Source organism: Lathyrus oleraceus, chromosome 7 (genome assembly GCF_024323335.1).
Source record: "Lathyrus oleraceus cultivar Zhongwan6 chromosome 7, CAAS_Psat_ZW6_1.0, whole genome shotgun sequence".
Classification (NCBI taxonomy): domain Eukaryota; kingdom Viridiplantae; phylum Streptophyta; class Magnoliopsida; order Fabales; family Fabaceae; genus Lathyrus; species Lathyrus oleraceus.
Genome location: NC_066585.1, coordinates 306,644,443 through 306,716,531, shown reverse-complemented (window position 1 = coordinate 306,716,531; position 72,089 = coordinate 306,644,443).

The window sequence follows — 72,089 nt, the reverse complement described above, 5'->3', positions numbered from 1 at the left end:
CAAAGAGATCATTACAATTTGATTGAGTTCATTTGATTATCATGAGCTAACCTCTTTGTTTTGTAGGTTGCTTGGCTCATATGCCTTGAGCTTTGTGCTTTGCACATTTGCCTGTTTATTTTGACTGTTGATTCCTACTTCCTGTTGCTTTAACTTTTGAATTGTGTACTGATCTGTTTGACTATTTCAGGTATCATTAGTTGCTTAGTTCTTTGAACTTGCTTTGCTTTGCTTTAATAGCAACTTGCTTTGAGGTATAATTCCTTTTTCTTCATGTAGTCTGGAAGACCTGGCCTGTTACTTGGCCAGGCAACTGTCTGAAGTCCTCCTTAAGAGGCAATGTTTGTGGATGTTTAATTTTGTCCTTGCATAGAGTCAAAGACCTCCTAAGTGAAGAGGCAATTGGCAGAACCCAAGGGATACGCAATCTATCCCCTGCTATTCTGTGTGTCATCTGCTTTGCTCACACCACTGTGTTGATGCATTGCAGATACAAACCCAAGATCTTGTACAATTGTACAGTTGAGTCAGTTTCAAATGTGTAGAAGGGTTCCCACTTTCTGAACCCACACATTCTTGTCTTAAGCTCTCCCAGGCCAGGGATAAGAGCTGTGAAGTGTAACACCCCGATTAAAATAAGAGAATTATTTAATTGAGTTAATATTATTTTATTAATTTAATTAAATAAAGTTGAATTATTGGATTATTTTTATTATTACTATAGATGTTATTTATTTTAATAATAATTAAATAAATAAAATAAATGGAATATGAAGAGTGGAAGGGTAAAAGTGGAAATTGGATAAAAGAGGCCAAAGTGAGGACTCAGGTTGTTTTCACGTGTTTTGCCTCAGAGTCAGAGAAAGGGGGGAGAAACGCTGAAGAGAAAGAGAAGGAAGAGGAAAAGGCCAAAGATTGCTCAGAGCTTCCTTCAATCCAAAGAGGTAAGGGGTATGAACCTTATTAAACAATAATATGCTGAAAATGGTGAAATATTGGATGAACGAAAATGGGGATTTTAATCGAAGGAATTCGTAGAAATTATATGCAATGATGTTAGGATTTGTGAAATCGAATAGGGGACTAATTGTATTAGATGATATGAGTGATTTTGTGTGAAATTTGGACTGTGGAAGGATGAATTTGGATAGACCTCGTAGCAGAAAAAGCCATTACAGATCTGGAAATCTGGTTTCTGGTCATACGCGTATGGCACTAGGCAATACGCGTATGAGATTGCTGGTACGCGTATGGCACTAGGCAATACGCGTATGGATGAGGAAGATGATGTTTTGAACGTGTTTTGGTCTCTGTTGGTACGCGTATGGGAATGTGATACGCGTAGCATACGCGTATGGACATGGGCAATACGCGTATGGATTTGGCCAGGCGTGGGTAATACGCGTATGAGCATAGGCAATACGCGTATGGGCAGACTTGTGGTCTTTCCTGGGCTGTTGTTGTGCAGTTTTTGGTTGTTTAGGCTGAGCGAGGTAACTTAGCTGATGCATGGTATACGAGGGATCATTTCCCGTTGCTTTGAGTGGTATAGATATTAGTAGAGTGTGATAATACTGTGTTTGATTATGTGGCATGATGTGATATGCTTTTGGTGATAGAATGTGTTAATGATGATGATAACATGACTATATGATGCTGTTGTTGCTATGTTGATTATGATGCATGCTTGGTGTGCATGCATTCATGAAAGGCCGATGCCTAGTGATGAACGGACTGAGTTCCAATGATGTTGTTGACTCCGGGCTTGTTGAGAGGCTTGGTTCCTTGCGGGGAACTCGGATTCTATGGTGGTGAATCTGGGAGTGGTGATCCTGTAGTTGGTCACAAAATGGGTATACCGAGTCGTGTTGAGTCATGCATGGGTGTGCACATTGCATTTGATATGTTGTTTTGTTGATGTTCATGAATTTGTTGATTATGATGATTATGATGAGCTGTGTTGGCATATGTGAAATATATTTATGTTTATGTTTCTGTCGTTATATTATTATTTAATAATGTAATTCTCACCCCTTCTGCATGTGTTTATGTTCATCTATGATGAGCAATGTGCAGATAAAGAGGAGTAGCTATTGTTGAGGTTTGAAGAATAAGTGTAGAGTTATTCTACAGAGTCGAGTCAAATGCTCTGGTCATGTGACACCGGGGTTATGGGATTCGATAGATAATTGATTATTATTTACGTTGTTTATGATGACTAACATGTTGAGATGTTTTGTTGAGATAATGTTGAACCATTATTATGAATTGTTATATGATGAATGATAATATTAATGTTGTTGTCCGCTGCGAAGTTTTAATAAAATAAATAATATGTTTTATGTTGTGATGCGATAATTGTTATGTTGTAAGAAATGTAAACTCTTCTACATGTTGTACTCTGATAAACTATTTAAATATGTCGTTTGGGTAGAAGGGTGTTACATTAGTGGTATCAGAGCATGGTCAGTCCAGTCGAGTCATAATGTGAGGTTTTCCCTGTTGGTCGATTAGTGTAAATGACACTGTCGATATTTAACGGTTGTGGTTGTGTTGTGCAGAGTATGGCTGGAGAAAATGACCGTGCGATTGCTGAGGCTTTGGCTGCTATGGCGCAGGCTATGCAGGCGCAGCAGAATCCGCCGGTCGACGAGTTTAGGAATTTGGGAAGGTTTCTGAAGAATAACCCTCCTACATTCAAAGGGCGCTATGATCCAGATGGTGCTCAGATTTGGCTGAAGGAAATTGAGAAGATTTTCCGGGTGATGACGTGTACTGAAGCACAGAAGGTGCAGTTTGGTACGCATATGTTATCTGAAGAGGCTGAAAACTGGTGGGATAACACTCGCCAGAGAATTGAAGTACCAGGTGCTGAGATGACTTGGGAAATGTTCAAGACGGTCTTTCTGGAGAAATATTTTCCTGCTGATGTGCGATGTAAGAAGGAGATGGAATTTCTAGAACTGAAGCAGGGTAACATGTCTGTTGCTGATTACGCTTCGAAGTTTGAGGAGCTGGTGCAGTATTGTCCTCATTATAATGGTGATGATGCTGAGGAATCCAAGTGTGTCAAGTTTGAGAACGGGTTGCGTCCCGAGATCAAACAAGGTATTGGTTACCAGGAGATTCGTAGATTTCCTACACTGGTTAATAAGTGCAGGATATTTGATGAAGATAGCAAGGCTAGGACTGCTCACTACAAGAGTCTTAGTGAGAAGAAGAATAAGGATCGTGGTAGTCCTTATGCATCTCCGAATGGTAAAGGTAAGCAGAAAGTGGTAGATGCGAAGAAGCCAAGTGGGGGAGGATCTCCCATAGCTGGTAAATGTTTCAAGTGTGGCGAGCCAGGCCACCGTGCTGATAGCTGTACCAAGAAAGTGCTGAGATGTTTCCGATGTGGTCAGGCTGGTCATAGAGTTACTGAATGTAAGGATGCTGGTCCGACATGTTTTAATTGTGGCGAGAAAGGCCATATCAGTTCGCAGTGCTCGAAACCGAAGAAGGCGGCTACTGCAGCTCATACTACTGGTAGGGTGTTTGCTCTGAGTGGGGCTGAAGCTCCTAAAGAAGATAATCTGATTAAAGGTACTTGCTTGATTAATAATGTTGAATTACTTGATATTGTTGACACTGGTGCTACTCATTCGTTTATTTCGTATGAGTGTGCGACTAGGATTGGTGTGATTATGTCGTCCCTAGGCGGAAGTATGGTGATAGATACTCCTGCTAATGGTTCTGTGAAGACTTCTGTGGTCTGTCGAGGTTGTCAGTTGACGATCTTTGAGAGAGAGTTCGTGGTTGATTTGGTGTGCTTACCCTTGCACCAAATTGATATTATTCTGGGAATGAATTGGCTAGAATTCTATGGCGTGTTTATCAACTGCTATAGGAAGACGGTGCGATTTTCTGAAGTTGGTGAGAATGATGAGGCAAGATTTCTATCTGCTAAGCAGGTGGGGGATTTTGTGAAAGATGAAGCTCAGATATTCGCTTTATTTGCGTCTCTGCAAGCGGATAAGAAAGTGGTGGGTGTAGATTTGCCTGTTGTCTGTGAATTTCAAGATGTGTTTCCGGAGGATGTAAGTGAATTACCTCCAGAACGTGAAGTCGAATTTGCCATTGACTTAGTACCAGGTACGAGTCCAGTGTCGATGTCTCCTTATAGAATGTCGGCAACTGAATTAGTTGAATTGAAGAAGCAACTTGAAGAATTGCTTGAGAAGAAGTTTGTGCGTCCAAGTGTTTCTCCTTGGGGTGCACCAGTATTGTTAGTGAAGAAGAAAGAAGGTACGATGAGGTTGTGTGTCGATTACCGGCAGTTGAATAAGGTGACTATCAAGAATCGGTATCCATTGCCGAGGATTGATGATTTGATGGACCAGTTGGTTGGAGCTCATGTTTTCAGTAAGATTGATTTGCGGTCGGGTTATCATCAGATCCGAGTGAAGTCAGACGATATTGCGAAGACTGCTTTCCGTACGAGGTATGGTCATTATGAATACACTGTGATACCGTTCGGTGTATCTAATGCTCCAGGTGTGTTTATGGAATATATGAATCGTATATTTCATCCGTACCTTGATAATTTTGTTGTGGTGTTCATAGATGATATATTGATATATTCTAAGACGGAAGAAGAGCATGCAGGACATCTGAGAATTGTTTTGCAAGTGTTAAGAGAAAAGAAATTATATGCAAAGTTATCTAAATGTGAGTTCTGGTTGAAGGAAGTGAGTTTCCTTGGCCATGTGATTTCGAGTGGTGGGATTTCTGTTGATCCTGCTAAAGTTGATGCCGTATTACAGTGGGAGACTCTGAAGTCTGCTACTGAGATACGCAGTTTTCTGGGGTTAGCTGGTTATTATCACAGATTTATTGAGGGCTTCTCTAGGTTGGCATTGCCGTTGACGCAGTTGACTAAGAAGGGTCAAGTGTATGTGTGGGATGCAGCTTGTGAAGCGAGTTTTGTTGAGTTGAAGAGGCAGTTGACCAGTGCTCCAGTGTTGATCTTGCCTAATCCTGGTGAGTCCTTCGTTGTTTATTGTGATGCTTCCTTGATGGGTCTTGGTGGTGTTTTGATGCAGAATGGTAAAGTTGTAGCTTATGCTTCTAGACAGTTGAAAGTTCATGAGAGGAATTATCCTACGCATGATCTAGAACTTGCAGCTGTTGTATTTGTGTTGAAAATGTGGAGGCATTATCTGTATGGTTCCAGATTCGAAGTGTTCAGTGATCACAAGAGTCTGAAGTATCTGTTTGATCAGAAAGAGTTAAATATGAGGCAGAGACGGTGGTTAGAATTACTGAAGGATTTTGACTTTGAATTGAGTTATCATCCCGGTAAGGCTAATGTAGTTGCAGATGCGCTGAGTAGAAAGTCTCTACATATGTCTATGATGATGGTTCGGGAGCTTGAGTTAATTGAACAGTTCCGTGATATGAGTTTGGGTTGTGAAGTTTCCGCTGATAGTGTAAAGTTGGGTATGCTGAAGTTGACTAGTGGAATTCTGGAAGATATTCGGAATGGTCAGCAAGTTGATGTCGCTCTAGTTGATCATATTACTATGGTTAACCAGGGTAATGGTGGTAATTTTGAGATTGATGAGAATGGCATCCTGCGATTTAAAGGTAGAGTTTGTGTTCCTGAGGTGTCTGAATTGAAAAAGAGTATTCTTGAAGAGGGCCATAGGAGTGGATTGAGCATCCATCCAGGTGCAACTGAAATGTATCAAGATTTGAAGAAGTTGTTTTGGTGGGCTGGTATGAAAAGAGATGTTGCTAAGTTTGTGTATGCCTGTTTGACTTGTCAGAAGTCAAAGATTGAACATCAGAAACCGGCAGGTATGATGCAACCTTTGAAGATTCCTGAATGGAAGTGGGATAGCATTTCCATGGATTTTGTGACGGGATTGCCGAGGACGGTGAAAGGTAATGATTCTATTTGGGTGATTGTGGATCGATTGACTAAGTCGGCGCATTTCTTGCCGATGAAGATTAATCACTCTTTAGAGAAGTTGGCAGAGTTGTATATTGAGGAGATAGTGAGGCTGCATGGTATTCCATCCAGTATTGTGTCTGATAGAGATCCCAGATTTACTTCTAGATTTTGGGAAAGTTTGCAGAAAGCGTTGGGAACTAAGTTGAGGTTGAGTTCAGCTTATCATCCTCAGACTGATGGTCAGACCGAAAGAACTATCCAATCCTTGGAGGATTTGTTGAGAGCTTGTGTGTTGGAGCAGAGTGGTTCTTGGGATAGTTATTTGCCGTTGGTGGAGTTTACTTATAATAATAGTTTTCATGCTAGTATCGGTATGGCTCCATATGAAGCATTGTATGGTAGGAGGTGTAGAACTCCATTGTGTTGGTATGAATCAGGTGAGAGTGTTGTACTCGGACCTGAGATTGTGCAGCAGACGACTGAAAGGGTTAAGATGATTCAGGAGAAAATGAAGATTTCTCAGAGTCGTCAGAAGAGTTATCATGATAACAGGAGAAAGGCACTTGAGTTCCAAGAGGGAGATCATGTGTTCTTGAGAGTTACTCCGACGACAGGTGTGGGTAGAGCTTTAAAGTCTAAAAAGCTTACTCCGAGGTTTGTGGGTCCGTATCAGATTTTGAAGAGGGTTGGGGAAGTGGCGTATCGGATAGCTTTACCGCCGTCGCTTTCTAATCTGCATGATGTGTTTCATGTATCTCAGTTGAGAAAATATATTGCGGATCCTTCGCATGTTGTTCAGTTGGATGATATCCAGGTGAGGGATAATTTGACCGTTGAGGTGTTGCCAATTCGGATAGATGACCGAGAAGAGAAGACCCTGAGAGGTAAGAAGATTGCTCTAGTGAAAGTTGTTTGGGGAGGTCCAGCTGGTGAGAGCTTGACTTGGGAGCGTGAAGATCAGATGAAGGAGTCGTATCCGGCTCTATTTGCTTGAGGTATGTTTTCGAGGACGAAAACTCTTTTAGTGGGGGAGAGTTGTAACACCCCGATTAAAATAAGAGAATTATTTAATTGAGTTAATATTATTTTATTAATTTAATTAAATAAAGTTGAATTATTGGATTATTTTTATTATTACTATAGATGTTATTTATTTTAATAATAATTAAATAAATAAAATAAATGGAATATGAAGAGTGGAAGGGTAAAAGTGGAAATTGGATAAAAGAGGCCAAAGTGAGGACTCAGGTTGTTTTCACGTGTTTTGCCTCAGAGTCAGAGAAAGGGGGGAGAAACGCTGAAGAGAAAGAGAAGGAAGAGGAAAAGGCCAAAGATTGCTCAGAGCTTCCTTCAATCCAAAGAGGTAAGGGGTATGAACCTTATTAAACAATAATATGCTGAAAATGGTGAAATATTGGATGAACGAAAATGGGGATTTTAATCGAAGGAATTCGTAGAAATTATATGCAATGATGTTAGGATTTGTGAAATCGAATAGGGGACTAATTGTATTAGATGATATGAGTGATTTTGTGTGAAATTTGGACTGTGGAAGGATGAATTTGGATAGACCTCGTAGCAGAAAAAGCCATTACAGATCTGGAAATCTGGTTTCTGGTCATACGCGTATGGCACTAGGCAATACGCGTATGAGATTGCTGGTACGCGTATGGCACTAGGCAATACGCGTATGGATGAGGAAGATGATGTTTTGAACGTGTTTTGGTCTCTGTTGGTACGCGTATGGGAATGTGATACGCGTAGCATACGCGTATGGACATGGGCAATACGCGTATGGATTTGGCCAGGCGTGGGTAATACGCGTATGAGCATAGGCAATACGCGTATGGGCAGACTTGTGGTCTTTCCTGGGCTGTTGTTGTGCAGTTTTTGGTTGTTTAGGCTGAGCGAGGTAACTTAGCTGATGCATGGTATACGAGGGATCATTTCCCGTTGCTTTGAGTGGTATAGATATTAGTAGAGTGTGATAATACTGTGTTTGATTATGTGGCATGATGTGATATGCTTTTGGTGATAGAATGTGTTAATGATGATGATAACATGACTATATGATGCTGTTGTTGCTATGTTGATTATGATGCATGCTTGGTGTGCATGCATTCATGAAAGGCCGATGCCTAGTGATGAACGGACTGAGTTCCAATGATGTTGTTGACTCCGGGCTTGTTGAGAGGCTTGGTTCCTTGCGGGGAACTCGGATTCTATGATGGTGAATCTGGGAGTGGTGATCCTGTAGTTGGTCACAAAATGGGTATACCGAGTCGTGTTGAGTCATGCATGGGTGTGCACATTGCATTTGATATGTTGTTTTGTTGATGTTCATGAATTTGTTGATTATGATGATTATGATGAGCTGTGTTGGCATATGTGAAATATATTTATGTTTATGTTTCTGTCGTTATATTATTATTTAATAATGTAATTCTCACCCCTTCTGCATGTGTTTATGTTCATCTATGATGAGCAATGTGCAGATAAAGAGGAGTAGCTATTGTTGAGGTTTGAAGAATAAGTGTAGAGTTATTCTACAGAGTCGAGTCAAATGCTCTGGTCATGTGACACCGGGGTTATGGGATTCGATAGATAATTGATTATTATTTACGTTGTTTATGATGACTAACATGTTGAGATGTTTTGTTGAGATAATGTTGAACCATTATTATGAATTGTTATATGATGAATGATAATATTAATGTTGTTGTCCGCTGCGAAGTTTTAATAAAATAAATAATATGTTTTATGTTGTGATGCGATAATTGTTATGTTGTAAGAAATGTAAACTCTTCTACATGTTGTACTCTGATAAACTATTTAAATATGTCGTTTGGGTAGAAGGGTGTTACATGAAGTCGCATCTTCACTCACCTTTCATCAGCTTCACCTTAGCCCCTCAATGGCAAGGTTAAGAGCTAACATTGCCCAGTTCCAGAGGTTTGTTTGTTGAGGTTGATATGACCCCTCGACTAAAACCTAACCCTTGTTTGAGCCACTTGCTTGTGTATAGTGTGTGCTATCTGTGCTTGTATGTTTGTTTGACTTGCTTCCTGTGCAAGTTAGGGTTAGTTTAGACTTGCTTCCTGTGCAAGTTAGGTTTTGCTTGGCTTGCTTCCTGTGCAAATTGAGTGTGTGTGTGGCTTGCTTCCTGTGCAAGTCATGTTTAGGATAGGCTTGCTTCCTGTGCAAGTTAGCTAGAAACCTTAACTTAGGGATGATTTTGCATGACAACATCTAGGCTCGAGTCGTAGTCTCCCTAGTGTTGTGTCTCCCTCTGTTATCTGGTTAGGCTAGTCCTTTATCCCTCCGTAGGGGAACTACGTCGCCCTGATCCTCATACCAGATGAGGTACGTAGGCAGGAGATGAGCTGACTCTCCGGGCGCCTGTGTCTTTGTTTTGTCTTGTTGTGTGCTTGGAAGCTGATGTAAGTCCATCGAGTGGCATTTGGGTTCCAGTGTGGGTTCGTTTGGTTCGGATGCTGATGTAAGTCCAGTGATTGGCATTCAGGCTCCACGTTTGCCTCCTTGTGTGTGTTTTTGGTTCGGATGCTGATATAAGTCCAGTGATTGGCATTCAGGCTCCACGTTTGCCTCTGCCTGTGTTTGTTTGTGTGCGTGTCAGCCGAGCTACGAATGCTCTGATTCTCCTTCGTTCAAGGAGATATGTATGCATAAGGTGCGATACCTTAGCGAGCATGTGTCGTTTCCCCAGTCCGAACTACTTCGACTCTGATGTCTATGCCTGATAGACTAAGTAGGCCCAGGATACGATGTCCTGCCGAGTCAGTTTCAGTCTTGTCTGTTTCCTTGTGTCTCTTTCAGCCAGTGTGTGTGTGTGTGAGCAGCGTTTAGCAACCATTTTCCTTCCTTTTGTGCGTGGATCCCGTCGAGTACGACGGATGCGTAGGGGTGCTAATACCTTCCCTTCGCATAACCGACTCCCGATCCCATTCTCTTTGGTCGCGAGACCATGTCTTTTCCCAGGTTTACTCTGAGCGTTTCCTTTCCCTCTTTTGGGATAAATAACGCACGGTGGCGGCTCTGTTGTTCTTGTTTTCCCGCCGGTTTTTCGCGTGATGCGACAGCTGGCGACTCTGCTGGGGATATAAGAGAAGTTGACCTATGCTGGTCCGTCTTCCCTAAGCGAGTCTCTCCTAGCGCTCTCTAGGATAGGGTTTGGTTGCTGTTTGCTGTTGTATTTATTGCATTCATTTGTATATATTTGCATTTACTGTTTGCATTTATTGTTTGCATTAATGTTTGCATTCATATTCATCTGTTCACCTGGCTGGTTGTCTGTTTCTCTCTGTTGGGGTGGGAGTTACATGAGGTAAAAGGCCCAATACCCAGGCCATGAGTGAAATCTAGGATACTTAGGAATAGAGTGATTCATGGGAAGCGGGTGGTATTGCGCCACTTAGCGGAACATTGATATCACGAGCAGTTCAGACCCTGGTGGGATATTATCGTTACATGCTTCGGGTGTGTATATGATGATGTTCTGCGAAAGGTTATTTATGCTGCGTTTCTCTCGACCTTACCCTGGCCTAGATGACACCCGTGAGTGGGGAGGGAATGATCATTATTACAGGTACAATTGGTGACTTGTTGGTGACTTGTTGGTGACTTGTGATCCTGTTGGTGACTATTGGTTCAGAAGTTTGGGGTCTCAGATGACTTTGGGTTTCAGATGAATATGTGGTTCCGAGTTCAAGACCGAAGCTTTGATCCTGTGTTCCGAGAGACACAGCCAACCAGTCCAGTCTGCATCATTTGCATCATAGCATGTTTATTTTTCAAAAGAAACGCAATAAAAAAAAAGATACAAAAAAAAAAGGAAAAGAAAAAGAAAAAAGAAAAAAAACTAATCCCTGCATGCATATCATTTCTCAGGTACATTCCAGAGCTTGTTCACTGATAGAGATGGCAACAGTCCCAGAGTTGAAGCGGAAGACTTGTTCCTACAGCTTTCACCGTGAACCTTTGACGTCTCTGATTGAGTTGAGCAACCTTATGACCAGTGGTAACCAGAAGGGGTTTGTTGACCAGTATGGAGATATTCTGACCCTGTTGAAGATGGTAGTCGATCTGGTGCCGTTGCAGACTTTTCTACAGTTCTACGACCCAGAGCTTCATTGTTTCACCTTTCAAGATTATCAGTTGGCGCCTACTCTTGAGGAGTACTCCATTCTGCTGAGTGTCCCGGTCCGGTATCAGGTTCCTTTCTTGGATGTGCCCAAGGAGGTTGATTTCAGAGTTGTTGCCAGAGCTTTCCATTTGGGTATCAAGGAAGTCAGTGATAGTTGGAAGTCCAGTGGGGATGTTGTAGGATTGCCTTTGAAGTTTTTATTGAGGGTAGCTAGAGAAGAAGCAGAGAAGGGAAGTTGGGAAGCCTTTCATGCCTAGTTGGCCGTCATGATCTATGGGATCGTCCTGTTTCCGAGTATGCCCAATTTTGTTGACTATGCTGCAGTCAGTATTTTCATTGGAGGAAATCCAGTTCCTACTCTATTAGCTGACACTTACTATGCTATTCACAGTAGGCATGGTAAGGGTGGGGCTATCAGGTGTTGTCTCCCGCTTTTGCTCAGATGGTTCTTGTCTCTTCTGCCAGTCAGTGGACCTTTTGTGGATGCTCAGAGCACGCATAAGTGGACTCAGAGGGTTATGTCTCTTACCTCCTATGATATCAGGTGGCAATCTTACCGGATGGATGTGCGTAACGTCATTATGAGCTGTGGAGGATTCCGTAATGTGCCACTCGTAGGGACTAGGGGTTGCATCAATTACAACCCGGTTCTTTCTCTCCGCCAGTTGGGGTTTGTGATGAAGGGAAGACCACTTGAGGCTGAGGTAGCAGAAAGTGTGTATTTTGAGAAGCAGAGTGACCCGGCCAGATTGGAGCAGATAGGGAGAGCTTGGAAGTCTATTGGTGTGAAGGATGGATCTGTCTTAGGGAAGAAGTTTGCCGTTGCTATGCCCGATTACACTAATTGGGTCAAGGAGAGAGTAGAAACTTTGTTGTTACCCTACAATAGGATGGAGCCGTTGCAGGAGCAACCACCTTTGATCCTTGCTGAGAGTGTGCCTGCGGAGCACTACAAGCAAGCCCTGATGGAGAATCGCCGTTTGAGAGAGAAGGAGCAAGATACCCAGATGGAGCTGTACAAAGCCAAAGCTGATAGGTTGAATTTGGCTCATCAACTCAGAGGAGTGCGAGAAGAAGATGCTAGCAGACTGAGAAGCAAGAAGAGATCCTACGAGGAGGTGGAGAGCATGTTAGATGCAGAACACCGGGAGTGCTTGAGGTTGCAGAGGGTTGAGGCCAGCTATCAGAAGAAGATCAGAGACTTGGAGAAGCAACTCAGAGATAAAGACATCCAGTTGAAGAAGGAAGTAGACTTGAGACAGGCATCAGAGAACCACCTTGGAGGAGAAGTGGTAGAGCTTAGACGACAACTGAAGGAGAAGATCACTCTTTTGCCAGAATGTTCAGAATGTGACCTGTTGATAGACCAGTGTCAGTACTTGAAGACTCTCATTCCGGGAGGCCGTTTGTCTTAGCTTGTATCTTTGATATGTATGTTGAGAATCACCTCCAGGCTTGTTGGATGGGATTCATTGTTGTACTCCGATTGTTTGGATTTTCTTTGTCGACTTTGTTGTATGATCCTGTTACTCATATTGATGAGGTTGTTGGTTTCACCTTGTACTCATCACTCTTGTGTATGTTGTTTCTGTGCTTCTGTGTTGTTCTTGCTGCAGGTTGCCATCTTTTGAGGATGACTCAGGCTCTTTGAATGCCTGAGAAATGAACATATCATGTGCATCATACGCATCATTAGCACCATACTCATATCATTTTGCATAACAGGTGTTCTTGGTCGTGACTTCTCACTCTTGGTTCCTGTTCAGGCAGGATAGCTGATCAACGTCCGCACCGCTACTCAACAAGACTGAATCAACAGAGAGGTATGGATCAAGTTCAAGCTGAGTTGGCTGAGATGAAGGCTAACATGGCCCAGTTTATGAATATGATGCAAGGGGTTGCACAAGGTCAAGAAGAACTTCGAGCCATGGTTCAGAGACAAGAGGCTGCAATTCCACCGGTCAACCATGCTCCGCCAGAGGGAGGCCCGGTCAATGATAATAATGTTGCTGCTGCTGTACCCATCAACAACTATGTTGTAGGTGATGAGTTGGGGGGTATTCGAATCAACGGTCAACCTATTGTTCCAGATGCCGCTAATGCCAGAGCAATCCGTGCCCCGGCCCGTAATCCTGTTCCGATTGTTGACAGACAAGAGGATATGTTCACTCTGCTCAGTGAAGACGAAGACGTTCTGGGAAGGGTTGATGAGAGGGATCGTAAAGTTGATGCCCTTGCTGAGAAGATCCGGGCCATGGAATGTCAGAATTCTCTCGGTTTCGATGTTACCAATATGGGGTTGGTGGAAGGTTTGAGAATCCCTTACAAGTTCAAAGCACCGTCCTTCGATAAATACAACGGTACTTCTTGCCCTCGCACCCATGTGCAGGCTTATTATCGAAAAATCTCTGCGTATACCGATGATGAAAAGATGTGGATGTATTTTTTCCAAGATAGTCTATCTGGGGCTTCTTTGGACTGGTACATGGAATTGAAGAGAGATTCTATCCGCTGTTGGAGGGATCTGGGTGAGGCCTTCTTGAGGCAATACAAACATAACATGGACATGGCGCCTAGCCGGACTCAGCTGCAGAGTCTATGTCAGAAATCCAATGAGAGTTTCAAGGAGTACGCCCAGAGGTGGCGTGAACTGGCTGCTAGAGTTCAACCCCCTATGCTGGAGAGGGAGTTGACAGATATGTTTATCGGTACTCTTCAAGGTGTGTTTATGGACCGGATGGGGAGCTGCCCATTCGGTAGTTTTTCTGATGTTGTCATTTGTGGAGAGAGGACTGAGAGTTTGATTAAAACTGGGAAGATCCAAGATGCTGGTTCCTCTTCTTCTAAGAAGCCATTTGCTGGGGCACCTCGTCGAAGAGAGGGTGAAACTAATGCTGTTCAACACCGCAGAGATCAGAACAGAATTGAATACCGTCAAGCTGCTGCAGTAACCATTCCGGCACCTCAACCTCGTCAACAACAACAACAAAGAGTTCAACAACCGCAACAACAACAACAACAGCAACGTCCGTATCAGCCCAGACAAAGGATGCCTGATCGACGTTTTGATTCGCTACCCATGTCGTACGCCGAACTGCTGCCCGAACTACTCAGGTTGGGGATGGTTGAGTTGCGTACAATGGCTCCGCCTACAGTATTGCCTCCTGGGTACGACGCCAACGTCCGTTGTGACTTTCACTCTGGGGCACCAGGGCATCATACTGAGAAGTGTCGGGCTCTCCAGCACAAGGTCCAAGATTTGATCGATGCCAAGGCGATCAACTTCGCTCCAGTGCCTAACGTCGTAAACAACCCTATGCCTCAGCATGGTGGGCATAGAGTGAACAATATTGAGGGGAAAGAAGCTGAAGATCTGGTTGTTAATGTTGATGATGTTCAGACTTCTCTGCTAGTTGTGAAGGGCCGTCTGCTGAATGGGGGTGTCTACTCGGGCTGTGATGAGGATTGTTTGGGCTGTGCAGAATCTGAGAATGGTTGCGACCAGTTAAGGGCCGGTATCCAGGGTATGATGGATGAGGGTTGTTTGCAATTCAGTAGGGCTGTAAAAGATCGTGGAACAGTGTCAACTATCACCATTTACTTTAAACCGTCTGAAGGACGTGGACAAAGGGTCGTTAGTGCACCTGCAACAAATGGTACCCCAGTTACCATTTCCGTGCCTGTAACCATCAGTGCTCCAACTACTATCGTTGCGTCTGGAAGAAGGGCTGTTGAGAATAGTAGAGTCGTGCCGTGGAAGTATGATAATGCTTACCGCAGTAACAGAAGGGCTGAAAGTCAGACGAGACCAGTGAATCAAGCTCCAGTGACAATTGGTTTACCGAATAGAGTTCCTGCAACTGTTGGTCCGGCTGTGGATAATGTAGGGGGTCCAGGAGGTTTTACCAGAAGCGGTCGTCTGTTCGCACCGCAGCCTTTGAGGGACAATAATGCTGAGGCTCTCGCCAAAGCAAAGGGTAAGCAAGCTGTGGTTGAGGAAGAGCCTGTCCAGAAGGAAGCGCCCGAGGGCTCATTTGAGAAAGACGTGGAGGAGTTTATGAAAATAATCAAGAAGAGTGACTACAAGATTGTAGATCAGTTGAACCAAACTCCGTCCAAGATTTCTATACTTTCACTGTTGTTGTGCTCTGAGGCACACCGTAATGCCTTGCTGAAGATGTTGAATCTGGCTTACGTGCCTCAGGAGATTTCTGTCAATCAACTGGAGGGTGTGATGGCCAATGTGAGCACCAGGCATGGTGTAGGATTCACCAACCTGGACTTACCACCTGAAGGGCGAAACCATAACAAAGCCTTGCACATCACCATGGAGTGCAAGGGGGCAGTGTTGTCTCACGTATTGGTAGACACCGGGTCGTCGCTGAATGTGTTGCCTAAGCAGATTCTGAAGAAGATTGATGTGGAAGGGTTTGTGCTTACTCCCAGTGACCTGATCGTTCGTGCTTTCGACGGCTCCAAACGTTCTGTGTGTGGGGAAGTTACCTTGCCTGTGAAGATAGGTCCTGAGGTATTCGATATCATCTTCTATGTTATGGACATCCAGCCCGCCTATAGTTGTTTATTGGGGCGTCCATGGATTCATGCAGCAGGGGCAGTCTCGTCGACTCTCCATCAAAAGCTCAAGTATGTCTGGAACGGTCAGATTGTGACCGTGTGCGGTGAAGAAGAGATTCTGGTGAGTCATCTATCCTCGTTCAAATATGTTGAGGTGGATGGCGAGATCCACGAAACCTTATGCCAGGCGTTTGAGACTGTGGCTCTTGAGAAAGTGGCGTACGCTGAGCAGAGGAAGCCAGGTGCTTCAATTACTTCTTACAAGCAGGCTAAGGAGGTTGTTGATTCTGGCAAAGCTGAAGGCTGGGGCAAGATGGTGGACTTGCCTGTTAAAGAAGACAAATTTGGCGTTGGTTACGAGCCTCTCCAAGCAGAGCAGAATGGTCAAGCGGGTCCGAGTACCTTTACCAGCGCTGGGCTGATGAATCATGGCGACGTCTCTGCAACCGGTAGTGAAGACTGTGACAGTGATTGTGATTTGGACAACTGGGTTCGCCCGTGTGCACCAGGGGAGTCTATCAACAACTGGACGGCTGAAGAAGTGGTTCAAGTTACTCTTCTGACAGAGTAATTTTCTGTTGTTTTTTCATTTTGCATGAAAATCCTACGATCTGCCCAAGGCGTAGTGATTCATTGTAGGGCCTCATCATGTTTTAATGATTATCATTAATGAAGGACATTTTTTGCAATCAAACTTTGTGATCCCTGTCTTTCTATTTTTTGTTTTCATCTTTTTTCAAAAACAATAAAAATGGCAATGTTTTTGTTTTTTGTGACTTTATTGAACTCTTTTTCTAAAACAAAGCATTAAACATGCAGAAGCGATCTTATGGCATTCACTATGAACAGTTCTGTTATGGCTCAGTATGATTTCGACAATCCCATCTACCAAGCTGAAGAGGAGAGTGAGGAAGACTGTGAACTCCCTGCAGAATTGGTCAGATTGCTGAAGCAGGAGGAAAGGGTCATCCAACCTCATCAGGAGGAGTTGGAGGTTGTTAATTTGGGTACTGAGGACGCCAAAAGAGAAATCAAGATTGGGGCTGCTTTAGAGGACTCTGTCAAGAGGAGGCTGATTGAGATGCTGAGAGAATATGTGGAGATATTCGCCTGGTCATATCAAGATATGCCTGGGTTGGATACAGACATTGTGGTGCATCGATTACCTCTTAGAGAAGGATGTCCTTCGGTCAAGCAGAAGCTTCGTAGAACGAGTCCTGATATGGCAACTAAGATCAAGGAAGAGGTTCAGAAGCAGTGGGATGCGGGTTTTTTGGCTGTTACAAGTTATCCCCCATGGGTGGCCAACATCGTTCCTGTGCCGAAGAAGGATGGCAAAGTCAGAATGTGTGTCGATTACCGGGATTTGAATAGAGCGAGTCCGAAAGATGATTTCCCATTACCTCACATTGATGTATTGGTTGATAATACGGCTCAATCCTCGGTATTCTCTTTCATGGATGGTTTCTCCGGATATAATCAGATCAAGATGGCGCCAGAGGACATGGAAAAGACGACATTCATTACACCTTGGGGCACGTTCTGCTATAAGGTGATGCCATTTGGGCTAAAGAATGCTGGTGCTACCTATCAGAGGGCAATGACGACTCTCTTTCATGACATGATGCACAAAGAAATTGAAGTGTACGTAGATGATATGATTGCGAAGTCGCAGACAGAAGAGGAGCACCTGGTTAATTTGCAGAAGCTGTTTGATCGGTTGAGAAAGTTCAAGCTGAGGTTGAATCCGAACAAGTGTACGTTTGGGGTGAGATCAGGGAAGCTTTTAGGCTTCATTGTCAGTGAGAAAGGGATTGAGGTTGATCCAGCAAAAGTCAAAGCTATTCAAGAGATGCCTGAACCGAAAACGGAGAAGCAAGTCCGTGGGTTTTTAGGGAGGTTGAACTACATTGCAAGGTTCATATCTCACCTAACTGCCACATGTGAACCAATTTTCAAACTGCTCAGAAAGAATCAGGCGATCAAGTGGAATGATGATTGTCAGAAAGCTTTTGACAAGATTAAAGAGTATTTACAGAAACCTCCAATCCTTATACCTCCAGTTCCAGGGAGACCTCTGATAATGTACCTGTCAGTGACTGAGAACTCGATGGGGTGTGTATTGGGACAGCATGACGAGTCTGGTCGAAAAGAGCATGCCATATACTACCTTAGCAAAAAGTTTACCGACTGTGAAACAAGATATTCACTGCTCGAGAAAACTTGCTGTGCTTTGGCCTGGGCTGCTCGCCGACTGAGGCAGTATATGTTGAACCATACTACCTTGTTGATTTCTAAGATGGATCCAGTGAAGTACATCTTTGAGAAACCGGCTCTCACCGGACGCGTTGCTCGTTGGCAGATGATTCTAACAGAATATGATATTCAGTACACGTCACAAAAGGCCATCAAAGGTAGTATTCTGTCAGACTACCTCGCCGAGCAACCGATTGAAGATTATCAGCCTATGATGTTTGAATTCCCTGATGAAGACATCATGTATCTTAAGATGAAAGATTGCGAAGAGCCTCTTGTCGAGGAAGGACCGGATCCGGATGACAAATGGACACTGATGTTTGATGGGGCTGTGAATATGAATGGTAACGGTGTGGGGCAGTGCTGATCAATCCTAAAGGTGCTCATATACCTTTTTCTGCCAGATTGACGTTTGACGTCACCAACAACGAAGCTGAGTATGAGGCTTGTATCATGGGGATAGAAGAAGCCATTGATCTGAGGATCAAAACTCTTGACATATTTGGAGATTCCGCTCTAGTGGTCAATCAAGTCAATGGAGATTGGAATACGAACCAGCCGCATTTGATTCCGTATAGAGATTACACCAGAAGAATACTGACGTTCTTCAAGAAGGTGAAGTTGTATCATGTCCCCCGGGATGAGAATCAAATGGCTGATGCCTTGGCTACTTTGTCGTCTATGATCAAAGTTCATTGGTGGAATCATGTGCCACATGTTGCGGTGAATCGACTCGAGAGGCCTGCGTATGTGTTTGCAGCCGAGTCTGTTGTGATTGATGAGAAGCCGTGGTATTATGACATCAAGAACTTCCTCAAGACTCAGGAGTATCCTGAAGGTGCGTCGAAGAATGACAAGAAAACCCTGAGAAGGCTAGCTGGAAGCTTCTATTTGAATCAGGATGATGTGTTGTATAAGAGAAACTTTGACATGGTCTTGCTCAGATGCGTGGACAGACCCGAGGCAGACATGTTAATGCAGGAAGTTCATGAAGGTTCCTTCGGTACTCATGCCGGCGGACATGCAATGGCTAAGAAATTGTTGAGAGCGGGTTATTACTGGATGACTATGGAATCCGATTGTTTCAAGTATGCTCGGAAGTGCCATAAGTGTCAAATTTATGCTGATAAGGTGCATGTACCACCAAGCCCTCTGAATGTCATGAATTCGCCTTGGCCGTTTGCCATGTGGGGCATTGATATGATTGGGAAGATTGAGCCTACTGCTTCGAATGGACATCGCTTCATTTTGGTTGCGATTGACTATTTCACCAAATGGGTGGAAGCAGCTTCCTATGCTAACGTTACCAAACAAGTGGTTACCCGGTTCATCAAGAAAGAAATCATATGTCGTTATGGAGTTCCTGAGAGAATCATCACTGACAATGGTTCGAATCTCAATAACAAGATGATGAAGGAGCTGTGTAAAGATTTCAAGATTGAACATCACAATTCTTCTCCTTACAGACCGAAGATGAATGGTGCTGTAGAAGCGGCGAACAAGAATATCAAGAAGATTGTGCAGAAGATGGTCGTTACGTACAAGGATTGGCATGAGATGCTGCCTTTCGCTTTGCATGGGTACCGTACCTCAGTACGTACGTCGACCGGGGCAACCCCTTACTCCCTTGTGTATGGTATGGAAGCTGTCCTACCTGTTGAAGTGGAGATTCCTTCTCTGAGAGTTTTATTGGATGTCAAGCTGGACGAAGCCGAGTGGATTCGAACAAGGTTTAACGAGTTGAGCCTTATCGAGGAGAGACGGCTAGCAGCTGTATGTCATGGACAGTTGTATCAGAGAAGGATGAAGCGAGCCTTTGATCAGAAAGTGCGTCCTCGAAGCTATCAGATCGGTGATCTAGTTTTGAAGAGGATCCTCCCTCCCGGTGCAGATAACAGGGGCAAGTGGACTCCTAATTATGAAGGTCCGTATGTTGTGAAGAAGGTCTTCTCCGGTGGAGCCTTGATGCTTACAACTATGGATGGTGAAGATTTTCCGTCTCCTGTTAACTCAGATGTAGTCAAAAAATACTTCGCATAAATTGACCCGCTGGACAAAAAGAAAAAGAGTCGAGGCAAAAAAAAGGGCATCCCGGCGAACCAAAAAACAGAAAGAAAAGGTTCGGGCAAAAATTAGGGATAAAATGAAAAGAATTTGTACACCCGGTAAGTCGAAAACCCGCAAGGGCGGCTTAGGCAAAAATGGGTATCCCGGTGGATTGAAAACCCGAAAGGGCGATCCAGGCAAAAGAGGGATTAAAGCGAAGACTACAGTCTGAGTTGTCTGTACTTCATCAAGCTTTGTCGTCTGCCATCCCGAAAGATGTGATCCGTCCAGTCATTCTTCTCAGAAAGCAGGGAGTTGGGAGGAAAACTGATGATCTGTGAGTTATAACGGAATTGGGAAATAGTGGATGCCGTGTTCACGTTGCCATTAGGATAGATTTTTCCTTTTGTGCGCAATTACCTCTTTCTAGGAATTGCCTCCCAATGTATTTGCCTTTTCAGGCACATTTTCAATCAATAAAAGTCGTTATTCAGATAAATGGCTCTTTTGTTTTTATTTTTACTGTTTTGTTTGCAAAAATGTCCGAATTTTTGATAAGCATTGCATATAAGAACATGAAGGCTAAACAATAGCTTGCAGGATGATGAAACATTTGAAAATCATTTTGAATGTTGAGGACACTTGAGCGTATCTTGTCCATGTATCCCCTGGGGGCATTTTGTTGTGCTGTTTTTCAGGTTGGCATCTGTGAGGACGTTTCCTCAGCAGATATTCTCCCCAAGCAAGTTTGGAAGCTATCAGAGCTATGTTCCCCTGCGGAGACGTCTGTGGATAGTGCCTTCTATTCCCCAACAGATCCAAGGATTGCCTATCCCCAGCAGGCCTGTATTTGCCGATTTCCTCCCCGAGTGAGGCAGATTCATTGAGATTTATCTCCAGCATTTATCCTATCTGTGGACTGAAGGATATCCCCAGCGGAGTTTACCTTTCCCCAGCAGCAGTGTTATTCTCCAACATGAGTGAAAAGTCGTTGCTCTCCCTGCAGAGTCTCCCCGCAGAGTTGGAGTACCCGATCAGTTTTGGCTCCCCAGCCGGAGTTTTTCATCATTTTTGCATTTTTGCATTTTAGTGATCATTGCATCCTCAAACTGCGTAGCATTCCCATTCAATATGGAGCATTACGCCATAGAAAAATTCAAACATATGCATTCATGTGTTAACCTCACCAGACCGTATCCCCGGCAGAGGCGGATCATTTCATTCAACATCAGCACAGCAAGTCTGCTACAGTTGCACTTGACAGCATTCAGGATTGATATCCCCACAAAGGTTTATTACCTCACCCGTTGGTGACAGAAAGTTTGTTTCTCCCCAGTGAGACCCCCAGCAAGTGGTCAACCTTGCCTTGACATATCTAAGATGTCGGTCTTGTGATACCGGTAAGTGTCATACTAGCACCCGCGTGTGTTTCTTTGTTTGGTGTCGGTAAACACCATTGTTTCGGTGTCTGTAAACATCGGTTATTCTCCCCAGTCATCGGTAAATGTCTGGTCATCATTTTGGGTGTCGGTAAACACCATTGTTTCGGTGTCTGTAAACATCGGGTTTTCTCCCCAGTCATCGGTAAATGTCTGGTCATTTTTTGATGTCGGTAAACATCATCTTTCGATGTCGGTAAACATCGAGTCTTTTCTGCAGTCATCGGTAAGTGTCTGATAATCCCCAGCTAGAGATCCCCAGTAGAATCATCGGTAAATGTCCTATCTGGTTTCCAGTTGCAAATATTTGTTTTTTCCCTTAGTGAAGTGTTCCCCAGTCATCAGTAAATGTCTGGTCGTTTTTGGATGTCGGTAAACATCATCTTTCGATGTCGGTAAACGTCGAGTCTCATCCCAGTCATCGGTAAATGTCTGGTCATACTTTGTTTCCTTGTTGATAAAATCAAGATCCCCAGAAGTCGTCGGTAAACGTCTTGTCTGATTACACCACAAAGATTTTGTTCCCCCCAAGTGGAGTAGCCATCGGTAAATGGCCCTGTATGCTTCGATATCGGTAAATATTGAATGCCCAGTTTTATCCGCCATCGGTAAATGGCCCCGTTTTCTTCGATATCGGTAAATAGCGGATCCCCAGTTACAGTAGCCATCGGTAAATGGTCGAGTTGAAGTTGATATCGGTAAATGTCAAGTTTCTTCGAAGCCACCATCGGTAAATGGTCTTGCTTCCTTTTACTTCAGAATTTGTTTCCCAGCAGCCATCGGTAAATGGTCTTGCTGAAGTTGATATCGGTAAATATCAAGTTACCAGTTTCTAACCATCGGTAAATGGTTTCGCTTTTCTGAAGTTGTCAATGGCAGGCGTCATCAGTAAATGACGTGGTTCTTCTTGTATCATATCCGGCAGAGTGCAAATTTCTACGGTTCTTTGGTATTCAATCCCTGTTTACCCTGAAAGTCTGACAGCCGTTGCTATCATCCGTTCGGGTTCCCAGCTGATTGAACAGGGGCAGCTGTAGCACCTCAAATTTGCACCTATCATTGTACATACATTTTCATATTAGGTCATAACATAACATGGTCCACTGCATAACATTGCATTGTCCTATCTGCCTCAAGTGCAAGCCAATCAAGAGAATTAGGTCAAACTGATCAGGAGATCAGTCAACCAAGCAAGCAAGTATGTTTCTCAAGGAGCCAAGGCCTCAGGGTTGGTCCAACATGTTCACATGACTTGGGGATCCATTTGAAGTGTTTAGGTCAAGGATTGGATGTTCAGAAGTCATCAGTCAATGCACAATCAGTCAGAAACCCTAAAAGTCAACTGTTGGTCAACTGTCCATTTAATCAGTGATTTGATGATGGGATTTGGTTTGAGAGAGCTTATTCATGTCCCAATAGGCCTCATATATCATGGCAAACACCATCATGGAGGAATTTGAAGCCAGATCAGAAATTTCCAAAAAAGGGAAACTTGACCTGTAACTGAAATTTACCAAAAATGGAAAGTCTTGATCCTCAAACTTACATCATGATACAAGCTTCAAATGATTTTTTGCCCAACATGAAAGTTGAATATCTTGTTCTCCCATTTCCAAAAAGTCCAAGAACTCTCAATTCCCATGCATGGTTGGCAAGTTATGATCAAATCATTTTCAGAAATTCTTGAACTTCAAAAGGCCATATCTCTCAAACCATTTGGCCAAATTGGGTGGGGGTTTTTGCCACAAGTCACATTTGATGCCATCTTCCCAAAAATGTCATCACCATTCACCAAAACATCATAGATCAAAATGGCATTTTTTGACTTACTTGAATTAATTTCAAGTGAAGTGAAATTTTGACTTTTTGAAATAACCATTTGTAATCACTTTGGCCATTGGAATATGTTCAGAAATGATATTTGAGACTTGTTGGAAGCCCATTTTCATGCAGTACACACACCCATCACCTACTTGCTTGAAAATTGGCCAAAAGTACACTTTTTTTACCAACTCCATTCCACATTTTCATGGACCTTGATTCAGTACCACAAAACAGCAGATATATATCATTTTTTCTGCCATTTGAAAACCCTAGCAGCAGCCACAAGATATCACAGAAAAACACTTGCTCTCAAAAAACTCATTTTTCATCATCTTTCAAAATCTGCCAAAAAACTCCAAATAACCCGACCTTGCCTTTGTTGATTCATCATCCAAACAACATCTTGAGCTCATTCCAACATTGTTTCTCCACCTGTAGAAGCCTCTTGCCCGACTGTTTTTCCAAGGTGTCATCAATGGCAAAGTGTGGTTGAAGTCTTTTCAAGCTATTGCAAGCCAAAGCATCTTCACCATTCATCATTAGGAGGGTTTTATAGCATCTGTTTCAGGCCAAAAACACAAGATAGCAACTGAATCCACACTGCCCTTCCACTTTGGTAAAATTTCGACCTCCTTGTTTCTTAAAATAAATACATGCTTTAGAAAGGTCTATCCATGCTGAGCTTCATGATGTTTTTGTTTTCGAAAATAGTTGGTTATTTCTGAAGTTATTTTGTTTTGAAGTTTGATGATAAAACTTGTTTGTGCTCGATTCATGATGTGTGTGATGTTTTAATGAAAAGTGATGATGGATTCGTGTTTGCCATGCCTTGATGATCATTTGTGTGTGTTCAATTGAGATTTCTGGAAAATTTTTGAGAAACTCGAATTGGGGATGAAGATGATATACACTGTACATGAACCCTAGATGATCTTCATGCATTGCCCAGATTTTTCTGCTTTTTACGTTGCATGGCCACTGTACATCCATAACAGCCAATGAAAACATTTCCTTGCCTCGCCCTAAACGCAGCCGTTTGGTTTAAGTGCCCCCATAATTACAAGTTTGCCACTCGGGGCACATGACACATTGAATTATTTTGGTTTCTTTTTCATTTTAATTCCATTTGATCATCAAACTTTGAAAAATCACATCTCCTTCATTTTAATTCCAAATTTCATGAAAATTTTTGCATCATGTTCATCACAATCTCTAGTTTTTTATCATGATTTTTCCAGATTTTTTTGATGAGTGGATTTTAATTGGTATTAGGGTTTGTGACATGTGCTCATACTTTGTACCTTTTGCCAAAACATTTGTGAAATGGTGATACTTTATCCAATGACCCCCAAACTTTTTGTGCTTAAACTAGACACACTCATGGTGATTTTGGTGTAGAGTTTGTGAATTTATCATTGCTGGTTTGTGAGTTATGATTTTTTGAATTAGGGTGTGACAATTTGTGTCACACCATTGATGTGCAACTTCATGATTTTTGATACCATGCTTCTTGACCTCAAATTGATGTGAATTTTTTCATGAACCTACTCTTGGATGTCTAGTTTACATGTGAATTTTCTTGGAATTATTTGTGGCATTTCCTAATTGTTTGGGATTTTCTCCCCTGTTTGGTCTTATGTTGACCTTTTGTGACACATGTTCCCATTTCATTTTTGAAATTCTCATACTTTATTAGATGGACATGAAATTTTACATGAGATAACTAGACATCCTCATCTTTGCCATGGTTTTAGTCCCATTCATTTATCATACACCATCTCTGATCTATGATTTTTCTAAGTTGATGCATGTTTGGTTGACTTCTTTGAGCATGTTCAAAATTGCTTTGACTTTCTGATTTTGATTGACTGCCTTCCACTTGTCCAAATGAGATTAAATTTGACATGCTTACCATGATGTGGGTTGTGATTGGTCATGATTTATTTGGTGATTTTTGGAAATGTTTAAGATTGCTTTTGAGTTAAGTCTTGCTGTTGACTTCTATGAGCTTCTGTTTGCAACACTTTGACCTAAACTGTTCATGAAATGATGATAGTGATTGATATGAATGTGAACCCAATTGGTATTGATTCTTGATTGTTTGAACATGATTTTGGTTGTTTGCCCTTTGCTGTTTTGACTTTTTCATTCCTTTTTGACCCTAGGCTTGCCCTAGTGGTCCTGTTACTCACTTCTGAGCTTATGTTTTCAGGTTAAGCTACAAATGCTTCAAAGAGATCATTACAATTTGATTGAGTTCATTTGATTATCATGAGCTAACCTCTTTGTTTTGTAGGTTGCTTGGCTCATATGCCTTGAGCTTTGTGCTTTGCACATTTGCCTGTTTATTTTGACTGTTGATTCCTACTTCCTGTTGCTTTAACTTTTGAATTGTGTACTGATCTGTTTGACTATTTCAGGTATCATTAGTTGCTTAGTTCTTTGAACTTGCTTTGCTTTGCTTTAATAGCAACTTGCTTTGAGGTATAATTCCTTTTTCTTCATGTAGTCTGGAAGACCTGGCCTGTTACTTGGCCAGGCAACTGTCTGAAGTCCTCCTTAAGAGGCAATGTTTGTGGATGTTTAATTTTGTCCTTGCATAGAGTCAAAGACCTCCTAAGTGAAGAGGCAATTGGCAGAACCCAAGGGATACGCAATCTATCCCCTGCTATTCTGTGTGTCATCTGCTTTGCTCACACCACTGTGTTGATGCATTGCAGATACAAACCCAAGATCTTGTACAATTGTACAGTTGAGTCAGTTTCAAATGTGTAGAAGGGTTCCCACTTTCTGAACCCACACATTCTTGTCTTAAGCTCTCCCAGGCCAGGGATAAGAGCTGTGAAGTCTCATCTTCACTCACCTTTCATCAGCTTCACCTTAGCCCCTCAATGGCAAGGTTAAGAGCTAACATTGCCCAGTTCCAGAGGTTTGTTTGTTGAGGTTGATATGACCCCTCGACTAAAACCTAACCCTTGTTTGAGCCACTTGCTTGTGTATAGTGTGTGTTATCTGTGCTTGTATGTTTGTTTGACTTGCTTTCTGTGCAAGTTAGGGTTAGTTTAGACTTGCTTCCTGTGCAAGTTAGGTTTTGCTTGGCTTGCTTCCTGTGCAAATTGAGTGTGTGTGTGGCTTGCTTCCTGTGCAAGTCATGTTTAGGATAGGCTTGCTTCCTGTGCAAGTTAGCTAGAAACCTTAACTTAGGGATGATTTTGCATGACAACATCTAGGCTCGAGTCGTAGTCTCCCTAGTGTTGTGTCTCCCTCTGTTATCTGGTTAGGCTAGTCCTTTATCCCTCCGTAGGGGAACTACGTCGCCCTGATCCTCATACCAGATGAGGTACGTAGGCAGGAGATGAGCTGATCTCTCCGGGCGCCTGTGTCTTTGTTTTGTCTTGTTGTGTGCTTGGAAGCTGATGTAAGTCCATCGAGTGGCATTTGGGTTCCAGTGTGGGTTCGTTTGGTTCGGATGCTGATGTAAGTCCAGTGATTGGCATTCAGGCTCCATGTTTGCCTCCTTGTGTGTGTTTTTGGTTCGGATGCTGATATAAGTCCAGTGATTGGCATTCAGGCTCCACGTTTGCCTCTGCCTGTGTTTGTTTGTGTGCGTGTCAGCCGAGCTACGAATGCTCTAATTCTCCTTCGTCCAAGGAGATACGTATGCATAAGGTGTGATACCTTAGCGAGCATGTGTCGTTTCCCCAGTCCGAACTACTTCGACTCTGATGTCTATGCCTGATAGACTAAGTAGGCCCAGGATACGATGTCCTGCCGAGTCAGTTTCAGTCTTGTCTGTTTCCTTGTGTCTCTTTCAGCCAGTGTGTGTGTGTGAGCAGCGTTTAGCAACCATTTTCCTTCCTTTTGTGCGTGGATCCCGTCGAGTACGACGGATGCGTAGGGGTGCTAATACCTTCCCTTCGCATAACCGACTCCCGATCCCATTCTCTTTGGTCGCGAGACCATGTCTTTTCCCAGGTTTACTCTGAGCGTTTCCTTTCCCTCTTTTGGGATAAATAACGCACGGTGGCGGCTCTGTTGTTCTTGTTTTCCCGCCGGTTTTTCGCGTGATGCGACACCAAGATACAAGCTTCATACTCAGCTTCATTATTGGTGCACTCGAAAGTCAGACGAGCGGTGAAAGGCATGTGGGCACCTTTCGGAGTTGTAATGACAGCACCAATTCCACTTCCTCTGGCGTTGACGGCCCCATCAAACATTAAAGTCCACTTTTCGTTTGGATCAGGTCCCTCTTCAACAACTGGCTCTTCACAATCTTTCATCTTGAGGAACATGATGTCTTCATCTGGAAAATCAAACTTCATCGGCTCATAATCTTCAACCGGCTATTGAGCAAGATAGTCTGACAGAATACTCCCCTTGATGGCTTTCTGGGATGTATACTGGATATCGTACTCTGTCAGTACCATTTTCCAACGAGCGACTCTTCCGGTGAGAGCTGGCTTCTCAAATATATACTTGACTGGATCCATTTTGGAGATCAGTAAGGTTGTGTGAGACAGCATGTATTGTCTCAATCGCTTAGCAGCCCATGCAAGTGCACAACATGTTTTTTCAAGCATTGAGTATCTCGACTCGCAATCTGTGAATTTCTTACTCAGGTAGTAGATGGCATGCTCTTTCCTACCTGTCTCGTCGTGTTGACCGAGAACACAACCCATGAAATTGTCCAGTACTGTCAAATACATAATCAGCGGTCTCCCTGGGACCGGAGGCACGAGGATAGGAGGATTCTGCAAATACTCTTTTATCTTCTCGAACGCCCTTTGACAACCATCATTCCACCTGATAGCCTGATCTTTTCTCAACAATTTGAATATTGGCTCACACGTGGCTGTTAGGTGAGAGATGAACCTTTCAATGTAGTTCAACCTCCCTAAGAAACCACGAACTTGTTTCTCTGTTCTTGGCTCAGGCATTTCCTGTATCGCTTTCACTTTGGCCGGATCCACCTCAATCCCTTTTCCGCTAACAACAAAACCCAGTAGTTTTCCAGATCTCACCCCAAAAGTACACTTGTTCGAATTAAGCCTCAGCTTGAATTTCCTCAAACGCTCAAACAGTTTCTGCAAATTCACCAAATGTTCTTCTTCTGTCTGAGATTTGGTAATCATATCACAAACATAAACCTCGATTTCATGATGAATCATATCATGGAACAGAGTCACCATCGCTCGCTAATATGTTGCTCCGGCATTTTTCAGACCAAACGGCATCACCTTGTAGCAGAAGGTGCCCCATGGGGTTATGAATGTTGTCTTCTCCATGTCTTCTGGTGCCATCTTAATTTGATTATAGCCAGAAAATCCATCCATGTAGGAGAATACCGAGAACTGAGCCGTGTTATCCACCAAAACGTCAATGTGAGGTAAGGGGAAATCATCTTTAGGACTAGCCCTGTTCAGATCCCGGTAGTCAACACACATCCGTACCTTTCCATCCTTCTTAGGTACCGGAACGATATTTGCAACCCATGGCGGATAATTTGTGACTGCTAGAAACCCTACATCCAACTGTTTTTGCACTTCTTCCTTTATCTTGACAGCCATCCCTGGTCTTGTTCTTCTGAGCTTCTGCTTGACCGGAGGACAACCTTCTTTGAGCGGCAAGCGATGTACCACGATGTCTGTGTCAAGCCCTGGCATGTCCTGATAAGACCAAGCGAAGATGTCAACATACTCTTGCAGCAATTCAATCAACCCTTTCTTCACATTGTCTTCCAAAGCAGCCCCTATCTTGATTTCTCTCTTGGCGTCCTCGGTGCCGAGATTAATCACTTCAACAGACTCTTGATGCGGTTGAATGACCCTTTCCTCTTGTTTTAATAACCTGGTAAGTTCTTCAGGGAGTTCACAGTCTTCATCACCCTCTTCTTCAACTTGAAAGATTGGATTTTCAAAGTCGAAGCGAGCCATAGCAGAACCGTTATCAATAGGATCCGGTGATGTGCATCTGCATGAGTGATGGTATGTGCTTATGAGTGTGAAAAAAAGAGTGGAAACTAAACAAAACATTGCCATTTTTTTTTGAAAAACTGCAAAAATAGAAAGACAGGGAACGAAATATTTGAATGCAAAAAGACGTCCTTTATTTATGATAAAAAATGCAAGTGTCACATGGATGAGCCCTACAATGAGTCATTACGCCCTGGCGGAACGTAAGACTTGGATATGCATGAATAAACAAAGAAAATTACTCCTCCAGACAAGTGGCTTGGACAATCTCCTCAGAAGACCAATTGTTGAGAACTTCACCCGGGATCCTCGGACGCACCCAGTTATCGATGTCGCAATCACTATCCCCATCTTCATTGTTGACCATAGAGACTAATTTGACTTCTCCTTCAACCATGTTAACGTTGGCTCCACCATGCTGGGGCATGGGATTGTTGACGACATTAGGAGATGGTGCAAAGTTAACGGCCTTTGAATCAATGAGGTCCTGAACTACGTGCTTAAAAGCTTTGCAGTTCTCAATATTGTGGCCAGGTGCCCCAGAGTGGAAGCTACACCTAGCGTTGGCGTCATAACCCACCGGAAGCCTACCAACGGGAGGAGCCAGAGTGCACAACTGCACAAGTTGTAGTTGTTGAAGACTAGAAAGCAACTGAGCGTACGACATTGGAAGAGTGTCGAAACGCCGGTCCATCGTCCTTGGCCTCGGTTGATGGGCGGATCTGTTACCCGGTTGTTGTGGTTGGTACTGAGCTAGTTGACGTTGTGGTTGTTGTTGTTGTAGTGGTGTTGCAGCTGGAATGGTCACAGCCGCAACATACGGTTGCTGATGATAGTTCTGAAAGTTATTCCTCCGGTTATCCCTGTTCTGATAAGAAGATATGGCACTTGCATCCCCTTCTCTCCTCTTTTGTCTCTGAATGAACGGCTTCTTCACCCCTTATGAGGATCCACCTTCACTCTGGGTCTTGTATGTCCTCAGGTAATTCTCCACCCTCTCTCCGGTAGAGACTACATCAGCAAAATTGGAGGCATTGCAACCCACCAGGCGCTCCAAATAAGGTCCTGGCAGAGTGTTCATGAACATGTTAGCCATTTCCTTCTCCAACATAGGAGGTTGAACACGAGAAGCTGTTTCTCTCCAGCGTTGAGCGTATTCTCTGAAGCACTCATTGCTTTTAAGAGACAGATTTTGAAGTTGAGTTCTGTCCGGAGCCATGTCTGCATTATACTGATACTGCTTCACGAAAGCCTCAGCCAAATCCCTCCAGCAACGGATGTGGGCTCTGTCCAGCCTCATATACCATTCCAAGGATGCCCCAGCTAGGCTGTCCTGGAAAAAGTACATAAGCAACTTTTCGTCATCGGAGTATGCAACCATTTTACGGAAATAGGCTTGCACATGGGTCTTCGGGCAAGAGTTGCCATTGTATTTGTCAAATATCGGGACCTTGAATTTCGGTGGCACTCTCACACCTGGGACCAGCCCCAAGTCAGCAACATCTACTCCCAGAGGATTCTGTCCTTCCACTGCCTTCAACCTCTCTTCCAATCTTCTAAACATGGGGTCCACACCATGACCCATACCAAAGTCTTCCTGCAGCAGGGGGAACTGATCGTCCTGATCATCATGAACGGGTTGTTGACCGGAGGTGACATGTAGGATTGGGATAGGCCCCGGTCCATTGGGTCCATTAGCCTCTCCAGCTGGAGGATCAGCCACCGTCTCTGGTTGAGCAGGGGGATTCCTCTGTATCATCTGCCTGAGCTCTTGCTGTCCCTGAGCCACCCCTTGAACCACATCCATGAATTGATTCATGCGGATTTTCATCTCGGCGAACTCTGCCTGTAGGCTTTCCATTACTCTCTGTTGGTTTCTGCGGGTACCGTACCGGTGAATGCCTGGGTCAGCTATCCTGCTGATTGAACACCAAACAAACTGAGAACACTGTGGCGGTACCTGTTATGCAAGACATGCTAATGAATATGTAAATGCAATGACATGTTTATCAATTCCAAAGGTATTCTACCCCATTGATTCCAGTCTCTCAATAGATAAACGATGTAAAAAAAAAGACTAAGCCGTTGATGAGAACCAAGAAAATTCCGACTAAAATCAAGTAGAAGATATAAACCCCACAGAAATGGATAAACATGTGTGAATGATTATGAATGCAAAATGATGTGATGCAAAATGATGTGAATGCAGTGCAATGGCATGGGAATCAGGATCGCTGTATATTCTTGAACATCTGTCAGGTTGCACTGTCTGGAGAGAAATTAAGAGCACACCAAACAAAGGTCATGGGATGGATCATGTTATCCTTAATATCAACCACCCATTTTGGTGGATTATGGTTTACACCTTATCAACACCCAAGCTTCATTGATATTAAGGATACCTGATCGGATCAACCATGAATCAAGGGTTTGTTGCAAGTCACGAGCATGGAGTTTAGGTTAAGAACCACCCAAAAGGAGTGTACTAAGGTTTAAACCTACCAAACATGTTCTACAAAAGGTTCCCATAGTCATAATCCCATCTTTCGGATATTATCAGAGGAACGACTACTCGTATTCCAAAACAAATCTTGGTGTTCTCTCTCTCTCTCTCTCTCTCTCTCTCTCTCTCTCTCTCTCTCTCTCTCTCTTATATTTTTTTTTAGATTTTGATCACACTTAGTGTTTAATTTGAATTGTTGAAAATTATGGTTGTGTTGAATTATTTAAAACTGTTAGTGTAAAACTATTGCAATCTAAACCACTGCAATTGATTTGTTGTAACTTCAACATAAAGAGAATCAAGCTTGGTGTATTGCACACCAAGTGTTTGATAGAATTACTACACACCAAGTGTGGCAACCTGAAAAATACAGTGTGCGAAAAAACAACAGGCGAAAGAAAATGACAGAAGAGTCACCACCGTGCGTTATTTATCCTAAAGGAGGGAAAGGAAACGCTCGAAGTAAACCTGAAAAGAGGAAAGGAAAAGACAAGGTCTCGCAACCAAATCTTGGGTTCGGGAGTCGGTTATGCGAAGGGAAGGTATTAGCACCCCTACGCATCTGTAGTACTCTACGGGATCCACTTTTGTAGTTCTTGTCTAAAGGGTGTGAGTTTATCTTGTGTTGTTTACTAAAAAAGGGGTTAAATGAAAATGACTCGCGCGGATGTCGCATCCACTGCATACGTATCTCATCTGAATGTGAGAATCAGAGTCTTCGTAGCTCGGCTACCTAGGGGTTAAAGGGAAGTGTGCTCGGTAAGACATCGCGTCTTATGCCTACGTATCTCATCTGGAATGAGAATCAGAGCAAGCCGTAGTTCGGCTAACTACGGGGTTATGGATTGGGTTTTGGACGAACGACGTTACTACGCAATCTACCGGATGCTCGACCTTTGGAGACTTACTCGCCTGTAGTAGAAGGAGTAAACGTGTTCTTAGGAGAAGAAAAATCAATGAAGGGTTAGGGTTTGGGATGCTCATGCAAAAAGGCAGTCCTTGACGAAGGAACCGCGCTACCTGCGGGGATACAAACACATACAAAACAAACATGTATAAAGTAAATGTGCCAACAAGGCAATCAGAATAAATCTCCCAAATGGTATCCCATAAGCAAAGTGGAATATCCAGCGAGCTATCCATGCAAAAGTCATGTGAGCCTTCACAAAAACTCAACAAAAGGGTTAGTGAAACAAGATAAGGATTAGGAGAAAACATGCTATGACAAACGTAAGTCAGATTAGAGCAAAACAGTATGGTTTTTCATGGATAACAATATGGTTTCAGAAACCTCAAACCATGTGGCATACACTTCAGAAATTAAACGATTAAGCATTCAAGGCATTATTTATACATTCATACATAATTATGAACCCGTGGGCAAAAACCTAATGAAATTCATCCATCATACCTCAAACATTCAGAGTATTCAACTTCAAAGCACAAAGGTAATAGGAATAAGGGCAAACCTGATTGGAGAGCTTGATTGAAATTGAGTTGCACCCGTGAGGTTTACAAAACAATCTCTAGGGTTTATGTGAGGCAGAGGTGATTCTGTGCAGTTGAGTTCCCTTCAGGGTTTGGAGGCTGCTCTGAGTTCTCTGTTACCTCGTCTCTCACTATCTTTTTCCTCCAGCCAGGGTAATAGGAATAGAATGGAATTTTGTTTCACTGAAACTCTGAATTTATAACCTGATTTTTGTGGCTTAGTGGGCTTTTGAGAGAGGTCCAAGTCCAAGACTTTTCTTTTATTTATTTATTTATTTAATTAATTTAATTTAATTTTTTTTTTCGTTTTCCATTTTTTTTTTCGTTTTATTTTTGGGAAAAATGAAGGGTAAATTTTGGGGTATTACACCAAGTGTTCGACAAAATTCCTTTGTCAAGTTTATTTTTAATTCTCATTAGAAATCGTTTATCTTAGTGTGGTTTATATTCAAATAAACTAAATTGAACTTGTTGATTGGATTTTCTCATCTTTAGCATACATTATATTACGGTTTGTACGCATATATGATCCTACCAATAACGGTTCGGATAGACGAGAGTCGATCCAAATTCGTTTCCGCTAGCCATAAAAAAATATTTTTCCATACAGAATTTCTATAATAAAATTTTCATTAGGAGATATATTCAAGTGGTATCGGAGCATCGGTTTATCTTGTACTTCAAATTCTCTTATCTAACTTTTTCCTGGACATTTTCATTCTTTTCGTCCACCGGGATGCTTTTTTTTTGCCTAAGTTGCCCTTCGAGTTTTCGACTTAGCGAGCCTTATATTTGTTCCTTAACTTTTACATGGACAATTCATTTTTTTGTCCATCAGGACAACCATTTTTGTCAAGATCGATCTTGCGAAGATTAATCTAGCGGGCTTTTATCATTTCTTTTTAGGCATAATATTTTTTTACTATATCGGCATTCACTAGCGATGGCAAGTCTTCCCCATCCATTGTTGTAAAGGATTAGAGACCCACTTGAGAAGGTCTTCTTGATGACGAAAGGTCCCTCATAGTTGGGAGTCCATTTGCCTCGCGGGTCTGAGTGAATAGAAGAATACCTTTTGAGCACGAGTTCCCCTGTGCGGTACTCACGAGGAAGAACTTTCTTGTCAAAAGCTCGTTTAAGACATCTTTGGTACAACTGACCATGACATACGACCGTCAAACGTTTCTCTTCTATCATATTCAGTTGGTCATACCGTGATTGAACCCATTCAGCTTCATCTAGGTCAGCCTCCATGATGACTCTGACTGAAGGGATCTCGACTTTAATCGGTAGGACGACCTTCTTCCCATATACCAACGCGTATGGAGTTGCCCCAGTGGATGTGCGGATCGAGGTTCTATAACCGTGCAGAGCAAAGAGTAACATCTCAAGCCAGTCTTTGTATGTCTTGACCATTTTCTAGACAATTCTTTTGATGTTCTTATTAGCTGCTTCTATGGCACCATTCATCTTTGGGCCGGTATGGTGAAGAGTTGCGCTGCTCGATCTTAAATTCTTCGCACAACTCCTTCATCATATTGTTGTTGAGATTACTGGAATTGTCGGTTATGATCTTGCTAGGTATCCCATAACGGCAAATTATCTCCTTCTTGATAAACCGGGTAACCACCTGTCAAGTGACATTAGCATACGAAGCAGCTTCGACCCATTTCTTGAAGTAGTTGATGGAGACTAGGATGAATCGATGACCGTTGGAAGCTTTAGGCTCTATCATCCCAATCATATCAATACCCCACATAGAAAAAGGTCATGGAGAAGTCAAAACATTCAACGGAGTCGGTGGCACAAAGATCTTGTCACCATATATCTGAGATTTGTGACATCTTTTAACAAAGTTGTAACAATCAACCTCCATTGTCGTCCAATAATACCCAGCTTGGAGGATCTTCTTGGCCATAGCAGGACCCTTCGCATGTACACCCTCGCAGCCTTCATGTATGGATTTTATGATTGTACTTGCTTCGTGTCTATCCACACATCTGAGTAGTACAAAATCATAATTTTGCTTGTATAACACATCACCGTTTAGGAAGAACTTGGAAGAGAGTCTTCTTAGAGCCTTCTTATCAGTAATGGATATACCCTTAGGATATTGTCATTTTTCCAGGAATGTCTTTATGTCATCGAACCAGAACTATCATCAGGATCGACCTCAATTGCTAGACAATGCGTTGGCTCATCTAAGTGGTTAATATGGATAGCTGGTGCTTTATTCTTCCATTTGACTTTGAACATAGATGCCAACGTTGCTAGAGCATCTGCTAACTGATTTTCTTCCCTGGAAATATGATGAAAGGAGATTTCATCAAAGTAAGGTACCAATTTTCTGATATGCTCCTTGTAAGGTATCAACTTGATATCCCGAGTCTCCCAATCACCTTTCACCTGACTTATTACCAGAGCTAAATCACTTTATACTCAAGAATCTTGATTCTTAGGTCGATGGTCGCCTCCAAACCGTAGATACATGCTTCATATTCTGTCATATTGTTGTTGCAGTCAAAACATAATCTAGTGGTAAATGGAAGGTGGAAACCGGTTGGAGAAGTGATAACAACACTTATGCCATGGCCTCGAGCGTTGGAAGCACCGTCGAAATGAGCTTCCATCGTGATCCTGGTTCGGGGCCTTCCTTAGGGCCTGCTTCAAAGCCTGGCATAGTGAAGTCTCTGATAAACATAATGTCTTCGTCTGGAAAGTCGAACCTCAATGGTTGGTAGCCTTCGACAGGTAGGTGAGCAATGTAGTCAGACATAACACTCCCCTTTATCGCTTTCTGGGTCACATACTGAATATCATACTTAGTCAACAACATTTGGCACCGAGAAATTCTACCAGTAACAACAGGTCTTTCGAAGGTATACTTTATCGGATCCATTTTGGATATCAATAAAGTGGTATGGCAAATCATGTATTGTCTCAGGCGTCGAGCAGCCCAAGTCAAAGCGCAATAAGTTTTCTCTAAAAATGAGTATTTGGTCTCACAATTAATGAACTTCTTGTTGAGATAGTAAATAGCATGTTCCTTCTTGCATGTGTCGTCATGTTGACCCAAAACGCAACCCATAGATTCATCGAGTACTATGAGGTACATAATGAGAGGCCTACCAGGAACCGATGGTATCAGGATTGGTGGTTCTTTCAAGTACTTTTTTATTTTGTCGAATGTCGCTTGGCAATCGTCGTTCCACACAACCGATTGATTTTTTCTCAATAGTTTGAATATCGGTTTGTAGGTAGCCGTTAAATGTGATATGAATCTGGAGATGTAATTGAGTCGCCCAAGGAAACCTCAAACTTCTTTTTCTGTTCGAGGAGATGGCATTTCTTGGATGGCTCGAACTTTGTCGGGATCAACCTCAATACCCTTCTTATTGACTATGAAACCCAAGAGTTTACTGGATCGGACCCCAAAAGTACATTTAGCTGGATTCAGGCGCAGTTTAAACTTTCGGAGTCTGACAAACAATTTCCTCGGGTTCACCAAGTGATCTTCTTCAGTTCTGGATTTGGTAATCATGTCATCCACATAAACCTCAATCTCTTCATGAATCATATCGTGAAAGAGGGTTACCATGGCGCGTTGATATGTTGCCCCTGCATTCTTCAGGCCGAACGACATTACTTTGTAGCAGTAAGTTCCCCAGGGTGTGATGAAAGTTGTCTTCTCCATATCTTCTGGTGACATCTTTATCTGACTGTACCAGGAGAACCCATCCATGAAAGAAAAGACACAAAACTGAGTTGTGTTATCAACCAAAACATCAATATGAGGCAAATGGAAGTCATCCTTTGAACTCGCTCTATTGAGGTCTCGATAATCTACACACATTCTGACTTTACCATCTTTCTTTGGAACTGGAACTATGTTAGCAACCCACTGCAGATACTCAGAAATGGCCAAAAAGCCAGTGTCAAACTGCTTCTTAACCTCTTCCTTGATCTTGAGTGCCATGTCAGGTCTAGTCCTTCTGAGCTTTTGCTTGACAGGAGGACATTCAGCCTTGAGTGGCAAGTGATGTTCAATGATGCTGGTGTCTAATCCTGACATATCTTGATACGACCAAGCGAAGCCGTCAACATACTCGTGCAATAACTCTACCAACTCGGAGTATACATGCTTGGCAAGAGATGCCCCAACCTTTACTTCCTTTTTATCAGTTTTAGAACCCAAATTAATGACATCCACTGGTTCTTTGTATGGTTGAATATCTTTTTCTTCATGCTCAAGGAGTCGTGCTAGTTCAGTTGGTAATTCACAATCTTCCTCACTGTCATCTTCAGCTTGGTTGATTGGAAATCTAGATTTACAGCTGATTTTAGCCAAGTTGTAATCAATCGTTTTGTTTGCTCTACATATGATGAGCTTATTTTAGTATGATTTTTTGAGAAAAGTGGAAACAAGAGAAAGAAATCTTTTGCCATTTCATTGTTTTTAGTGAAAAGTAAAATAACTGAAAGAAAAGGGAACACAAGTTTTGCATGCAAAAAAATACTTTTTATTTATTCATATAATACTATTAAACATGGAGGCCCTTACAAGATATCCTCTCGTCTCGGGCGAGGACGAGGGATTGAGAAAACAAAATGTCTTACATTTTTTCCGAGTACACTATGGGGATCACGGTACCGTCCAATTGGGAAGCTTGAACCCTGAAGGACATTTGCGTATGAGGCTAGGCGTCTCCGATTTGCTGCCACTAGATTCTCCAATGACTGCTACGGTATGCTCATTTTGAAAGTCGACACTGCTGAATTTTACTGGGTTGAACTGCTTCTTCTTTAGGCTCGCCTTGTGTGCTGCTGGATGATAACCGATACCAAATCTGTCGTGCTTCTCTGCCACGTTGACAACTTTACCCCAACCGGGAAGTAGGCCTTTCTCCAACGTCTGCTTGGCACTTTTCACTAAGGATAGACAGTAGCAGATGATTGGTTATCATTGGCGATAGCTGAACTGGCCTCTTTAAATTCTAAACAGTGGAGCGGAATCTCAACAATCCCCCCATATGTCTCAATATATCTGAATGACGAGAGTTCGCTAACCAACAGGTCTTCTTCACCATACACAATTACCAGTTTATCATCAATCAAGAACTTCAGCCTTTGGTGCAACGTAGAGGTGACTGCCCCAGCGACATGAATCCACTGCCTACCCAACAAACAATTGTAAGTTGGGTTGATATCCATGACTTGGAAGGTAATGCTGAACTGGTGAGGCCCAACACAGATGGGCAAATCGACTTCCCCAATAACCTGCCTTCGGGAACCATCGAAAGCTCGGACAATCAGTGTGTTGGTCCTCATCTCGGGCCCTTTAAACTATAATTGGCTTAATGTAGATTTTGGCAATACATCAAGCGAAGAACCAGTGTCAATGAGGACTCGAGATAGGAGAGAGTTTGTGCACGTGACCGAAATGTGTAACACTTTATTATGGGCATTTCCCTCAGGAGGTAGCTCAGCTTCATTAAATCCTAGATACCTACTGGCAGTGATATTAGCAACCACGTCGTCAAACTGATCGACAGTGATATCTTGCATCACATGAGCGACATTCAGAACTTTCAGCAATGCTTCGCGATGAGCCTCATAACTCAATAGCAAATACAAAATGTATATTTTGGAGGGAGTCTGGTTCAACTGGTCGAAGATTTTGAAATCACTCTTCTTGATCAATTTGAGGAATTCTTGGCTTTCCTCAAAAGTGATGCTCTTCTTGTGATCTATAACTTGTTCATTCTCAACCATCGGCCCTTTACCTTTAGACGCCTCTGACTCTGCAGCCTTATTATCAATAACCTTCGTCGGCACTGAAGCAGTTGTCATGTTCGGAGTGGTAGGTACAGTTGCCCCTACCTGTGGAGTCGGAGTAGGAGTGACCTTCTCCTTAGGCGGGATAGTTGTGGGTGCTAGAGACACCCTATGAGTGTATTTTGGAGCGAATACATGACCATTACGAGTAATGCCTCCCGCTCTAGTGATGTTGACGATTTCAGTGTCATGGATACTGATTTCTTTTCCTCCCAGATACGATGTTGTCTCATAATTCGAAGGCACTGCCTTGGTGTTTTTATACGGAAACTGATTAGGAACACAGAAGTGAATTGGCTGAATCCTCTTGGGAGGAGCTTCAACCTTCTTATTTCTGTACACAATGGTTATTGGTTCAATTATTGCAACTTCTTCTACTGCCCTAGACTTGGAGAACTGTATCAGACCCTGGTCCATCAACCTTTGTATACAACCCCTTAACTCATCGCAATTGTCTGGATCAAACTCACATACTACGCAATCATCATGGATATCTGCTAGAAACCCAAACTACTCAAGTCTCTGTAACACAACTGAAATCGGAGTCTTTACCTCTTCGGCTCTTAGTACGGATCATGTAGTTTCCTCTTCGACCACATCATTGACTGCTGCACCACCGTGATTCGAAAAATGATTCGTCTTCACATTGGGTTTTTCCTCGGAGAAGGTCAGTATATCTTGATTGATCAAACCTTGGATTTTGTATTTGACTGCCCAACAGTATTTTGTATAATGCCTTATCAATCCGGCGTGATAAGCGCATGAAGCGTTAGGATCATGCTTAGGGCGGAATGGAGGAGTGGCCGCATGTATTTCTTTTGGTACGATAGCCCCCACATGGATCAGATAGGGCACCAATTCTGCATACGATACCGGAATCTTGTCAATCTGGGGACGATTACCAAAAATGTTTATGTTGTTCTGACCTCGACCTTGTCCTTTGTTGTCACGATTGCATTGCTGGTTCTGATTTCTTTGAGTAGGTGCTGATTGTTGATTACCTTTCTACGGTCGATACTGACATGACGACTGTTGATACTGAGTTGCAGTGACATATGAATACGGATTATACGGCATAGGGGTCATCAGAATCTGATATTGGGGGTAGGCACCTGCCATCACAACATTTGCTTCCCCCTCTTTCTTCTTTGCGAAGCCCCCATGCGACCTCTTGTTCGTTGTCTGCGGAGCGGTTGTATCTGTAATCTTCCCTGATTTCAGCCCATTTTCCACACGCTCACCAATAGTTACCATATCAGCAAAGTTTGTAGACGAACTTCCAACCATCTTCTCATAATACATCCCTTGGAGTGTACCCATGAAGATATCTACCAGTTCGTTATCAGATAGTGTTGGTCGGACTCTGGACGCCATCTCGTGCCAACATTGAGCATACTCTGTAAAGGTTTCATTGGATCTATGCGCTTGATTCTATAACTAAAGTCTTGTTGGAGCCATGTCAAGGTTGTATTTATATTGTGTCAGAAAGGCCTCGGATAAGTCCCTCCATGACCGGATCTTTGTACGTTCCAGACCCGTGTACCAATCCAGGGAAACCCCAGACAGACTATCTTGGAAGAAATGGATCAACAGATTATCATTGTCGATATACGATGCCATTTTCCTGTAATACATGATGATGTGACTGCTAAGACAGCTAACGCCTTTGTATTTCGGGAGGTTTGGCACCTTGAATTTCTGTGGGAGCACCACGTTCGGAACCAAGTAGAGGTCTCGAGCATCGATACCAAAGGCTGAGAAACCCTCGATGGCCCTTATTTTATCGTCCAACAGCTGGTAATCCGCATGTCTAGCTGGATCAACAATGGGAGGAGTGACCTGACTAGCTGGTTGAGAAGTTTTAGGAGCAATCAGAGTAGGCATGTTCTGCGGAGCAAACAACATCTGAGGCGGGTATGAGAAACCGGGAGGCACCGTCTGAGCGGCATGTACCAAGTGAGGATATTGTCCTCTAGCCTGAGAATTAGGGGTCTGAGGTACCATTGTCTGCACATACTGGAGTGCAGGATTGGCGGGTGCATAAGTCATCATGGGCACAGAGGTTTCCCAAGGATAACTTAAGGGAACAACTTGATTGGCGCTCGCAGGTTAAACGACTTGGGCAGGAATTTGAAAGTGGAGGCGCGGGCCTCTGTATTCACATTCAGCGTTAGGATTTTCATGGGGAACCTGACCTTGATTGTCCTTAGGGTTGGCAGCATCAACTAGAGGAGTCTGAATAGTAGGTATGCCCCACGGGAAAGTAGGGTTTCCAACAGCAGCAGCAGAGGCAGTGAGAGTAGGATGAAGGAAGAAGGCTCCCCCATTGGCAAAGTGAGCAGCAAAGTTTTGGGGCATTCCCCAAGGGTAGGCAGTAACAAGCCTATTCATGTCAGCAGGGACCAATTGGCGGTTTTCAGAAGTTGGTACTACGGTCTCCACCAGAGTTTCAACAGTAGCACCGACAGTAACAGCAGGATTGGCCACCCCAGTTGCATGGGTGGCGTTGTCATCAGTAGTGTTGGCAGAGGCAGGAGCCCTCTAGGTCTGGAGGAGTTACAATATGGCCTCCATGTTGCCTTGGAAAAGGTCCATTCTGCTCTGGACTTGAGCGAGTGATTCACGGACAACAGCGTTGTCAACTTCAAAGTCAGCCATGATCTTGGATTTATTTGCGCGAGTGAAATAATGATGACGAGTCATCATTTTTGCTGTGGAAAGATGGCGAGAGTAAGCATTTTGTTTTTTTGGAAGCTTATGACAGATAAATGCGTGAATGTATGCATGTATGCAAAAAAAATTGATATGTGCGTATTTATTTATGTTATATTCGTTTTTGTAAAGGAAGAAATTTCCAAGGAATCTTCAAGTTTGTTTATCAACATAAGCAAATACAAAGCATAAAGAGAGACAGTTTATGAAGCCAATAGCCAAGAAACTCTTTTATTCATATATCAAGAAAGCAGAATACAAGTACATATCAATAGGCTTCCCGCTAGGCTACAAGAGTCTCAACATCGACCATATCAGACATCAACCTAGGAACAAGAGTGAGTTACAAATCAAGCCTAAAGGGCAATATTCAAAAACATCTTGACAACAACTCCTCATAATAAGTCTGAGAATTTAGGGACAAGCATGTGCCCCACTTTCCCAACATCGTGCCCCCTTCAGGTGGTAGGTCGTGATCATGTTCGTCTGAAATGCTTCTCACAATTGTTTCCTCCTGGTTGGGGAGATTTTCAAGATGTCCATGGTTCTTCTTCAGACGATCATTCACTTGTGGGAGTAGGTTGGTGTCTTCCAGGTTCTTGTGTGATTGCTCTTTTAGCTGGCGGATCTCCTCAAGTCTCTGACCTAGCTTGTATTGATTCAGGTGAATAGTGACTTCTAGCTGCTTGGTATGGCTTTGCTCATCCTTCAGCTCTTTCTTGCAAGCTTTTAGCAGGTCTCGGAGCTTCTTGGTCTGTTCTCTGTAATTAAGCTCCGCTTTACAAGCCTGGTATTAAGTCTTGACTAACTACTTTTTCTTTGCTGTCAGACTAGCATAAGTTCACTTGAGTGTGTCACCCACCTTGATTCTTTTGAATACCTCGGTTTGCACCTCGTCATCTTCTTGACTCACCCTATCTCTTTTCTGATTCAAATTGAACTTCAAAGTTTCCTTCTCCAAGGAGATCTTACCAAGCCTAGATTTGAGATCGGCATTCTCTTTCTCTAGGGCCTTGATAACTCTTTTCAACTCATCGACTGCAGAAGTTTGATGGATTACTGGTTCAGGAGGCTTGATGCTCATGGATGGTTCAGGCGAAAGTGGCAACAAAATCTCACTAACCTTGTCTTTTACCCATTTGGTGTAAGCTTCCTTGGCAATGCAATTCTTCTTACCCATTTATGCTCTTCCTTGAGGACAAATTGCTCCCCAAGCCTTGACGATCTTCTTGACTAATTCTGGATCTTCAACCTCTTCATACCAGACGAAACCTTATACACTCTTGAGATCAGGCTTGTCTACCATGGGGTATCCCAACTGTCGTAGTGCCAACCTCGGATTGTAATTGATTCTCCCTTTCGTACCAAGAAGAGGTACATTAGGAAAATCACCACAGTTGAGGATAAGCTTGACGCTGTCGTAGATTCGAGAATACCAGGAGATATCTTTGGCGTTCAAGGACATGATCCGCTGGGACCATTTCAAGTTGTCTTTGTTTTCAACAAAAGGGCCTTTGCTGGGTAGATGCGAAATAAACCATCTATACAACAAAGGAGTACAACAGACGATGGTTCCTTTCTTCTTTTGGGTCCTCACATGGATGGAGTAGTAAGTATCATAAAGAATGGTGGGAATAAGATTTTGAGTTAGAAAGATATGAATAGCAGCCAAATCCATAAATTCTTCCATGTTCGGAAACAGTACGATCCCATAGATTAGTAGAGCTAGAATGGCGTTGAAGGTCGTCCAACTCCCAGATTCGGCGAAGCCATGAATTCCACCCTTAGGTTTCAAGTTCAGTTCCACTTCCTTCTTCCCTATGTGGAGAGCTTCAGCAAGGACTTGATATTTGGGGAGTTCCTTAGTGCGTACATAAGGCACTTGGTTCTTGATCCTAATACCTAGAATGTGTGGATACTCTTCCAATGTGGGTGCCAGTTGGTAATCTTGGAATGTAAAGTATCTCAGTGGAGGATCGTAGAATTGCACCAGGGTGTGCACATCAGTGGTATTGACTTCGGTGTTAAGGATTCCCAAAAGGTTTCCATAAGACGTCTTGAAGTCATCTTTGTTTCCAAGATCTAGACGTGCCCCTAGTCCTCTCAAGACAGTCACCTAAGGTTCCACGAACTTATAATTGTGAATGTTCTTCCTCTCGGGATTCATGTTTTGCCTCAAATGTTTAGTCAACAAACTGGACTCTTGGATTCCTGGAAAAGAAATGCATATGCAAAAGTTTTTGTCATGATGAATGATAATGAAATGATGGGATGATATAAGTCACACAAATTCAAAACTCTGATATATTCTGAATAATTTGTATATGCCATTTGTTGCAGGTCCAAAAGTTTGATGCAACCTGAGTATCAGGGTAGGTAGAGTATATGGCTTCCTGCAATAAAAGCCCATATCCCCCTCACAGGTGTGGACTATGCTCCAAGGTGGTCCCTAGAAGGTCTCCCAGAGTCATCAACTCAAAATGGAAATACCCTGCCGTAGTGAATACTCATAGGACAAAAGTACTTCTAAGTGAATCTAGTCTGGGTGTGATTCTCGTGACAACCCAACGCGTGAAACGCAGGCGTACACGACTATCCACGAGTCTAACCTATGTGTATACTAAGCTCGGTTACAGAGTTTCCTCTCATGTAATCTATCCCATCCCAATGACATCATAACAGATGATATCCATAACAATGTCTAGAATAATAAAGTAAATATGATATATAGAGCGAGTAAATGCATAAGGATAAACACCTAAAACTAGCAAGGGAACGACCTAAACTAGGCTTAACTCCTTTTAGCGACTAGGAAGTACTCCAAGTAGAGAAGTATCCCCAACAGAGTCTCCAGCTGAAGCTAGCAGAAATATACCCGAATGTACCGCACGCTCGAACATACAACAGAGTCACCATCGAACTTTATTTATCCCCAAAGGAAAGGGAAAACATAGATAAAACCCGGGGGAAATAGATATACTAGGTAAGTAAGTCGGTTATGCAAGGGGAAAGTATTAGCACCCCAAACATCCATGGTATTCCATGGGAACCATTTTGGTTGGTCTCGCTCGAATAGGTGTTATCTAAAGATCACTCGCAAAAGAATGGGGAAGGAAAAGAAATAGATAAAGTACTCGGTGAGGATTAGGGCCCTCATGCCTACGTATCCTCATTGTGCAATGAGGAATTAAGAGCTTCGTAATTTAAGGAACAAGAGGTGGGAGATGAAAAGAAGTGTGATCAAGGTAAGGTCTAAACCAAAGAGTTGTGTTTTGAGCTCCAACAAGGGTGAAAAGATGGACCCAAAAGTAAGGTGGCTATTACCAATACACGGGCTAGTAAGACCGCCACTATAGGGTAAAACCGAAAATATGAAGAAATGGGTGTTTGGGCATGGTCCCAAGCATCTCTTGATTCACAAGGTGACGTAAAAAGGAGCACAAAGAGGTAGTGTGTTTGGCTCAAAGATAACTGGTATATCACATGGAGTGAAGAAAGTTAGAATATGAGTGTATCATGGAGGTGAACGAAATGAAGTGACTGAAGTCACAGAAATGAATACCTGGTGACAAGTGATTGAAGAAGTATTGTCTGAAATTGAAAGGTGAAAGTGTATTGGAATCCATAAGATAAATGAGATTTCTACCATAGAGGGAAACATCTTTAACCGCTATGTGGACCAGCAGGCCGCCACTATAGGGTGTTTAGCCAAAAAGGAAGGAATTAAGTGTTTAATGTTGTAGCCCAAACAACTCTAGGTAGAAAGGCGGACTACATTAGGTGTCCTAAAAGGATGTATATGGAATTCCAAAAAAGGTGTATTTCGATGTCAAAGAGACAATATGTCACTGGATGGACGATTTACGATCAAAGGCAAGTAACGAATATTGGGTGATGCCCTAAGGTGAAAGAGGAATAATTAGAAGCATGCTCTCCAAGGATTCTCATCCTCGTGCCTACGTATTCTAATTATGCAATGAGAAAGTCAGAGCAATTGTAGTTCAGAACCACGAGAATAGAGGGAGAGACATTTGTCTAAGCAACGGGGGCTCACAAGACAAACACCATTTTCAGAAGTTAATTGTCATGAAACAAGTAGAGAGAGATATGTGTCTAAGCGACGGGGACTCATAAGACAAATACCACCTCAAGGGATGATTGCAGTACTGCAGTACAAAGAGTAGTATCACTTGTTGGGGAAACAAATAATTAGAGATTAAATAGTATCTTGGATCCAAGAAGGAGATAGACTCTTAATCAAAGAGCAAGGTAGAAATTTACCAATATGTGGACTAGCAGGCCGCCACTATAAGGTAAAGTCAAAAAGAAAGATTGAATTAAGTGTTTGGGGTTGTAGCCCAAACAACTCTCGATTGAGGAGGTGGACTATCGTTAAGACATCCCAAAAGGATAGATAAGGAGTCCAAGGAGAAATATGATTGATCTCAAAAAGGATGGTATTGGATGAATGAACGAGGATGATTTATTGATAAATAGGGTAGCTCACGAAGAAACTGGGTTCTCCTGCCTACGTATTCTTATAGTGCAATAAGGAAATCACAGCGTTCGTAGTTCAGCCCTTTAGGGCTAAAAGCAAAGTGGATAAGAAGGAAAAAGAGTATGATTGAATGAAAGAGTGGAATGGAGGATGAATAGACTTGATAGTTATTGGATAATAGTCACACTAAAGTCTATGAGTAAAGGTGGATATGATAAGCAACGAGCCAAACCTCTCGTACCTAAAGATATTCAGAATGAGTGTAGGAAATCTCTAGTCTCATCCATTCTTTACTACTTAAGGCTCATGGCATGTAATTCTCATGCTAGCTTTCAAGTGGAAAGAGAAGAATCTTTGTTGTTGTTTCTTGTGTTGATGAAGACCTTATCAATCGTTCGATTCGAATTGCACTAAAGTCTATGAATAGAGGTGAATACGATGACCGTTGGGTCATACGTCCCATACCCAAAGATACTCAGAATGGGGGTAGGAATACTCCAGTCTCACTCCTTCTCTATTGCTTAAGGCTCGTGTCGTACAACTTGATTCATGATTGGTAAGTTGTTGATGTAGTCCTTGCTTTGCGTGATGCTTTATGAAGAGAGAGACTTGTCAATCATATGATTAGAATTGTGCTAAAGTCAATGAATAGAGGTGAATACGATGAGCGCTGGGTCATACGTCTCATACCCAAAGATACTCAGAATGGGGGTAGGAATACCTCAGTCCCACTCCTTCTTTATTGCTTAAGGCTCGTGTCACACACTTCTAACCTTGACTTGACAAGCTTTTGAAGATGCCACCTTTGATATGCTTGTATAATCCACTGCTTGGTATGACTGAGGATGCCTTGATTGAAGATCTTGACTTGAGGCCTTAAGCTCCATAGCTTGGAAGAAAAGTCTTATTAAGTGACCAAGGGTCTTTTGGTCACTCAAATTAGAGTATGGGATTATACAAGTTCAAAGGATTTAATCGATCAAAATTTCTTTTGATCAATTTAATCATGGGTTTATTTTGGTTTAGGGAATTAGGTTAATCCTAATTTAGAAGTTAGTAATTGTTAGAAATTATCCTAAGGGATCATGCATTGGTTGATTAAAATTGATTAAGAAACCCTATGTTAAAATCCTAGGGGAACATGTGCATGTTAATCAAAGTCTTGATAAAAAAATCTAGGTACAAGTCCTAAGGGAGCATACAATTATTAGGAACTGATTAAATCCTAATGTCAAATTCTAGTCCTAATGGGATCATGTTATAAAATGGATAAAATGCCCAAAATTACCCCTAAAGGGCAAAATAGTCATTTACAAAATATGTCCAAATATTAGCACAAATCAAATTCTAGTCAATGTATAACCATGTCTTAAAATTGATTAAATCCTAAAGATTGATTTTAATCCATTTGTATAGAAATTACACTATGTCCTAAATTTAATCAAAAATCTAATTATTTCTAATTAATTCTAACTATCAACCTAATGTTCTAAAAGTCAAGGTTCTAATTTCAACATTAATATAATTAACCTAAGCTACCTAATTAAACTAATTAACAAGATTAGAAATCAATTATAAAAAAAATGGTTTAGGAGGTGTAACTCATGAAAAGGGGTTAAAAACTGAATTTTGGTGTGTGGGCTTAAGCCAAGCCCACTGCTAGATTATTGTTGGCCAAGGGGTGCACCCATGAAACAGGGTGAGGAGCGAAAATAATGTGTGGGCTTTCATCTAAGCCCAACACCTTGTTGCTTAGTGTCCATAGGGGGTGTAAGGGATATGGGCGTGTGAATCAGAATTCAATGGGCCTGGATGGCATTAAGCTCATTAGAAGTAAACCTAAGGGTGTTGTTGACTTGTCCAAGTCAACTAGAATTTGAAAAAGACTCTGCACGCTAACTCTCTTTCTAATCGCCAGTTTGGACGGCCGGCCACCATGGGGCACCGTATCGGCGGTCGTCTCCGGCGACGGTGGTTTCCTAAACTAAGGTGGAGACCGCCATTTGGTGCATAACACTACGCTGATGACGGATTTGGGAATGGATTGGTGAAATTCCTTCTGGATAAGCTGAATCGAAGGATTCTATTCGAAGAACCCTAAGTCGTTCTGAGCAAATTAAATGGAAACTAAAGAGAATCAACGTATACAACCTTAGAGGTTGGATTCCTCTCCCTAAATTCTACAGTTTGGTAACCTAAAAATGCGAAAATGCGATGGTTAGAGAGTTACTCACCGGAGAAGGAGGCTGAAGATACGTCAGGCGAGTTTCTGATTCCTTTTCTTTGTTTTCTTTGCTACAATTCGTTCTCTTATCTTCCTTCTTTCTTCTTCTTCTTCTGGAGATTTATAGTAGCGAACAATGAGGGATGCAGTTTAGCTCAAGCAATTTGAAGCTTCGATGTGAAGCTTCAATGGCTTATGGGAGAAAAGAGCTTTGAGTGAGTGGCCAGGGAGAGATTTTGCAGAGTGAGAGTATGAGTTTGAAGGTGATGACCAAAGTCTTGGAATGATGATGATAATCGTGTTTAAATAGGGGTTAGGTTCGGATTAGAGATCAGTTTGGGAATTGGTTTGGAGTCTGTTAGATGAGGGTTGGAGTTGGTTGAGGTTTGCTTACTGAGTTAGCAGTTAACTCAGTTAGTTAGTTATTTTGGACTCAGTAAGTTAGGATGAGTGAACCTGAATTTGTTTCCCTTTTACTGGTTATGATAGGTTGGCTTAAGTGGAATTGATCTTAACATGAATGATGACCTGCTGAGCAGGTTCACCTCTTAATACCAACTTGCTTAATGAACTGGTGTAGGCAGTGTTATGTTGTGTTGTAATTACATGGAACTAGGTTAGTCACCTGTTGAAACTGTTGCAGGTTTTCACTTTAATATGCTCAATATGACAATCAAATTCCAAATTTATTGAACTCTATCTATGCATAATGCTTGTGATTGCTTGTGATGTCCATTATTTGTGGTGAGCTTGATTGCACTTGGATTGGTTATGCTATGCATGTTGTGTTGTATGCTAGTTGAAATTAGTTATCTGAGATGGAAAGCACTTAGTTGGCACCAAACCAATAGCTACATAACCAGTGAATGAACTAGTTTTGCTTAGACTTGTTCATGATGCAATATGAATGCTCTGCTGCAGGACTTTGTTGGGTGTTATACAATGCCTTATTTGAATGGCTTTTATGAAATGTAAACAAATTTGATAACTTGATGCTTGGTGTTTGATGACTTGCAGGATATTATGGTCATGATTGCTGCACCATTGGACTCAAGCTGTAGGTAGCTTGCAAGTGAATGGATTCTACAAGCAGCGCAATGTCAATGCTATATGTGATTGTTGATGATAATGGCATGGTATGCCAATGCACTTCATGCTGGTTTAGGTGTTTATCAATGCTATCCTTGTCATGTTGTTCACTATGTTGCTGTTTGTAGGCTTTGCATCTTGGTGTCATGGTGTAATTCTCCTTGTGGCCAACCCTCCATTTTGGACTCAATGTATTGGCACACCTTGATGTTGGTAAGGATTTTGTTAGATTAGGATGCACAATGTAGTTAATCCTTTGAAATGGTTACAAGTTGTGTGAATGTTAAAGAAAGTAGATGGTTCCATCATGAAATGGAAAGCATTTTGATTTGTACAATGTGAGGTTTGTAACCTCTTATTGGAAATGTTGAATGTGGAACTTCACAAGTGAGCATTGGCTTTTGAAAAGTTGGTTCATGAATTAGCTTAGGTTATGTTATGTTATTGGTTAGTGATAACTGTTATGCATAATGCTTGATGACAGGTTTTGGTGGCTTAGCTTGATGCAAGTTTCACATGTATGAACCGATGATCTCTTGGCAGGATTTGTGATGAACTGTTGTATACATGTTGTGGTCTGCAGGTCCATTGTCATACTGCAGTGGTTGGTTCTGCAATGTTGTTGTGGGGTGAGGTCTACTCATGTCCATTCATAATTTTGACTTTGTTTATGTTCATGTAGGTCACGGCCTTGGTAAATTTCCAGTGGTGGGTCTACAGTACATCTGCATTGTTGAATGTCTGTTGTGACATGCTTGTGGAGGCTTGGATGTGGATCTGCAAGATGCTTGGCTCCATAGGGTAGTGAGTTTGCTTGAAAAATGTTATGGACCTAATTTACTGTGTATGCCTCTGTTGCAGGTTTTCCCTTGGCTCATGTTTGTGTTCTGCTGCAAGTTGGGTAATTTGTGGTGGTTTATGTTGCCATATCTTGTATCATGCTTGCCTGTTATGAGTGATGACTACAACTTGATTTATTTCTAGGATATGTGGATTCCTAGCTATGTTTGGATGGATTATTAGGCTGCCTTGCTATGCCAGGTTCATGTTGGCATGAAATCTGCATTGTGGCTGCCAAAGAGCTATTTTGCATTGCTGCATATACATTGTTTAGGTGAGCTGCATGATGTAACACCTCAAAATTTTCCCTCCTCTCTTGGGACTAGCTTAACATATTGCATTTTATTATGTAGGACATTGGGCATTACATCTTTGCATATCATGTGGAAACAATAAGTAAGTCATCCTCTTAGGTCTTTCTCAGAAGATGGAGGGGTTAAAAGATGCAAGCTTGAGGGTCTCATGAATTGATCACTAATCATCGGAGGTTTGTGCTTCAGTTAGGGTTTCTTGGTTCCTCAAGGAGGTTGGGTATTATCTTGGTTGAAATGGTACATCATCATCATCATGATTCATTATTTCTGATAAGGTTCCTTGGGATTAGGGTTTTGACCTTTGGTCAACCCTAATCAGTTGCATTATACCAATCAGGGTTTTTCAAGGAGATGAGGTCTTTATTGAGATGGAGATCCTCATATTATTTTATTGAGCTTGTATAAGCTAGGGTCTCATTTTGGAGTTATTTCATCAAGTGGTTGAGGCTCAAAATCATCTGTGCATGGCCAAGTCATCTATCAACCACAAAAGTCAACAAAAGTCAACTGTCAGTTCAACTGTGGATTTGGAGGTGGGGAGTGATTAGAAATACTTCATTCATGTTCAAACAAGTATCATTTGACATTTCAAACATCAACGTTGAAGAATTTAAAGTCAGGACAAAACTTTCCAAAAATAGAAAGTGACGTGTAATTTGAATTTGCCAAAAATGGAAAGGTTTTCAACTCAAGATTACATCATCAAGAAATCTTCAAATGAAATTTTGTTGAACATGAAAGTTGTAAATCTTTCTCTCCCATTTCCAAAAAGTCCAAGATCATCAATTTCTCATGTGTGGTTAAGGAGATATGATCAAAACTTGACCAAATATGCATTGGACTTCAAATGAGCATAACTTCTCAACCATAACTTCAAATTGGATGGCTCTTTTTGCATTCTTCTCCTTATGATCTCTAGTTTCCAAATCTTGCATTACATGACATGCATTATCATCACATGAATATTTGGAAATTCACTTGATTTTTGGAGGGAAAATATGGAATTTAAAATTTGTGCATTATTTGAACATTGTGCCATTGCCTTTAGCTCAAAAACAGGTTTTTAAGTGAAATTCAATCCAAACTCGTGCACTGTTCACATGCATTTTCATGCATAAGGTGAAAAAACAAATTTTGCACTTACACTCCAAATTGCTAATTACATTTACCAAATGGATTAAGCTTAATTAAGCATGATTAGGGGGAGGTATAAAAGCCAAACCCTAACTGTTTTCAGCATAACAACATCCATTTTTTCAGATCTAGATCCAATTCTTCAAACTTTTTCTCTCAAATTTTCTTTGAAATTCTCCAAACACAATCCACTTTTCTTGATCAATTCATGATCTGGAAGCATCTTTGAGCAATATTGGACTTGGAATCAAGAGAATCTGTGCCTGTTTGAAGCATATTAAAGCATGAACTCATCCATGGTGAATCCAAATTCTGGAGGATTCGTGCACAATTGAACCTCAAGCTCTCATCCAATCAACTGTACAAGCATTATAGAAGAAGTTTGGAGCATTGCAAGGCCTGAATTACACGAATTCCAAATCTGCACTTCAAGAGGTACATTAGTTGCTTTAAGTTCACTTTGAACTTTGCTTTGCTTGGTTGCTTAACCACTGAGGTATAACTCCTTTGACTTCATGTAGTCTGGAAGACTTGTCTTGTTATGTGGGCAGGCACCTGTCTGAAGCCCTCCTTAAGAGGCAATGCTTGTGAATGTTTACTTTTGTGCCAAGCAGGAAAAGTCCTCTTATGAGGCAATTGGCAGATAAAAGAGATTTGCAATCCATCTCCTGTTATTCAGTGTGTCATCCACTTTGCTCACACCTTGTGTTGATGCATTGTGGATAATAACCCAAGATCATGTTGTGTCAGTCACTTGTGGAGAAGAGTTCCAACTTTCTGAACTCCCACACTTTCATTTGTCTGAAGCTCTCCCAGGCCAGGGATAAGAGCTGTGAGGTCTTACCCTCACTTCCCATTTCATCTGCTTCACCCTAACTCTCAATGTTAGGGTTAAGAGCTAACTACACCCGATTCCAGTTGGCTTGTGTTTCACAGCCTAACCTTGTATGAGCCCAATTGTTTGCATATAGTGTGTGTGCTTGCTTTTTGTGCTTGTATGACTTTGCCTGTGCTGTTTAGGATAGCTTGCTGCCTGTGCAAGTTAGATAGAAACCTCAACCTAGGACCATTGTGGATTGCATGATAACTATTAGGCTCGAGTCAGTCTCCCTTCTAGTTTGTCATTTCCCAGTCTCTGGTCAGGATAGGAGTTTCTCCCCTGTTAAGGGGAACTACGTCGCTCTGATCCTCATACCAGATGAGGTACGTAGGCAGAAGATCGTACGAGATCTCTCTGGGCACCCTTTTCCTTTTGTGTGTGTTTTCTTGACAGTTATTAGGCTCGAGTGCCAGACTCCCTATTAACTTGTTTGGTTGTTAACCTTCTTGTGTGCATTAGGAGATGGATATATGACCAGGGATTGGCATTCCGTATCCTATTGGTGTTTGTTTGTGTGGAGTCTGACGTAAGTCCAGCGATTGGCAGTTGGTTTCCAGTGTGTGTTTGTTGGTTCAGAGTCTGATGTAAGTCCAACGATTGGCATTCGGTTTCCATGTTTGCCTGTGTGTGTGGAGTCCGACGTAAGCCCAGCGATTGGCAGTCGGTTTCCTGTTTGTGTTTTGTTTGGCGTGCGCGAGCCAAACTACGGTAGCTCTGATTCTCATTCCAGATGAGATACGTAGGCACAGGATGCGATATCCTAGCGAGCCCGTTCCCCTCTTCTTCCATCTGTGTTGTTTCCGGTGTGTGTGTGTGTGTGTGTGTGTGTGTGCATTCTTTTTGAGCAGTGTTTAGCAACCTTTCTTCTATTCTTTTGAGCGTGGATCCTGTCGAGTACGACGGATGCGTAGGGGTGCTAATACCTTCCCTTCGCATAACCGACTCCCGATCCCATCTCTCTTTGGTCGCGAGACCATGTCTTTTCCAGGTTTACTTCGAGCATTTCCTTTCCCTCTTTTGGGATAAATAACGCACGGTGGCGGCTCTGTTTGTTTTGTTTTTCCCGCCGGTTGTTTTTCGCGGATGCGACAGCTGGCGACTCTGTTGGGGAATTGAGAAGTTGACCTCCTGCTGGTCCATCTTCCCTAAGCGAGTCTTTCCTAGCGCTCTCTAGGATAGTTTAGGTTGCTTGTGTTGCTCTATTTATTGCATTTATGATTATTATGTTGTGTATATATTTGCATAAATGTTTGCATGCATCATACTATCATTGTGCTGTCTTCTGTACATGTTGGTTTCTCTGATGTGGGGTGGGTGTTCTGAGTGGGGCTAAAACCCAGGCCCGAGTATACACCTAGGATTAGTGTGGTCTCATGTTGCCTCTCATGTTAGGTCAACATGTTTTGGGCGACGTGACATACCACAAGCCGGACGAGGTTCTTTTGAGGGAGCTCTTCCTTTGTGGAGTATCCACTTTGGTTGAGTCACTTCATCTGAGTTGGTGACTTCGGTGACCGTTCTTTCCCGGATCTTTGGTTTAGACGATCTTACGAGAGCTGCAACGGCACACCCGAAAGGGCAAACCCGTTGAGTATCTTTGCCCGATTGTCGAGACCATTATCCGCCTTAGGATGACCTGATTAGAATTCACCTGTGAGGGGAGGATTGATTCTTACAGATGCATGTTCTGGTGGTGACTTTTATAGATTTATTTCTGAGACGCCGGAGTTCTGTCCGTGGTATTTATCAGTGGGGATCCGTTTATTTCAGGATTCCCTGGGCTGGTTCAGAGGGTCTTATGGTTATCTGTTCAGAGGATCTCTGGTGATGATGGTGATGTATCCTTTCGTTCCGTTTATTTCGGGACCTCAAGTTGGATTTGTGGTTACATATTCCCTCAGATGGTTGTGATCAGTTCAGAGGCTGTAACTCAGTGCAGTTGATGATCAGATGACTTGGAGGATGGCATAGTGCATTGCATTCATACATCAGCATCATTCACATTTTGCATTTATCTGCATCTAACTCATGTTTATCCATATGCAGGGGACATTCTTGATTGAGATCCTGGTGGAGAGACTTCTTTGTTCCGGACATGAGGACCGGCTTGAAGGACGATGTTGTCTACAGTTTCTTCGACCTAGAGATTGGTGTGCTGAGAGATATGATAGCATTGATTACACCTGACCATGTGGGGATGTTCCGTGAGGCATACGGTAGTATTCTGAAGTTGGTTTTTAGGCTCACAGACAGTGATAGGAGCGCCATCCATACTCTTCTCCAGTCTTATGACCTTGGTTTGAGATGTTTCGGCTTCCCGGATTACTTGTTGGGGCCTTTGATGGAAGACTATGTCAGCATCCTGGGTATCCATATCAGAGGTCAGATTCCATTCTATGTCACTAAGGGGGAACCTGATGCTGTTGAGATTTCTCGTGCTCTTTATTTGAGCCCGGAGGTGACCAAGGGGGGTTTGAAGGAGAAAGGAAAGTTACCCGGTTTTCATCTGAGTTTCTTGGAAGCTAAAGCCAAGGAGCATGCTGTTTTTGGTGATTGGAAAGTTGTCTGTGCTTTGATTGCTGTGGGCATCTATGGTATCGTCCTATTCCCTAACCAGAAGAACTTTGTGGACATTAATGCTATCAGGTTGTTTATGCAGAGGAATCCCATTCCTACCCTGGTTGGGGATGTGTATTACTCGGTCCATAATCGGAACGAGAAGCGGCGTGGTGGATTGATCAGATGTTGTGCTCAGCTGTTGTACAAGTGGTTTATGGGGTATTTGCCTTCCAGAGGTGCTTTTGCTTCTCTTGACCCTACTGTCTGTAAGACCCCAATTTTGTCCCTAAGATCCCTCATGGCATCATATCATATCATATCATTCATTTGCCTCAAGGATCTTTGTGCACCTTTGCTTCCCTCCTAGTGGGTGGGTTACCTTGTGAGTGTGGTTCTTGATCACCAAGCATGTATTGCATTTGTATATCATTGCTTTTCATTTGTTTACTAACCAAAAGTACAAAAATATTGTCATCTAACCTTGTTGCTTGCAGATGAAGCAATTAGGTCAAATCAGTCAAAATCAGTCATTGAGCAATAGATGGTGGCCATTCTTGAAGAATTTGGGCACCATGATCATTCATAAGAGATTCATATGAGTTATGGTATCATTTGGCATCAAGATCTCAGGTGGTAGAGGCTTGGAATTCATCAAAGCATGGCTCAGTCAACCAAAACCCTAGCAAAGTCAACTGTGGTCAACTGTGCATTTAATCAGGAATTTGAAGGTGTGAGATGGTTGGAAAGGAATCATTCATGTCCATACAAGTCTCAATTAGCATTTCAAAGATCAACATTGAAGGATTGGAGGTCAGACAAAAAGTTTCCCAAAATAGTAAGGACCTGTAATTTTCAATTGCCCAAAATGGAAAGTCCTTCTCCTCAAGATTACATGTCCAAGCAAGCTTCAAATCAAATTTTGTCCAACATGCAAGTTGAGTATCTTGCTCTTACCTTTCCAAAAAGTCCAAGAACACTCATTTCTCATTTATGGTTGGCAAGTTATGATCAAATCATCTTCAAGAAAAGTTGAACTTCAAGGAGGCATAACTCTTGAACCATTTGGCCAAATTGAGTGAGGTTTCTTTGAGCAAATTTCATTTGACATGAGCTATCATAATGCATCATTACATTTCATCAAAAATCTTCACATCAAAAGGTCATTTTTCAAGTGAACCATTTAAATTTTGGTGGGAAAAATAGTGATTTTGAAAAATACTCATGATTTTCATGCCAAACCACTTCCAATAGCTTCTAAACAGGAATTTGGATTTGCTTCAAGTAGAAACTTACTGTTCCATTGGTTGCACAAGCATAAGGGCATTTTGGCCAACTTGACATAAGGTTCATTTTCACTAATCCATTTGGTTTGGCCTAAGCATGATTAGCAAAGGTGATTAACAAGGACTATATAGTCCTAATCATAACAGAAAATCGAGATCCACAATCACAATCTCAGATCCAAATCAAAAATTCTCTAAATTCTCTCAAAATTTTCCAAACTTTTTCACTTGGTTCTTCAAAATTCTTCATTCTTTGTGCTCTCTCTCGTGTTGATCTCCACTTGCAGGTACTATTGAACAACTGTTGAAGAAGAATTGTGGAAGAACTTGGCTAAATCGTGGCTGTTGCATCTTGAGCTTGCACATGGCAGTTGAAGATCCAGGCTAATCCAAGAGGTTTTGAGCTGAATTATTGATTCCATACATCTTCCTCGTCATCACAGGCTATCTGTTTTACACTTTCAAGGCTTGAAGAGCACGATAACAGGATCTGCATCTCCAAGAGGTAGGAATTCAACCATCTCAATTCTTGAAATTAGCATGTGCCTTTGGTAGATCTGGTTACGTAGATCATTCTGCAACTTGAATCGCGTGAATCCATTAGGTTTTGAGCAAGTTATGCTAGTTTGAAATCTTGATGACAAAACTTCTTTTGATCGAATCTTTTGCCATGCATAGAATTAGGACAAATCAAGGTTATATTGTTGATCTATGTTGAACGCTGATTCGATCCATATATGGTTTATGCATTTCTGTAACTTTTTGTTCATGATGATGATGAATGTGCAAGAACACGATGAAGCTTGTTTGATTTTCGTTCCCAGGCATGCTTAGATCCATTTTGTTTCGTTCGCATGTGAATTCCGTGTTTCTGTGCCATGCAGCGTATCACATTTAGCCACGTCATAAATGAAACGGGGCGTTTCATCCTGAAACGCGCCCCATTCAAATAGGCCAGGGGTTCGATTCCCCGCTGGCTACAAAAGCTTTGCCTTGCATTTATTGTATTCCAAGTATTCACATGTTCATGTATAAGCTTTCTCATGCATTTTTTATTTCTTTTCCACATTCAAAAATTGATAAATCAAAAAATACACATCCAAAATTCATGATTCTTTTTTTGATGTGTTAATCATCATGTCTATTATTTTTTGGACATTTTTAATAAATTTGTGCACGGTTAGATTTTTAAAATGCCTAGGGTTTGTTTGTGAATACCATATCTTGCACCTTGCTCACCTTTTCATGCATGAAATCTTGATGCTTAATTGGAAATGCCTGAAATTTTGTATGCATGATCTTGACTCATTCCTGGTCATTTTGGTATATGGTTTGCTAATTTTGCATTTCTGGATTAGGAGATATGATGTAATCTTTGAAGGTGTGATCATGTATGTCACACCATGTCTTGATCATGTTCCTGATTTTATTTTCCATGCTTATGCTATGCCAATTGCCCTGGATTTTTGCATGATAATACTTATGGATGTCTAGTTTGCCTGTGATTTTTTCCTGGAATTTTGGAAGGCATTTTCAATTTGTTTGATATTTTTCTTTGCTGTTTGGTCATTTGTGAACTCTTATTGAGTGTGGAACTTCCATGCTTTGTGAAATCCTTATGCCTTATCACATGAGCCTGAAATTTTGTACAGTGGTTCTTAACATGTTGAAGTGTATCATGGCTTTGGTTTCATTCATTTATCTTATGCCATTTCTGTTTTACACTTGCCTAAAGTTGATGATTGATTTGATGCCTTGTATGAGCTTGTATGAATATGCTTTGACTTAGGGATCTTAATTGACTGGCTTACCTTTGTCCAAATGCCATGAAATTTGGTGTGTTGCTCATTCAATGTGTTCTGTTTGAGCATGATTTTTCCTGGAATTTATTGAGCCATTTTGGTGTTGATATGCTTGTGTTCATTTTGTTTACACCATTGAGTTCCCAACTTGCCTAGTTTGACATGATTTGCTTATGAAATGCAATTGGTGTATAGTTTTGATGTGAGACCAACTGGAATTTGTTCTTATTTGATTAATCTTGATTTTGATCAAGTTTCATGTTCTGTTTTAAATTTTTTCTCCTCCTTTGACCCTAGGCTTTGGCCTAAGGGTTCACTTCTCACATTTGAATTTGTTTTCAGGTTAAAGAAGCAATTGCTTTAAGGAGATTAATTCAAGTTGATTGAGTTTGGTTTACTTGATTGTGATGAACTAACTTGGTTTGTTCTGTAGGATGCTAACTCATTTGGTTTGAATTTGTGCTTTGCACATGTGGTTGATTGTGTTGACTGTTGGTTCTTATCTTGTCTGTTTTGACTTTGTGACTTGAATACTGATTATATTTGACTGATTTCAGGTACCATAGTTGCTTTAGTTCCTTTGTGGACTTGCTATTGCTTTGCTTTGCTTAAGCATTGAGGTAGAATTTCTTGTCTCCATGTAGTCTGGAAGACCTGGCTTGTTATTTAGCCAGGCACCTGTCTGAAGTCCTCCTTAAGAGGCAATGTGTGTGATTGTTTATGTTTGTCCCCAAGTAGGTGAAGTCCTTTTAATAAGGCAATTGGTAGACAAAAGAGATATGTAGCCTATCTCCTACTATTCTGTGAGTCTCTCACCTTGCTCACACCACATGTGTTGATGCATAGTGAGTAAAAACCCAAGATCTATCGAGTCCTTAACTTGTGGAGAGAGTTCCATCTTTCTGAACTCCCACACCTTCTGATATTCTATGCTCTCCCTGACCAGGGATAAGAGTGATGAGGCACACCCCTCATACCCTTTCATCTGCTTCACCTTGGCTCTCAATGTCAAGGTTAAGAGCACCATTTACCCTATTCCAGTTGACTTTTAAGTCTAACCCTTTGATTGAGCCTAATTGTTTGGTTATAGTGGGTGCTAAATGACTTTGTTTGTTTGACTGATTGCTTCATATGTAGATGTTTGCTTGCATACCTTTGTGCATTTATCATCATTAATTGTTCATTATTGCATGATCATCATTTCATACCCTTGTGGTTTATTTGAGTTTACCCATTGAGGACAACTGTAAGTCCATTTATTGGCCATTGTTCCTATGATTTGGAAGGGATAGATTGTAAGACCATCTCACTTGGCTACTCATGTCCATTGCTTAAATTCTTGTTTGTTTGTTGTATGTGAGGATGCAAGTGTAAGACCATGTTGTTGGCGTTTGTTATTCCTATGATCATCTGTTGGAGGTTAGAGTAAGCCCAGACAGATTGGCATCTGACATCCATGTTTTTGTTTTTGTTTTAGGAGATTGGTGTAAACCCATTTATTGGTATCCGGTATCCGCTTTTGTTTGTGAGATTGGTATAAGTCCATTGATGGCATCCGGTATCACCTTGCTTTTTTTTGCCTGCTCATTGCTTATTCCTAAGGACACACTTGAGTCATCTTCTATATGATTTCAAGAGGTGAACCTTTCTAAGAAGTTTTACATTCCATTATCCATACCCTCTTTGTCCTAAACCTTTTCACTTGTTGACTTTCAAAAACTTTGACTTGTTGTGCAAACATCTTCATGTCTTTTCAAGTTAGAAACCTGGACCATAAGTCCTTGACTTTTCAAACTTCACTTTCATAACACTTCTTTGAATCAATCTTAATCATACCTTGACCATATTTTGTGAATACTCATAATCAATTAACCTCACACATTCAATTGTTTTGTGGCTTTGTCCATTGTTAATATGTTTTCATACATTAGCCATAGGTTTCAATTACCATAGCGGTTGATGTAAATCTTACCTTATCCTTAGTGAGTCGATTGTAAGACTTCCGTACTGAAAACAGGGTTAACCCCTCTAGTACGTCGAAGCCGTCCTCGCATGGTGGATTGTTGATTCGGGTTGAGTTTTCTCCCATTGGTAATGAAAAGCCTTAATGCTTGTGTTTTAAAATGAACTCACTAATTTTTGGAAATCTTTTAGCCGAACTACAGCGTTTTGATCCTTACCTTTGATGGAAGGTACGTAGGCAACGGGTTCATCCGTTCAAACACAAAAATAACTAACTTGTACATTCTTTTCTCATCATCCCATTCATGTTTGCACAATATGTCATAAACAAATAAACATTTTTTATACAACAAGAGTGAAAAGGGCTCCCTAGGAGTACCTAGGACGTGATGGGTGCCTAACACCTTCCCATTGCGTAATTTACCCCTTACCCAGACTCTCTGATCTTTTATTGGTTTTCTACGTGTAAAACTTCTTAGGTTTTTGTTTGCTTTTTAACCAGTCCTTAGGATAAATAAAAGTGCGGTGGCGACTCGATTCATTGTATGCTTTGCTTATGGTTTAATTAATAAATCATATAGCGACGAATACACCGCTACACTGTCAAATGGTCAATCAGACTGATGGGTTTGCGAGCCAAGGACATAGCTTGGACTCACAATGGTATGGCTGGACGAGATTTCATTTACAGTTGTGGAAGTTTTCCCAATGTGCCTCTTATAGGAGTTCAAGGTTGCATTAATTACAACCCGGTGCTTCTTAGGAGATAGATGGGGTTTGCTGTGGAGGGTCCTCCTCTTGGACGAGAGATTCAGGAGTCTTTCTACTTCCCGATTGAGGGTAATCAGCCAAAGTTGAGACAAGTGTCTGATGAATGGCGTGATATTCAGAGGAAGGGCAAGGTTCCTTTTGGTAAGGTTAACAGCAGGTCTTTTCCTCCATTTGATGATTGGCTTAGGAAGAGGATTGAGCTCACACATCTACCATTTCCTGGAGGTGATCCTTGGTGTCCTTTGATTGAGGGGCCACATTCTTCTGTCAGCATGGAAGAGTTCCTTGAGATGAAGAAAGCCAGAGATCAGCTGCAAGCAGAGAAGACTGGGTTGGAGATGAGTGTTGCTAGAGTTCAGATGGCTAATCAGGAAATCAAAGGGAGAATAGAAGACCAGGATAGGAGACATGCCATGGAGGTGAAGCGCTTTGAGATAGACACTGCCTATTACCGCAAGATCAGCCAAGCATTGGAGTCGTCTACAAAGGAGCACGACATCACCAAGGAGAAGTTGGCTAGAGCTTCGCAGGTCATTGAACATGAGAAGAGGAGACAAATCCTTGTGAGGGATCAGAGAGATGCCAGAGCCAAAGTCCTTGCTACAGAGTGGGAAGCTGAGAAAGCGAGGATTATTGCTGAGAGAGATCACTATCTTGCTGAGAGGGATCATTACTTCAGACAGATGAAGATTCACCAGAAGGAGATAGGGAGATTGCAGCAGGAGAACACTGAGCTTAGGTTCGCGGTGAAGTTTACCAAGATGGTTGATGATGCAGAGCCATCTGTGGGACCTCCTTCAGTGTAGACCTTTCTTATTTATGTGGATTACCGTCAGGACTGTTGACAGAATTCACTCGCTTGTATTTTCTTTCTGTTTCTGGAGAATTGTATTTGATTTGTATCAGCCTGATGTATGATTTTTGCACTTGTAGTGCACTTTTGGTATACAGTGGTTGTTATCATTCAGTGATTGATCTTCAAGCTTTATTTGCTTTCCTGTATGCTCTCACATAGCACACACATGGTTGATTGGTATCTTTGCTAAATCATATATCTCTGCTCTGTATGATGAAATCAAATGATGGATGCCAAAATGTTGTTGCCAGATTACTATCTGTCTCGATGAAGCCAGGATCAAAAGACAGAGTGTTCCTCATATGGATAGACATTGCATTCATGCATAATCATAATAACTTGTCTTCTATTTTGCAGGTGTCAGTTTCTAACGTGCTTGGTTGTTTCAGGAATCATTGCTCGTGCGCGTAGAGTCATTCCCTTGCACACAACCCGTCCGCATAGATACTTTACCAGACGCAATACACCTAGGCTGATGGATCTACCCAATGCAGATTTTCTCGAGCTGAAGGAGAAGATGAACGAACTGATCAATGTTATGCAAGGGTTTGCCGTCGGGCAGAAAGCACTTGCTGATAAGGTGGAGAAGCTCGAGCGGGCTTCGGCTGCCAACAGTGGTGTCAATTTGGAGGGTGTCTCTAACCATGGCCTTGGTGGTTCCAGGGATGGAGGAGATCTTGGAAAAAAGACAACTGCTGGCGTGGTGATCAACAATGGGGGTGGTTTTGGTGCTGCCACGAGTGGTGGACCAGGTCCGATGGGCAATAATTTGAAAGACAGTTTGTTCCCTCCTTTCTTCGGGGCCGAGGAAGATAGAGAAGAAGATCAGTTCTCTGTGCTTAATGAACCATTTGGTCAATATGGTGTCCAACCACCAAACAAAGAGATTCAGTTGCTGGCGGAGAAGATAAGGGCCTTAGAAAGCCATGCTACTCCAGGGTTTGTTAATATGTCAAATATGGGCCTGGTTGAGGGGATTGTGATCCCACAAAAGTTCAAAGCGCCTGCGTTTGACAAGTATAATGGGAGTTCTTGCCCGGAAACTCACCTCCAGGCGTTTGTCCGCAAGATTTCTGCTTATACAATGGATCAGAAGCTATGGATGTACTTCTTCCAGGACAGTCTGTCTGGAGGGTCCTTGGAATGGTACACCAAGCTGAAATCTTCGGATATCAAAAGCTGGCAAGATCTTGGTGATGCATTCTTTAAACAGTACCAGTTCAACGCTGATATGGCTCTTAGCCGTACCCAGCTGCATGGTATGTCTCAAAAGCCTAATGAGGGGTTTAAAGAATATGCGCAGAGATGGAGGGAGCTGGCTGCCAGGGTCCAACCTCCATTGGTGGATAGAGAAATGTCGGATCTGTTTATGGGTACCCTTCAGGGGACATTTGCAGAAAGGATGGTTGGTTGCCCGGTTACTAACTTTGCTGATATAGTGGTGGCTGGGGAAAGAATTGAAAGTTGGTTGAAGCTGGGGAAGATACAGGGTAGTGCTTCGTCATTTGGATCGAAGAAGCCCTTTGGAAATGGTCAGAGGAAGAAGGAGGGTGATACCAGTGCTGTGTATACCCAAAGAGGACAGAGTAGGGATCGTTATTACCAGCACATTGTTGCGGTAACAATTCCTGCTGATAATCAGCCTGCACAACAGCAACAGCAACAACCACAACAACAACGACAGCCATTTCAACAGAGACCACAGAGGGCCGGGTATCAGGTGCGAGGGCGAATGAATGATCGTCAATTTGATAGACCACCTGTAACCTATTCGTTCTTCCTGAAAAAGTTGAAGGATTTGGGGTTGGTCCAGCTGAGGACGTTGGCTCCGTTGAGACCTGATCAGAGGCCTCCCAGTTTTGATGAGAATGCCAAATGTGAATTTCACTCGGGTGCCCCTGGACACAACGTAGAAAATTGCAAAGCTTTTAAGCATGTGGTCCAGGACTTGGTGGATTCCAAGGCAATCAATTTTGCACCGTCTCCAAATGTGAATGCTAATCCCATGCCCACGCATGGTCAAATGGGGGTGAATGCAATTTCTGAAGAGGGTGGAAGAACAGTGGGGCTGATGAGTGTGGATCAGTTGAAGACTCCATTGGCTGAGATCAAAAGACAGTTGTTGAAGAATGGGGTCTTTCCGGGCTGTGATGACTGTTGTGTTGCGTGCACTGTTGTTCCCGATGGGTGTATATCATTGAGGGAGGTTGTCCAGAGGCTGATGGATGAGGGAAGCCTCACGTTTGAGAAGATTGATTCGGGGAAGGAAGATGTCTCCACCATAACCATCTACTTCGACCCGGTTGATTTGTCAACGCTGGCAGATGCGGCTCCAGTTACTATCACGGTACCTGGGCCGATTCCTTATGACAAAGATGACGCCGTGTCGTGGCATTATGGCGGAGAGGTCTATTGTAATGGGGAGAAGTTGGAGGATCAGACTGCGGATGAAACCACCGTTTCAAAGGTGGATAATGCCGGACCTAGTGGTTTCACTCGCAGTGGAAGGTTGTTTGCACCGGATGCCTTGAGGAGTGGGGATGGAGAAAGAGAAAAGAAAGATAAGGTCGAGGCTTTAGCCAGGGCAAGAGGGAAACAAGTGATAAATGAAGGTACTCCTGTGGTGACACCGGCGCCTGGTGGGTCGGAGAAAGAACTTGATGATGAAGCTGAAGAATTTTTGAGAATCATCAAGAAGTCAGAGTATAAGCTTGTTGACCATCTGCAACAGACTCCATCCAAGATCTCAATCTTGTCCTTGTTGTTAAGCTCCGAGGGGCATAGAGAGGCTTTGCTGAAGATACTGAAGAGAGCCTATGTTCCCCAGGAGATAACAATTAATCAGTTAGAGACGGTGAAGTCAAATGTCAATGCCAGCCATGGGTTGGGGTTCCACTGATTTAGATCTAATTGTGGATGGGAGGAATCATAATCGGGCTTTACACATTGCTATGGAGTGTAAAAGAGCCGTGCTCTCGCACGTGTTGGTTGATACCGGCTCCTCTTTAAATGTGTTGCCAAAGAAAGCCCTGGCGAAGCTGAACTGTGAGGGGTTGATCTTGACGCCCACGGACCTGATAGTGAGAGCTTTCGACGGTTCGAAGCGGGCTGTGTTTGGAGAAGTAGAGCTCCCGGTGAAGATTGGGCCCGAGGTGTTCAAGTCGGTATTTTATGTCATGGATATTCAGCCGGCATACAGTTGCCTGTTGGGTCGCCCATGGATTCATGTTGTTGGGGCAGTAACTTTGACTTTGCACCAGAAGCTGAAGTATATCTGGGACGGGCAGGTCGTCACCGTTTGTGGGGAGGAGGATATCTTTGTCAGCCACCTATCGTTGTTCAAGTATGTTGAAATGGACGGTGAGATATGGGAAACGCCAAGTCAAGCATTCGAAACCGTTAAGGTGGAGAATGCTCTTTTTGCCAAAGAAGAGGAGAAACCGTCCATTTCTTCGTATAAGCAGGCCGCTGAGGTGGTGAAGAGTAGGAAAGCTCCAGGTTGGGGGAAGATGATGGACATCACCGCCAAGAAAGACAGATTCGGAGTGGGTTATCAGCCGGGCCGAGGCTCGTATGGACCAGGCAAGGGACGTCGTCTGTCATTCACGTTCACCAGTGCTGGCATGCTGGATCCAGATCACATCTGTATGGTGAGTGAAGAAGTTGACAGTGATTGCGACATTGATCAATGGATAAAGCCGTGCGCACCAGGGATGGAAGTCCAGAACTGGAGGGCAGAAAAGATCATCACTGTCACTCTACTTGAAGAGTAATATTTTCTGTTTTCAATTTTATCTGCATGAAAGCCATACGTTTTGCCCGAAACGTAATGGTTCATTGTAAGGGCCACCTCATGTTTCATTTTGCAAAATTGGCATCATAAATAAAGGGATGTTTTTCATTAAAAGCGGTGTTCCCTGTTTTTTCATTTATTTTTGCAGTTTAAAAATAAAAATAAAAATGGCAATGTTTTCATTTTCCTTTTCAATTTGTCTCGCTCCGGTTCTAAAGCAATGCATGAATCAACATTCATGCAGATGCGATTTCTCTCCGGATCTCATTGATAACAATCCTGTTACGCCCTCATATGACTTCGACAATCCGATCTATCATGCCGAAGAAGAAGGCAAAGAAGATTGTGAACTGCCGGAGGAATTAGCCAGGTTGTTGAAACAAGAGGAGAAGGTGATTCAGCTGCACGAGGAGCAAGTTGAGGTTGTGAATCTGGGTACCGACGAGGTCAGAAAGGAAGTGAAAATAGGGGCCGCTTTGGAGGAAAGTGTCAAGAGTAGAATGGTAGCATTGTTGAAAGAGTATGTTGATATCTTCGCCTGGTCTTATCAAGATATGCCAGGGTTGGATACTGATATTGTTGTGCACAAGCTACCGTTGAGAGCAGATTGTCCTCCAGTGAAGCAGAAGTTGCGCAGGACTCGACCTGAGATGGCAATGAAAATAAAAGAGGAAGTGCAGAAGCAGTTGGATGCTGGTTTCCTCGCTGTCACCAATTATCCGCCTTGGGTCGCAAACATTGTGCCAGTGCCGAAGAAAGATGGGAAGGTGAGAATGTGTGTGGATTACTGGGATTTGAATAGAGCTAGCCCGAAGGATGATTTCCCATTACCTCACATTGATGTGTTGGTACACAATACAACTCAATTCTCGGTGTTTTCCTTCATGGATGGCTTTTCTGGCTATAATCAAATCAAAATGTCGCCAGATGATATGGAGAAAACAACGTTCATCACACCGTGGGGCACTTTTTGTTATAAGGTGATGCCATTTGGGCTCAAGAACGCCGGTGCTACTTATCAGAGGGTCATGGTGACTTTGTTTCATGATATGATTCATCATGAAATCGAATGCTATGTTGATGACATGATAGCAAAGTCCCAAACAGAAGAGGGGCATTTGGTAGATCTGGCCAAGTTGTTTGACCGACTAAGACAGTTCAAACTGAGGTTGAATCCGAATAAGTGCACTTTCGGGGTGCGGTCCGGTAAATTGCTGGGGTTCATTGTAAGTGAAAAAGGAATCGAGGTTGATCCTGCTAAAGTAAAAGCAATAAGAGAAATGCCTGAACCGAGAACAGAGAAGGAGGTTCGTGGTTTCTTAGGTAGATTGAACTACATTTCACGGTTCATATCTCACCTAACGGCCACGTGTGAACCGATATTCAAGTTGTTAAGAAAGGATCAAACGGTCAGGTGGAATAATGATTGCCAAGCGGCATTTGAAAAGATAAAAGAGTAATTGCAGGAGCCTCCGATTCTGATGCCTCCTGTGGAGGGACGACCGTTAATTCTGTACTTGACGGTCCTCGAGGGGTCTATGGGGTGTGTATTGGGGCAGCATGACCAGTCTGGTCGAAAAGAGTATGCCATATACTACCTTAGCAAAAAGTTTATCGACAGTGAAACAAGATATTCACTGCTCGAAAAAACTTGCTGTGCTTTGGTCTGGGCTGCTCGCCGACTGAGGCAGTATATGTTGGTTCATACCACTTTATTGATTTCCAAGATGGATCCAATCAAGTACATTTTTGAGAAGCCAGCATTTACCGGACGGGTTGCGAGGTGGCAAATGATTTTGACCGAATATGATATACAGTATACCTCTCAGAAAGCGATCAAGGGGAGTGTATTATCTGATTACCTCGCCCAACAACCTATTGAGGATTATCAACCGATGAAGTTTGAGTTCCCTGATGAGGACATCATGTTTCTCAAATCGAAAGATTGTGAGGAACCAATCCCGGAGGAGGGGCCTGACCCTGAATCCGAATGGATTCTGATGTTTGATGGGGCCGTTAACATGAATGGTAGTGGAGTTGGTGCTGTTTTGGTTACGCCGAAAGGATCCCATATTCCTTTTGCTGCCCGATTAACATTTGAGTGCACCAATAACGTGGCTGAATACGAAGCTTGTATCTTGGGGATTGAAGAGGCGATTGATTTGCGGATCAAAAACCTTGTTATATATGGAGATTCAACTTTGGTTGTGAATCAGGTTAACGAAAAATGGTATACAAATCAATCTCATTTAGTTCCATATCGGGATTATACGAGGAGATTGTTGACGTTTTTCACTAAGGTGGTATTGCATCATGTGCCTAGAGAAGAGAACCCTTTAGCAGATGCTTTGGCTACTCTGGTTGCCTTGATTAAGGTGCAGTGGTGGAATCAGTTCCCCAGTGTTGAGGTGGGACGTCTGGATAGACCGACTTATGTGTTTGCTGTTGACACAGCGCCTGATGATGAGAAGCCGTGGTATTACGATATCAAGCGCTATCTGGAAACCCAAGAGTATCCTGAGGGAGCATCCAAGAAGGACCGAAAGACTCTGCGGAGGTTGGCCATGGTGTTCTATCTGAATAAGGATGGGGTTCTGTACAAGAGGAATTTCGATTGGGTTTTGCTTAGATGTGTTGATGATAAAGAAGCAAGCCAGTTGATGAAAGAGGTTCACGAGGGGTCGTTCGGTACCCATGCTAGTGGGAATGCAATGGTGAAGAAGCTGTTGAGGGCAGGTTATTACTGGATGACAATGGAGGCCCAGTGTTTCAATTTCGTGCGGAAGTGTCATAAATGCCATATTTATGCCGACAAGGTGCACGTGCCTCCAAATCCGTTGAGCTTGATGTCGTCTTTGTGGTCGTTCGCTATGTGGGGCATTGATATGATTGGGAAGATTGAGCCTACGACTTCGAATGGGCACCGATTTATATTAGTGGCTATTGATTACTTGACCAAGTGGGTGGAAGCAGCCTCTTATGCCAATGTGACGAAGCAGGTTGTCGCCAGATTCCTGAAGAGAGACATCATTTGCAGATATGGGGTTCCCGAGAGAATCATTACTGATAATGGTTCTAATTTGAACAATAAGATGATGGCAGAACTGTGCCAGGAATTCAAGATCGAGCATCACAATTCTTCTCCTTATCGTCCGAAGATGAATGGGCGGTTGAGGCAGCTAATAAGAATATTAAGAAGATTGTGCAGAAGATGGTCGTGACCTATAAGGATTGGCATGAGATGTTGCCATTTGCATTGCATGGGTATCGAACCTCGGTGCGTACATCTACTGGGGCAACGCCTTTCTCGTTGGTATATGGAATGGAAGTCGTGCTACCGGTTGAGGTTCAGATTCCTTCATTGAGAGTCCTGATGGACGTGAAATTACAAGAGGCGGAATGGGTAAGAACTCGGTATGAAGAGTTGAGCTTGATTGAGGAAAAGAGGCTGGCAGCCATTTGTCATGGGCAGTTATACCAGCAGCGGATGAAGCGTGCTTTCGACCGAAAAGTACGACCTCGTGTGTATCATGTGGGTGATATGGTATTTAAAAGGATCCTTCCTCCTCAAAACGATCGTAGGGGCAAGTGGACACCCAATTATGAAGGTCCATTCGTGGTCAAGAAGGTTTTCTCTGGCGGAGCCTTGTTGTTAATGACCATGGATGGCGAAGATTTTCCATCCCCTGTGAATGCGGACGCAGTTAAAAAATACTTCGTATAAAGAGACCCGCTGGACGAAAAGAATAAAATAGTCCAGGCAAAAATGGGCATCCCGGCAAACCAAAAAAAAATGATGAGAAAAGGTTCGGGCAAAAATTAGGGATAAAAAGAAAAAAACTGTACACCCGGCAAGTCGAAAACCTGAAAGGGCGACTTGGGCAAAAAAGGGTATCCCGGTGGATTGAAAACCCGAAAGGGCGGTCCAGGCAAAAGAGGGATTGAAACGAACAACTGCGTCTGGCATGATCGTTTGTACTTTGGATATGACATGGATAATCCCCGGTAGGGATCAGTCGGAAACGTCTTGTTCAGAAGGCAGAAGGTATGGAGAGTCTGAGGACATATGGGGTGTAACTGAGTTGGAACTCGATGAGATCGCGGTTTCACATTGCCATTAGGATATATTTTTTCCTTTTATGTGCAATTACCTCTTTTCAGGAATTGCTTCCTTTGTATTGCTCGGTTATGAGCCACACCTTTTCAATCAATAAAATGCATATTCAGTCAAATAAATTTGTTTTTGTTTTTCATTACCGCTTTGATTGCAAAAACATCTGTTTATTTTGATAAGAATCTTTGCATTTTGAATCATGAGGATCCTTCCAATGCATGCTCATGAGATTGGAAACTTGAAATCTTATCTGGAAGGTTGAGTGACCTAGGTGTGGAAATCTTGGCACGCCTGGGGCACGTTTTTATCTAACGATCTTTTGCAGGTGCTGTTAGATATTTTCACTCACTTGCAGGTTGTGATGTGAAGCCTTTTGACAAAAGATCCCCGTGGAGTCCAATCAGGGACGAATGAATGGAGGAATGGTGAAAAGACAGCGAGGGATGACGACGATCCTGAATATTAATCAAGAAGACTCTTCAAAGTCTGAGGATTGGAAAGTCTGTATGAATCCAAGGAGTTCGATCTCCGTGGAGTACGGAGAAGTCGGGAATACAAGGTGATGAATCAGAAAAGTCCAGATGAGTCTGGGAGCTCTCAAAAGTGGAAAGCCGACATTGGATTTAGATGTGGAATACCAGGGTTCGACGAGTCGACGGGTGTTCTGTGCCAGAATTTCCTTATTTCCCCAAGCAGAGTTGGGATTGTTACCTCCCCAGCAGATTCAAGGTCTGTGACTTCCCTAGCAGGGTCGGGATGGTTATCTCCTCAGCAGGTTTGAGAACGTTGTTTCCCCGGTAACCAGGCCTGAAGGTTGCTATTTCCCAGCATAAGTGTCTGTGGGTAGCTATTTCCCCCGACATGGTGGAGCTTGTAAATTCCCCAGCGAGTCGGAGATTGTTGTTTTCCCCACAGAGTGCGTGGATGGTTTATTCCCCAGCGAAGTCCCCAAGCGGATCGGGTTCAGTGGAGGTTATCCCTGGTAAGGGTGGCCTATTTCCCAGCAGCAGTGCTATTCCCCAGCAGGGTGGAGGTTGGAGCAATGGCGAGTTCCTCAGCAGAGTGCCTCGAGCTCCCCAGGAGAGTCCCTTGAGGGGGATACTTTTTATGCATTCATCATGTAGATAAGAAAAAGCATATTGCATAATTAATTGCGTAGCATTTTCATGATTATGGAGCATTACCCTAAAAATTATCATGCATCAGCATTGCAAGCATAAGCTAGTCTCAAGCTGTGGTTATTGCTTGAGAGGTGGTTTCGCCAGAAGGTGAAGATGTTACTCCGAGGAGTTTGGCATCATGATTTTAATCAACAGTGTTCCCCAGTAGTGCGATATTGGAGGAAGGGTTTCTGTCGTACGGAGATGGAAATGCTAATCCAAGAAGTTTCGGGGTCCAAAAAGTAAAGAAAAGAGGGAGAGATAATCCCCAGCTAAGCGCAATTTGTTCGTTTGCTAGGGTTGAATAGAGGATAGCATGCTCATGGCTTGTTATCCCCAACATGGGTCGTTGGCACGCGTGCCACCTTATTCATCACTATTCCTTTTTACCGATACTGACAAGCGTGACGAGATTTTTGGTATTCAGACCGTTGTGGCACTCAGGCCAGTTTTCGATTTTCAGATCGAAGAAGTTTCCGACGTTCAGGTCGAAGTACTTGTGGCACTCAGGCCAGTTTCCGATTTTCAGATCGAAGAAGTTTCTGACGTTCAGGTCGAAGAACTTGTGGCACTCAAGCCAGTTTCCGATTTTCAGATCGAAGAGGTTTCCGACGTTCAGGTCGAAAAACTTGTGGCACTCAGGCCAGTTTCCGATGTTCAGATCGAAGAAGTATCCGACGTTCAGGTCGAAGTACTTGTGGCACTCAGGCCAGTTTCCGATTTTCAGATCGAAGAAGTTTCCAGGGTTCAGGTCGGGGTGGGTATTCAGACCAGTTTCCGATTTCCAGATCGAAGAAGCTTCCGAAGTTCAGATCGACGCAGCTTGTGGCACTCAGGCCAGCTTTCCGGTATTCAGATCGATACGGCATTCAGGCCAGTGGTTGGGCATTCAGGCCAATCTCCCGGTATTCAGATCGATATCAATACTCGCATACTATGATGTTCAGTAGTCAGACTGATGAGTGGCGTTCAGGCCATGATGGTATTCCCGTGTTACCATTTATTTTGATATCCAGGTCAATGTTCCTTTTCGGTATTCAGGCCGACCTTTTCTCCGT